General features: G+C 34.1%; 6 protein-coding genes across 8 annotated transcripts in view; 4 read left to right on the top strand and 2 right to left on the bottom strand.

Annotated features, from left to right (window-relative positions):
* The window catches only part of LOC126702868 (uncharacterized), an 18793-nt gene extending 5469 nt beyond the window's left edge, over positions 1-13324 (top strand). The window contains exons 2-9 of one of the 3 annotated variants that reach the window (XM_050401733.1): positions 1-2; positions 4936-5414; positions 8478-8876; positions 9488-9611; positions 10138-10398; positions 11892-12016; positions 12836-12909; positions 12993-13324. The exon at positions 1-2 is cut by the window's left edge and continues 81 nt beyond it. In XM_050401733.1, the coding sequence (XP_050257690.1) occupies positions 1-2; positions 4936-5414; positions 8478-8876; positions 9488-9611; positions 10138-10398; positions 11892-12016; positions 12836-12909; positions 12993-13145 (1617 nt within the window). In that variant the 3' untranslated portion in view covers positions 13146-13324. Of the gene's footprint in view, positions 3-4935; positions 5415-8468; positions 8877-9487; positions 9612-10137; positions 10399-11891; positions 12017-12835; positions 12910-12992 lie in introns of all 3 variants that reach the window. The other 2 variants (XM_050401732.1, XM_050401734.1) reach the window with 2 other exon arrangements.
* A 6300-nt stretch (positions 13325-19624) lies between these two features.
* On the top strand, positions 19625-22235 carry LOC126703283 (uncharacterized). The gene is made up of 2 exons (XM_050402246.1): positions 19625-20220; positions 21923-22235. Exons 1-2 carry the CDS (start codon positions 19747-19749, stop codon positions 22037-22039), a joined length of 591 nt encoding a protein of 196 aa, XP_050258203.1. The 5' UTR covers positions 19625-19746; the 3' UTR covers positions 22040-22235.
* A 13062-nt stretch (positions 22236-35297) lies between these two features.
* LOC126701732 (histone deacetylase 5) lies at positions 35298-42878 on the top strand. Its single transcript, XM_050400072.1, has 14 exons — positions 35298-35625; positions 35745-35946; positions 36323-36469; positions 36588-36700; positions 37015-37226; positions 38370-38434; positions 38712-38882; positions 39090-39173; positions 40826-40958; positions 41043-41164; positions 41451-41644; positions 41780-41909; positions 42138-42202; positions 42283-42878. Exons 1-14 carry the CDS (start codon positions 35420-35422, stop codon positions 42446-42448), a joined length of 2010 nt encoding a protein of 669 aa, XP_050256029.1. The 5' UTR covers positions 35298-35419; the 3' UTR covers positions 42449-42878.
* A 921-nt stretch (positions 42879-43799) lies between these two features.
* On the bottom strand, positions 43800-46493 carry LOC126701969 (DNAJ protein JJJ1 homolog). The gene is made up of 3 exons (XM_050400450.1): positions 44656-46493; positions 44418-44476; positions 43800-44287 (listed from the first exon to the last, which is right to left on the bottom strand). Exons 1-3 carry the CDS (start codon positions 46426-46428, stop codon positions 44230-44232), a joined length of 1890 nt encoding a protein of 629 aa, XP_050256407.1. The 5' UTR covers positions 46429-46493; the 3' UTR covers positions 43800-44229.
* A 3716-nt stretch (positions 46494-50209) lies between these two features.
* LOC126702943 (uncharacterized) lies at positions 50210-57916 on the bottom strand. The gene is made up of 9 exons (XM_050401810.1): positions 57650-57916; positions 56532-56647; positions 56233-56290; positions 55802-55951; positions 54182-54392; positions 53125-53170; positions 51527-51647; positions 51301-51373; positions 50210-50603 (listed from the first exon to the last, which is right to left on the bottom strand). Exons 1-9 carry the CDS (start codon positions 57711-57713, stop codon positions 50387-50389), a joined length of 1056 nt encoding a protein of 351 aa, XP_050257767.1. The 5' UTR covers positions 57714-57916; the 3' UTR covers positions 50210-50386.
* Positions 57917-63430: 5514 nt separating this feature from the next.
* On the top strand, positions 63431-69157 carry LOC126701499 (ATP synthase subunit gamma, mitochondrial-like). The gene is made up of 9 exons (XM_050399629.1): positions 63431-63682; positions 64684-64727; positions 64834-64986; positions 66216-66329; positions 66415-66542; positions 67385-67507; positions 67612-67731; positions 68452-68573; positions 68813-69157. The coding sequence occupies exons 1-9, from the start codon at positions 63585-63587 to the stop codon at positions 68880-68882; spliced, it is 972 nt and encodes a 323-aa protein (XP_050255586.1). The 5' UTR covers positions 63431-63584; the 3' UTR covers positions 68883-69157.
* Positions 69158-71604: the final 2447 nt, after the last annotated feature.

Here is a 71604-nt window from a genome sequence, read left to right as displayed (position 1 = left end):
ATGTATGATAATACTCTTAGCCTCCTAACACCTTTGTACGCCTGTGCAATTCATTTCACTTTTTTTTTTTTTTTTTTCATTTATTTCCTGAATAGTGTCTTCTAATTATGAGTGTTATGAAAAATGAGATTAATAATGTTTATTTCCATAATTTCTGTTAAAATATAAATAAGAAAATAAAAAATGTAGGAGAGAATGCGGGAGCAAGAGAAAGAAATAGGGAACATTTGGTACACTAAATGGAAATTATGATAGGAATGGTAATCTTTATTATTGGGAATGAAAGATGTTGTAATGAAATAACTAAAACTATTCATATGTTTGGTTTTAATATTCTAATAAAACTCTAGATTTGTATTAATGAAATATCTTACTTATTCAATTATATTTTCTAAAAAAATATTTTATAAATTTGAGGGAGAGATATCTTGATGATTTTATTTTTATAATTTTTATGTGCATATGGAAAGTTTGATTTTTGGAAATATATTAATTATAAAAGTTATTGCACTTACTAAGAAATAGTTATTAAAGTCCTAGAGAGGAATAGCTATTCCTCAATTTAAGGAAGAGCTATTGAGCTATTCCTAAGGAAAAACTATTACTTATAATAAAGAAGCAACCAAATAATCTTATAGCTATTGCAAGACCTATTACAACATACCAAGCATGCCCTTAATGTGGTTTGGCTTGATGGCTTATGTCCACAGCAGAAAGTTCTTAGCGGCTACAGCTTGCTATTCTAAATGGTGCACAACCAAAACAAAATGAAACTATAGGAAAATAAAGAGATATGACCTAGGAGTCAGCACTTAGGTTTGGCTTGGATTCAACACCAAGCAAGAAAACCATTAAGTGTTAGCACCTAGGGTGGAATTGGAGTCAGCACTAGACCAAAGACACACCTAAAGGCCATTTTTTGTCATTTATCAATATGTCAACTAACTCAAAGCATTACAATAGTTTGTTTATTAAGGACTGCTAAACCCTAGTTCTATTTGGCGTAGGAAACCTGATGCAAGAATATAACCAGAAACTGTCTCAATATCTTATTTTGGATTTTCATTGGATAATTTTAGATTTTAATGTTATTATTTGTTTAGTTTTACTTATCAAAAAAAAATTATTTGTTTAGTTTGAGTTATGATAAGGATGATATTTCATATCCTTAGATTACTTTGAGGGCGATTCTGACTAGATTTGAGGAAGTTTCAGGTTTAAGAATAAATTTGGGGAAATCAAAGTTGATACCAATTGGAGAGGTAAATAATATGGATGTGTTGGTGGAGTTGTTGGGTTGTAGGCATTCTTCCCTTCCTTTGAAATATTTGGGGCTTCTTTTGGATGCTAAATTCAAGGAGCTGTCAATTTGGAATCCTATATTAGAAAAGATGGAGTGAATACTAGTAGGATGGAAGAGTCTTTATTTATCTAAAGGGTCTTTATTTATCTAAAGGGGTAAGGTAACTCTTATTAAAAGTACCATCTCCTCCCCACCTACTTATTTCCTTTCAATTCTTCCTATACCTAGGAAGGTTGCTAATCACATGGAGAAATTACAAAGAGATTTTCTCTTGTGGTATTAGTGGTGACTCTAAATTACACATGGTAAAATGGGCTAAGGTTTGTTAGTCAATACAGGTTGGGGGGCTAGGCATAAGACATTTGAGAAGTTTTAACTTTGCTCTGTTGGGCAAGTGGTTGTGGAGGTATGGTTTAGAGACAGATGCATTATGGCAAAATATGGGAATGTTTGGGGTGGTTGATGTACGAAAAAGGTGACAAGTGTGTATGGTGTTAACCTCTGGAGGTTTATTAGAAGTGGCTAGTTGAACTTCTCTAAACTCCTACGGTATGATGTGGGTGATGGTACTAGAGTGAAATTTTGGAAGCATGTGTGATGTGGGGATTGTTCTCTTAAAGAGGCTTTTCCAGAACTTTATTGTCTTAGTAGGGCAAGGGACTCTTTAGTGAGGTTATGTGTTGGTCTGGTGGGAGGATTCATTGGACTTTTCATTTTCGTCGTCCACCCTAGGATTGGGAGGAAGAATCTTATGATTGGTTTATGGACATTGTTTACTCTTCGAAAGTGCAGGGGGTTGGCCCTAATGAGTTTTGTTGGAAGCCGACAAGGAGTAGACATTTTGAGGTTAGCAATTTTTATCTTTCTTTCTACCCTCCTACTTTTTATTTCCCTTGGAGGTTGGTATGGCAATTGAAGGTTCCTCCAAGGGTGGCTTTCTTTTCATGGTCAACTTCTTTAGTAGAATTCTTACAATTGATAACATTCGCAAAATGCGCATTATTGTTCTTGATTGGTGTTACATGTGTAAGAGGTGTGAGGAGTCGGTGGATCATCTTCTGCTTTATTACCCCAATAGTTTTTGAGATGTGGTCTTTGGTGTTGTGTTTGTTTGGACTTCATTGGGTTATTCCACAAAAGGTAATTGATTTGTTTGAGTCTTGGCAAGGTAAATTCGGGCAACATCGCAATATAGACTTTTGGAGACTTGTGCTGCATTGCTTTATGCGATGTATTTGGAGTGAAAGAAATGCTAGATGCTTTGAGGGATGCAAACGGTCCTTACTAGAGATTAAGTCATTTTTCTTACACTCTCCTTGTTTGGTGTGTGGCTCTGTCACATTGTTCTTGTTTTTCTTGATCATTGTAATTTGGTTCTTGATTTTTTCCCCCATAGTACATCCCCAATGTACTCAGGTTGGCTATTTTTTTCTTAACAAAATTTTTTGTTACCTATCAAAAAAAAAAAAAAAAAGATTAGTTTAATATCTGATTAGTATTTGAGATTATTTAGGATTATCGGATTAATATTTGAGATTTTTTAGGATTCGTATTAGGAGAGTTTATCTTTATCATTGTGATTCCTAGAGGTTGTATATAAAGTTTCAGATGATTTATTTTGTATTGAGATGATTATTAATATATTATATTGAGATTATGCAAAGTTTGCATTAGGTTTGGTGGTGAAGCCTAAGGTCTACAGTGGGATTAATCTAGGTGGGAAGCCTAGGTTGTCCTACATCAAAACCCTAATTGCCTTATTACAAAAATAACCTTGCATTCAAATTAAAATACTAATAGCCTAATAAACTAGTAGGACCTAAAACATAAAAATACAATTGACTTGCAAACATAAAGGAAGCCTAGGTTGTCCTACATCAAAACTCTAATTGCCTTATTACAAAAATAACCTTACTTCCAAATTAAAATACTAATAACCCAATAAACTACTAGGATCTAAAACAAAAAAAATACAATTTTCTCGCAAACATAAATAATACTAATAAAAATCTTCTTTCATCTCCCGCATTAGCTATACTAACATGGACCTACAATATACTTTGGCCATGGCATCTATAACATACACATAATATCTTTTAACTTTTCTCTTTAAACTCAAGGGAGAAGTTTGATTATGGCTTGAGTTTGGAACATAAGCTTGTGAATATGCCTTGGAGATGACCATGAATGACTGGATCAGATGTAGAATGGCCAAGCACAATGTGGAACACATCGTGCAAAATGTTGGCAATGTCATTGACTACTATGGCTAGAAGATGGCTAAACTGGTGGCCTTAGGAACATCGGTAGAGGATGAAATTGTGGTGAAGCATGTGTGTGCAAGTTTGAGGATTTTACATAGATTGAACCTAAAAGGAATAAACGATGGGCCAATTTGTGTAACTTGGGAGCCTTAATTGGGAAAACAGACCCCAAAGTTGGAATCTATGCAAAAACAGTGGGAAAGTGCCCTGCCCAGAGGAAAACAGTGGCCAATCTATGCCAGTCAACGCTAGTCAATGGCATCCAGAGGCAGAGGTATGACATGACATAGTGTTGACATGGTGATGATGTGGACTAAGGCTGACGTATCTAGCTAAGTAGGTGACAAATGGGATGCTCTTGGGCTGAAGTGGCTGATTTGATATGTTGGGTGTGTGGTGCGTGCAGCGCATGAGTAGCTTCTGGTGTTGCACGTAATGATGGCCAGAAGTTTGGGAGGCATGTGGCAGTGCATTCAAGCGGTCATTTGACATATCTCTCAAAAATATGTTGATTGGTATGTTTGGTGGCCAAAAAGGAAGATCTGAAGGCTGAGTTTTGAGGGAAACTACTTTGAAATGTGCTGGGATGGTGGCTGATGAAGACTAATCCAAAGGATGGTTGGTAGTGCTAAGCTCAGTGATGGTTAGTAGTGACTAAGTTGAGCGATGGTTGGCTGTGGGCTTCTTAAACCCTAGTGAGGCCCCTAAAAAGTGGCTTTATTCCCAGATTAAAACAAATGAGAGAAAATGAAGTGATGTAGAATGTAGAGAGAGAGCGAAAGAAAGTGGATGCAAGAGAGGAATTGATGTGGTTTGGCTTAACAGCCTTTGTCCACAGTAGAAAACCTTAGCTGCTATATCTTGATATTCAGATTTGTGTAATATAATGAACCCTAAGTAGGGTATACATAGGAGCTGACTCTAGGCTAACTGTGTACTAACATGGGTCTATAATAACTTAGGCCACAGCATCTTTAACACACCCACAATATAACAATTTTCAAGTATACACGATTACTATTGTTCTATAAGCAAGGAGACTTAATTGAGGTAGCCTTCTCTTCCCATATAGGCCTGATTCTTTCATGATACAATTGACCTCCAGCTCTTGGACAATGAGAATCTTTTTATCTTTACTCTCAAAATTGTATTAGGCCACCCGGAAAGAATAGATTTGATCATCAGGTTTATTCTCTCTCTTCTTCTTTTTCCCTTGCTAGTTTCTAAAAAAATGGTATCTTTGAGTTCTGTGTTGACTACGCCAGAATTATGATGCCTTGACATCTTTTTTTAATTGATCAAATACAATGCAAAGAATACTATTCCGGTTCTTTTTCTGAACATGCTGCCATTTTTCTCCATTTTCAGTTATTGCATGCAGGTTTATCACTCAAAGGTTCCAAGGGATTGGGTTTGTGAATCGTGTCTGTCAGGAGACACAGTTTTGCCAGAAGCTGGTGTGAAGGAAGACAAAAAGAGAACTATGCATACAGAAAGTCCCAGTTCAGGGTGGCAGGCTAATTCTAAAAGGCAAAAGCCTATTCCAACTGGCAAAGTGAAGTACATGCCAACTGCCGAAGTCATTAAGCTATCTTCAGCCCCCCAAAAAGTCTCTCCTTTGCAAATGAAATTTGGCCCAAGATCTGGTCCTTCATGTTTCACAGCATCATCACAGAGTAATCCAGTTGGATTTAGAACTGCCACTCCAAAGTCATCAACTTTCAGGGTGCAAGCAAATCCTAGACTTGGACCTTCAGGACTTATGATGAAGCCTCCTAGTTTCAGCAGTGTGCAACTCAATTCACCAATCAATAAACAGGCACCTCAAGTATCAAAGACAGTAAAAGGTGATAACTTTTTTTCCTGGGTATTCAAGTTCTACCACAGTTATTGCAAGGCTAATAATAATATATTGTATATTATTTTAGAAAAGGTTTAGACTGCATTAATGAGCTCTGGCATGATTACAAAAATTCCCTTATTGACATGCTAATATAAAAACAATATAAATTGATTCTTAACACCTCCCTCAAGCTGGAACATACAAATCAAACATGTCTAGTTTGAAAGACAATGCTGAAACAAGCCATGAGCTAACGATTTTGTGAGGATATCACCCAATTGATCATCTGAACGAAGAAAGGGGGTGACAGTTTGTTTCTTCATCAAAAAATTCCAAATGAAGTAACCATCAATCTCAATATTTTGGTGTGAGAAAGTTAGAATTCCTGATGCATGAAAGTTGCTCTTGTAAAGAGTACTTTGTCTAGTCTTCACAACCTATCTCATGTCACTGTTCTCAGTTCTTTTGAATTTCAAATTCTTAGAATGGTAGTTTTTTCTATATTCCAATCTTCTAATGATTAATAAATAACTTTTCTGAATTCCCCTAACCAACCACAGTCTATTTAACCACCTCCTCCTTTACTTCTGCCACCTCCAATGCAGCCAACACCACCACCAACTCAACCCCGACAACCATTTTTTTTCTCCCTTACCTCATTCATCTAACCCATTACCCATCCTCTTCCCACAACCACCACCTTTTTGTTGGCCAAACCAGCTTTAGTCCCTACATCCATCCCAAACCCTTTCCTTATCCATTCTATGACCTGATACAACTAAACTTTCCTAGCCCAATATCATTAACCAACCTCAACATGTCCCTTATACCAACCAGAAAAGTCCCAGCCTAATGCTTATTCAAACCAAAACCCTGAACCACCACAGCCCACTAAACCTCAACACATTCCAGAGAATGTGGTTGCTGGTGGGGATCAAGTATGCGGGAGAAGGTGGCTGCCAGTGGTGGAGGGTTGAGAGAGCACATTGGAATACAGAAAAATCAAGTATAGAAACAGTTTAATGGGTGTGGAAAGTCAGGAAAGGATTTGTGGAGAGAAGGGGAGTTTCCAAAACTTAATGGGAATTTTACTCAGAAGGAGAGATGTGTGCGATCTGATTTTATGAGGCAAAAGTCAAATTTACCCATTTATTTTAATGTTAAACAGACCCAAGTCCATTTTAACTTAAAAATATTGATAGGCCCTGAAGGTGGATGCCGGGTTAGTTAGGCTGAAAAATCTTAAGCCCCACACATTATGGGTTGCTAAAAATTAACAATCTTGCTAGTGGGCTCATTAGAGATGAATAAGGAAGGATCTACTGCTGGGCTAAGGACAGGTGACTCGATGTAGGAATGGTGGACTTGAGTTTGGCTAAGTATGGATGACCCAAAGGAAAATGCCACTGAAATTGAGACATGGTAGCACTCAAAGCAGAGGAGGTGAAGGAGAAAGAGCCATCATGATCTAGATAGTACAGTCCATTTTCATGGCCCGAACAAATCATCTTCTTGGTCTTATGGTCCTGAAAGCAAGAAGTGGGATCATAGGTTATAGAACACTGTAACACCTTAGTCAAGCAGAGAACAATTCAAAAGGAAAATCAGAATTATAAAGATTAGATGGTAAAGATAATGACTTAGTAGGATGAAGTCATGAAGTACACTTTTCCCAAGAACAAGCCGAGAAGAACCATCAACTAAAACAATGTAGTGTTTAACAAGAGTCAAATTAGAAAAAGAGGACGATATGACTGATGGGGATGAATTGGCCATACATGCAACATTTTTTGAATCTATTAATGTAGCAATGGAAGAAGAGGGAAGTACAATGCATAATTGTTGAATGAGCTTGCTAAGTTGAGTAGTGACTGCATCACGAGAACTAGAACTAGGAGTTGCATGCCCAAATGGAGTAGAAGCAAGCCGTGGTTGGGTTATACCATCAATGATCTGATGCACATAATTTGACTTGCCATATTTCTCCCAACAATAACGCTTAGTATGATTAGCACCACCACAATGATCACACTTCCTATCACCACATCCAATATAATGACTGCAACCACGAAAGCCTAGGCTCCTCTACCACCACAATACCACAGCCTCCATTGCTTGTAAAGCAGATTAGTCTAAATGGAGTGACAATGGAGCCATTCACAATGGAGTTCTATCCCAAGGAGGAGCTTAAGAATTCAGAATAAGAATTAGCAGTCATAGGTTAGGTCTCACTTGCAAGGATTTGATCTTCGAACCCACATTGATCAAAGTTGAAACCAGATAACAAAGAACCAATCATAAATTCCTAACAATGTTGTGTTTATTTCTCTCAAAATCAGTAGTAGCCAGCACTATAGTAATTGATGCCATAAATTATTAGGATCACTATAACTCTCAAACAACTATGACAATGATTTCATAAGTATCCCATAACAATAGAATCCTCACTCATCCTATCCTCATAGGTAGGATCTTTCTTATCATGAGGGTTATCCATCAACTATTTCAACATTCGATTCCCTCACAGAATGATTTTCACGTGTGCCCAAGCCAGGTAATTTATACCATTCAACTTTTTAGAAGTAATTTAATTAAGTAGGGATGTTTCCCTCAACCATGACAACTGATTTTTCTTCAGGCATTATATCTTGGTATAAAAGGATGTAGCATAAACTGCTTGGTCTTATGTACCGGTCTAATTTGAATCAAGTTGGAAAGTTGATCCTTTTGAATCTGGTCACTTATTTTGAGTATCAATTAATCATAATTTAAACTGTGAGGTATGAATAGTGATGTTCAGAGTGATGTGAATTGGGATTGGGTGAATATATATATATATAGATATAATTTTTTTTTTTTTTTTAAGGCAAATTACCGTGCAAACCTAAGTAGAAGTCTTGTAAGCACCTTTGCCAACAGTCTATGCCAAAAAATTGGTGGTACAAGCTACTCTTATATGATTATATACAAGTTTGATGCTCTTGCCTAATTTTTCTGTGCTATTAAATGTGTTTTTGTCTTTGGGTGCAATTGAATGATGGAATGATCTCCATGTCAGGAAATGAAGCTCTTCTAGCTTGCAAAAAGGAGCTTGTTATTGAGAAAGTGGATGCCCTGATTCGTGACACAAAGATACAGAAGAATGAGAAAGTGGATGCCCTGATTCCTGATAAAAAGATACAGAAGAACACAGTCATGTCTGGAAATGAAGCTCTTCTAGCTTCCAAAATGGGGCGTGTTATTGAGAAAGTGGATGCCCTGATTCCTGACAAAAAGATACAGAAGAAAACAGTCATGTCAGGAAATGAAGCTCTTCTAGCTTCCAAAAAGGAGCTTGTTATTGAGAAAGTGGATGCTCCAATTCCTTACTCAAAGATACCAAAGAATGAGAAAGTGGATGCCCTGATTCCTGACTCAGAGATACAGAAGAACACGAGGCAATCCACATGGAGGCCTATACCAAAAGGTAAGGGATGCCCTGATTCCATTCCATGTAATTACTTTTTAAAAATTGATAACAAAGGTTTTGGGGGGACTAACAATATTATCATACAATGTGTTGATGACAATGACCGAGTATAGCAATTGGTGCATATAGCTATCTTTTTTCAGATACAGAAGAACACAAGGCAGTCCACATGGAAGGATTAAAATGACGTGACACCAAGAGGTTTGGGACTAAAATGACATATTTGAAACATTAGGGACCATCTTAACACATAGGCAAATGTTAGAATCAAAATGGTAATTAGCCCAAAAGAAAAATAGAAGTGAGGTAGGGGACTTTTTTATTGTAGATTTATATAAGCTACTACAACTTTTCAATTGGAACAAAGCTGCTTCAATCTTATTGGGGTGTGCTCATTAAATTCAGGAATTTTAGATGTTAAAATACACATGCCATATGGATATAATATCATTTTGTGAACCAAAATATAAAACTGATATGCTAACATTTTGAAATAAAACAAAGTAAGTCATAATATCAATTTGTGTTACCATTGGGAGTGTATTTGGCAGTATAACTATTTAGTAACCTGGTTGCTTTATCTAATTGCTGTTCCTGTATTTGTGTAGGTGGTAAATTCCAAGCTTTCTTTAGACATGAGAACTCTGATGCTGTAGAAAGTGAATTGCTGAATAGTCTATTTAAATTCAAGCTATATCGTGATTATCTCCCTGCCCTACATGCAACCTGGAGGTGGGTAGCCAGTCTCTTCATGGTTTGCATGGAACCTATTCTTTCATGATGTTTGCAGTCATTCATTCATTAAAAGAATGGACGGAAATAAAACTTTTCTGTCAATTTGTTGAATAGATTGTTTCAAAGGATTCGTAAGGCATATATTTCCTATATTTTGTCTATTAGAATGTTTCTTAATATGTGCAGGGCTTATACCTTATGATATTATAGCATTCTAGAGTTTTCAAAAAGTTTTCATTGTCTTCATTCTTTGGGGGAGGCATTCATGTTACTGCTACCTGGAGTGGATCTTCATGGTTTTGCATAGAACCTCTTATTTCATGATGTTCGGAGTCATTCATGAATGAATGGAAGTAAAAATTTTCCGTCATTTTGTTGAACAGATTGTTTCATTGGATTCATAGAGCAGATATTTCCTGTATTTTGTCTATTAGATTGTTTCTTATTATGTTCAGGGCATATATACATGCGAGATTATAGCGTTCTACAGTTTCACAAAGTTTTCATTGCCTTCTTTCTTCAGGGGAAGCATTCTTGTTGCTGCCAAACCTGGTGACATTTATTGTGGGTTGCTGGCTCAAACTGGTGACATTTATCGTGGGTTACAGGCTCAACCTCCACGGACTGTTAGTGGCAGGGCATATGAGTTATCACTAAGATTGCCTCTAACCCTTCGAGTTATGCTGCTTCCTCGATCCCAAATTTGGGCAGATCTTTTCCAGAATGATTATCCCGATCTGAATGACATTGCACTATATTTTTCTCCTGATGATAAAATTGAGAGGTTCGTTTTGACATCTGATTTCTATGAGGCAATCTCTGCCTCTGCTTTTTATATAGGGGTAATTACACTAAACCCACATGTGGTTTGGCCCGAAATCACTTTGCTTACTCGTGGTTTAAAAAGTGTCACTTTACCCACCTAAGGTATATTCCGTTTGTTTTCCGTAACCCACCTCTGTTAAAATTAAGGGTAAATAGGTATTTTTGCTCAAATTTTGTGTCTCTCTCCTCACAAAACAAAAAATAGCACAAAAATGCAAGAGAAAGAAGATCAAAAAGTGGTATTTGTCTCTCTCTCCATTCACAGAAATCTTGAACATGAAGAACATACCCAAAAAAAAAAAAACCAAGATCAACCTACACAAGAGAATGGACAACCAAACACCCTTTGCTATGCAATTGATGAGAATGAAAACCAACAACAACATGGTTTCATGAATAGTATGGACAATGAGAATGAAAACCAAACACCCTTTGCTGTGCAATTGATGACTGTGATGGATTTGTTGGACACCAATTTAGAAGGGAAAGCCAAGCTGTACAAAGACATTGCATTGAGCAATATCTTCATGATGAACAATGGACGCTATATCTTGCAGAAGATCAAAGGGTCAGCAGAGATTTACTCGGTGATGGGTGACACATGGTGCCGAAAGCGGTCGTCGGATCTGAGGCAGTACCACAAGAATTACCAGAGAGAGACGTGGAATAAGCTACTGGGTTGTCTAAACCACGAGGGTTTGAACCCTGTCCATGGGAAAGTGGTGAAGCCGGTTCTCAAAGAGAGGTTCAAGAGTTTCAACCTGATGTTTGATGAGATACACAGGACGTAGAGCTCGTGGGTGGTGAGTGACGAGCAGCTTCAGTCAAAGCTTCAGGTTTCGATACTAGCGGTGGTGATACCAGCATACATGTCGTTCTTAGGGAGGTTCTTGCAGTTCTTGGACGCAGGGAGACTTAGGAAAGAATTCTCGCTACCATTAAGAAAGAAAAACACTCTAATACCTGAGAAGCATTAAGATTCTCTCCAGCGGCATAAACACTATTACCATAAAGACATAGGAAAGGGTAAATGTTAACTGTAAAAGGTGCATTATTCTTGCTTAGAAACTGGACAATCTTAAGTCATTAAGCCAGTGATCTTGTGTAGGTTGATCTGGTTTTTTTTTTTTTTTGGGTATGTTCTTCATATTCAAGATTTGTGTGAATGGAGAGAGACAAATATCACTTTTTGATCTTCCTTCTCTTGCATTTTTGTGCTATTTTTTGTTTTGGAAGGAGAGGGATATAAAATTTGAGCAAAAATACCTATTTACCTTTAATTTAACAGAGGTGGATTACGGAAAACAAACGGAACATACCTCAGGTGGGCAAAGTGACACTTTTTAAATCACGGATAAGCAAAGTGATTTCGGGCCAAACCACAGGTGAGTTTAGTATAATTACCCCTTTTATATATTTATCTTTAAGGGCATCTGTCGGTTATACTTGTAGATCCAAAGAGAGTATTTCCTGCCTGTCTGAGCTGATGGAGGACGAAAATGTAATTTTGAGAATCTGCATTGAGGGTGTGGATTTGTTGATATTTACATCAAAACAGCTGCATGTGGACTCACAGAGTGAGTTATCTGGCTTTTTATCTGACTCAGATGTTATTTACTTTTTATATGGCATGAGTGTTTTTCCACCCTTGTAATAGAAATTAATGGTCTAGAAAATATGGGAACTCTTGTAAAGTTACACAATTAGATATTTAGGTTTTCTAAGATCATTTTTCTTCCATTAAGTGTAAGTTTGGATCCACGTCTGAGTTTTACTTTTGCGTTTTGCTTTTTTTTTTTTTTTTTTTTTCTTTTCTACACGCGTTTCAGGGGACAAGCGCAACAGTAGAGTACTGTTCAGTACTGTTTGGCCCTGTTTTTTTACTTTTCTGTCAATCAGTGGGTCCGTGCACTGTTCATGGACCCACAAATTTCATTTTTTATCAATTTTTTCATTAAAAATGGGTCCTACAGCACTATTCACACATTTAAAAATTATTTTGCTACAGTGTTTTCAGTTTTCAGTTTCAGCAAAATAAATTCTATCCAAACACACCCTAAGTGGCACTTTCTTTTTATGAATTATAGTTTTTACTATTTGGAAATTTTTGGATTTTAATATATAGTATAGAAAATTGGAGGGGGGAAAAAAACAAAAACAAAAAAACTAGGACTCTAGTTGTTCCTCTAAATGATATTAAATAATGCGGGCTTAGGAATTAGTGAAAATTATATAAGGGTGCCACTGTAAGTTTGAAATTTCAATATTGAAATGATTTCCAAGATTTTATTAAAAATTTAAAAAATATATATTCATCTATAAGCATTGTGTATTTTTTGTGTTTAGTTGCATTGTACATGATTTTTCATCGTGATGACATCAAGTTGTGTTTATAGATGTTATTGCACGGCTCGAAGCAGGATACGTCTTGTGGGGAATCTTTCTTCCTGTAAAAGATAATCAGACTCAGGTATAAAATATGGTACTGATTACATTGAAGCTGGTTTTTCACTACTTAATTTTGTATTATTCATTTATTTGTGCTTCCTATAGGAACCAGCTCGTGTTGAATCATCCATTAGAGTGGCATCTACAAGCGTCATCGATAAATACCGTCATTTCCTTGGGGACATTAAAGCTGGCCCTGAACCTTTTTCATTACGAACTAAAACTAGTCCAACTTTATATACACTAAGTCAAAGTTAAGAGAGTAGTGACTCATTTGCATAATCATAGTATATTTGTACAGTTCTTTTTTTTAGGGAAATATTTGTACAGTTCTTAAATGATCAGATCAGTGTAGCACATATTGTTTTATCATGGAAAACTTCATTAGTCCACAAACTGAAATGGCAATTTTTTAACGTCACATTATTTTTCTTAGCCTTAGTAAAATGTGTTACTTTTGTAACCTCCTTTCTTGCTCGTGGTGCCTTTGATTAGCAATTGGCTATGCCTCCACAATGTCTAGTACACAATTTATAGGTCTTGAGAGTATAATGGTTATTTTGGAGGTTTCAATGTTACTCTGGCCATGTTGAACATTTCATGGGTACTTTTGTCATTTTATAGGCTTCAGGGTTATTTTTGTCATTTCAAAGGTTTGGTGATATTTTAGGTACATTTTGATCATTTTAGAGGTTCTAAGGGTTATTTTAGACATATTTTGTTCATTTTAGAGGTTTCAGAGATATTATAATCATGTTACAGTTTGAGAGGTATTTTGGTCATTTTGAGAGTATTGTAGTCATTTTAGATGTTTCGAGACTATTTTAGTGATTTTGGTCATCTTGAATGTTTTGGGGGTATTTGTGTCATTTTAGGGTATTCAAGAGTATTTTGCTCGTTATGAACATTTTGTATTCTTTTGATCATTTTGGAGTTTTTTTTTTTTTTTTTTTTTTCTTTTTGGAGTTTTTTTTTTCTTTTTTTTTGGGGTGGGGGGGGGGAGCTTTCAAGGGTTGTTGTTTGTGGTGGGCCTTTTGTAATTTTGGGCTAGACTGCCTTCTGCTGCATTGGGCCCAAGTGTTCTGGATAGGAAAGTTGGGACCGGTCCAATTGCAACTCACATTGGTCTAGCTTGCGCACAAATTATGCTCCGTTTGTCGAAATTTTAGTCACATGCCCATAGTAGGCGAAGTTGCCACAAAAGAATTATGGCGGATAAATGTAATAAAAAAATGATAACGGAAGTACATTACTGTTAAGCAAAATAAGTAAGAGATTCTTAATTAAAAACAGGTACAAAGAGCACGTCATAGGTGAAATTGCAAAGACAAAAGAAGAAACAATATCAATAAATGGTAAAATCAAAGAAGTAAAAGATCAGTTTGCCGTATTCAATTGTGTTACGGGGCTAAGGCCAAGGAGAGAACCACTTCCTCAACGTGGATAACCTCACAGGATAATCTTGCCATAGAAATTATCCACTTTGAGGGAACGGACCTGAATGGCTTGTGCCCAAACGAGTTCTTTATCCTCAACAGAAGGTAAGCTTTTAAAAGGAGAGAAGAGATTTGACCTATTGGTGCATGTCTGCCGTTCTACACTCTTTATTTCTTTTCTTTCTCTTTTCTCTCCGTTTTTTGTTACTTTGATTCTTTCCCACTGCTTTCTTTCTTTCTCAATGCTTGCTCGTGTGGTGTTATGGTGATGGTAGTGCAGTGATTCTCCTCTAGAGGTTGCTATGGTTATGGTTGTGGTTGTCCACAGCAAGGACCCTTTATATACTACCTGTCGTGACTATTTTTTACCATTTTAGCCTTTAACCACTTTTGTCTAATTTAGGGTGTTCCTCCCAACCACCCACTGGTTTGTCAGTTATTCAGCCACGACCACTTACCTGTGCTGGTTATGCCACTCCCCATTACCAGACAAAGAAGGCTATTTTGTTTGCTTACTGACCGTGGCATTCTCTCTTACTATCCCTCTTGGCATGCATCTAGTGATTCCAACTCATCCTGCCTTCTTTTGGGTGGTATGTCATCCCAGTAGGATATCACCCCCAAAAGAATATGAGCGGAAACTCCAGAATAGGCTTTCCCTTCTCCCCACTGCCAGACCATACCCTTTCTTATCTATGGCCCATGACCCACCACTCCTGTATTGGCTAGGTACAGGTTAGTAGTGTCTGAGCCTTGCGCGTGCTTCACTTCCTATGTACGTTGAAAGCTTGTCTGCTACTCATGCATTTGCCATAGTTTGAAGGCTCATCTGTGCATTCTGTCGCTTATCCTTGACCTCTTATGACGTGAACTGTTTTCTAATCTTTCATTTTTTATTGGCTTGCTCCTTTCAAGGGCTGAGTTTTACTTAATCGTGGGTTTTTCCCCTTTTAGCCCATTCTTTGCTCTTTCCGTAGTCTTGTTGCCATTCCTACCATACCACTTTGTCATTCCTACCGTGATGTTATTTGACCCGTGCTTGCTGGGCCTCTTTGGGCTTACTACCTATTCTTCTCTCAATGACTCAATGTGGTCATTGGATTTATACTCATGCTACTTTGGGCCTTCTTTGGCCCATTTGCTTTCATTGGGCATCCTTGGCCTATTTTCTAACTTTGCATTCCTATGGGCTTTTATTAACTCTTTTGGGCTTCCCTGACCCAATTATCTTATTCTTCATCTTTGGGGCTCATGGGTTTTCCACTAACCCCTTACTTTTTTGCTTCATTATCTTGGGTTTGTTGTGACCCATTCTCACTTTTCTACATCTCATAATGCTCATGGGTTTACCACTTCTCTTTCTGGGCTCCTTTATGGGCCTATAATCCATTGTTCCTATCATTCAAGCTTAATGGTTTTTTTCTATTAATCCACTAACTCTACTCTGCCCATATTGTTAGGCTTCTTCCTGCTACTGGGCTTCCAAAATGAGCATCAACATTGTTTTAGATGTTCGGGGTATTTTAGTTAGTTTGAAGGGAATTTGGTCATTTTAGAATTCTAGGGATATTTTGGTCTCAAAGAATGTTTTAGGGGTCAATAATTTTGGATATTTTGGGGGGTATTTTAGTCATATGTGAAATTTCAAAAGTAATTTCTATGCGTTTGGAGTTTGAGGGGATTTGGATCATCACTTTAGAAGTTTTAATGATATTTTGGTCAATTTAGAGATTTCTACCGTTTGTAATTATGTATATAATAATAATTGTGTGTGTGTGTGTGAGGTGGGGAGGGGGGTTTGCTCAAAATAAATTTGTTGGGTGAGTAATGGATATGGAATCATTGATTGGTTTTTTTTAACATAATTATTGAGTAGTTATTTAAATGAGTAATAAATGGATAAATGGACAATCATCCTTCCTGCCCATTTGTCACCTCAAGTAATATGTCAAGCACATTACTTGCAGAGTGTTCATGATGAAGTTGATTTTAGCAAGGCATTACAATGTGAATATTACACATTTACACCTGGTTGCTGCAAATGACTAACGTAGTGTTTGGAACATCTACTGGAATGCATTGTCACAAATTTCTTGGCATGAAATGCATTATGGGAAAAATAAGTGTTTGGTTGAACATTTGAGAATTTATAAAAGTCATTTTGTCTAGAATACATTTTTCAAATTCTATTTTCTATAGCAGAATTTGAAATGCTAAATTAAAAAAATAATAATAATAATAAGTCTTTTTTTTTTTTATGTGAACAATTCTTATTCTTTGTTCCTTTCCTTGTTGTTTCTCTTCTCATAGTGGGTGAGAAACAAATCCAAAATCACAAAAAATTCCATACCACTGTCAAAACAAAACCAAAACCAAAACCCCAAAAAAAAAAAAAAGGGGAGAGAGAGAGAGAGAGAGAGAGAGTCAAAAGCAAATCAGTATCATCAAAATTACAAAAAATTTCCAACCCACAATGAGAATCAGTATTTGTAGTGAAAAATAACCAATAAACAAATAAGCATAAGATTTTCTAAAATGCATACACGTCTTCAAAAAAATCCCTCATGGCTAAACCTAATATTCATGATATTAATAGAGTGAGATGTGAGGCAAGTAAGACGCCATTTGTTTGTGGTGATCTTGAGAGGGATGAAAAAGAGGGATAAAAATTATATATATTTATATATATATATATATATATATATTTTTTTTTTATTGTGTTTAGTTAAAGGAGAAAATGGGGAAGAAAACTAGTTGAACCTAGGATTTTTCTCCCTAGGCCACCAAAATGCAATCTCCCTAAAATAGGAAGAAAACTACAGAAAAAATGCAAGGGACAAAAAGTCCTACTGCTTTGGACAACATTTGCTTTTTTTTTTTTTTTTTTTTTTTTTTTGGGTTTTGTCATTTCTTTCACTTTTGTCTTCTTCTATTACTTCTCAATAGTTCTCATTCGTTTTTTTCTTTTTCTTTTTCTTTTTTTCATCTGTTTTGGGTTTTTTTTTTTTTTTTCCCATCTGTTTTACCTCCTCATTTTTTTTGTGTTATTGTGCTTTATAATTTTTTATAATGAAGTTATTATCCATACACAATTTTTTAATAAAAATAATAATATGTTACTCTTTTTATCTAATAAGGGAATAGAGTAAATTTATTCATTCTACATTTTCTATCCTTTCATTTTTATTCTTAAGAAAATAAAAGAGTTTTCTAAAAACCATAAGAGAAAACTAAAATCTCTTATATCCTCTCACTTTTCTATCCCCTCCTAATTTTGTCAAGTGTGAACTTAAAAGTGAAAAAAAAAAAAAAAAATTGAAAACAGTGAGGGAAAGAGTGGGGTGTGTGTGTAGAGGAGGGGGGGGGGGAATGGTAAATACCATAAGCCCCCACTCTTCTCTCCATTTTGGAGAGATTGAATTTTTGTGGGTCCCAAGAGAAAACTGTCAGGTGCCACCAGTTTCTTCCCTCCCAACCAAATACACTAATTATCCATTTTCTCTACCCCATTTTTTATCCACCCGATTTTCACCCCAACCAACACATATGAGAGAGAGAGAGAGAGAGAGAGAGAGAGAGAGAGGCTTTATTAGGAGTTAGAGAAGAAATACAAAAAGAAAGGTTTTATCATCGTGGTCTATGGATATAGAAGGGTCGGTGTTGATGGAGGTGATTGAATAGTAGGAAATAAGTGGGGGGGGGGTGAAATTTAAGAGAGAGAGAGAGAGAAAAGAAAAAAAAAAAGAGGAAAAGTTTAAAGAAAAATTGGGAGAAAAAAATTAAGTAAAAATTGTTAATATAGTATATTGAATTTTTTTTTTTTTTTTTTTGGTAACAAAACTACCTTGTTAAAAATAAATCAATATGTCACTTTTTTTAATTGGAAATTTTCAAAATTATTTATATTAGACATTAATTCAAGGCATAAGGTAAGGAGTTTGAAATTTTCATTGGCAATATTTATTTTGTTACTATTATTCTTGTTATTAATGGTGATTGTATTTTTTATTTTTATTTTGTTATTGTATTTAAATAGATATTAATTATTGAAATCTTTATTTTTTGGAATTTTACGCAGTGAATAAAAATTCTAATATTTCTCAATTTTTATGTGTACTGTTTATTTATTAAAAAAAAAAAAAAAAAAAACCCATTAACTTTCTGATATAATCATCCTAATAAAAATTAGTTAAATGTTCCAAACACAAAGCATTACCCCAGCAGTCGTTCCAAACACAAAACCAAATGCCTCAAATCGTTTGTTTGTGATATCCAACAAATTATATATATAGATGTCATCATGTAAATTCACAAATATGGTACTGATTCAAAACTATGACAGTAGAGTGCATCATTTTGAACTTGGCGTTAAATGATACTAAACTCTCTTGGGTTTAGGAAAAAAATTAATATTATTTTATTTAAAACAAAGTTTGTCTTGTTCAACTATTCATGATTAGTACTTATCAAAAAAAAAACTATTCATGATTAGTGTTATTTTTTTTTTAAGGAGAAAATTTAGTTATAAAACTGGTTGTAGTATAACATTATTCAATAAAATAAACATTATTGCATATTTTAAAATTTTAACCATTGAATTGCATGTTATTTACGATCTTAATATACATGTCAAATTTCGTGTCAGTCGGATATATTTACTATATAATCTATAAGCTTATATATTACACATAATTTTAAACTACAAAAATTTGCAATTTAAACAATTTTTGATAACGTAATTATTAATTTTTAATTTTCTAGAAATTTTGCAAGTATGAAAAATATATAATAAAAAAATGTAATCTAATGGTGAATTTGTCAAAATACACCTCAAGTAAAAATATATTACGTAAGATTGTAACTTTAGATTACAACTAATTTTGTAACTAAATTTTATTTATTTATTTTTATTAGTAGGCAGGCCTTCAGTAGGTGCTTCCTTTCTATTTTTCTTCTTGCAATTTTTTTTTTTTTTTTTTGGGAGAGATTTCTTCTTGCAATTAAATGCTTTATTTTATATTTTATTTGGTTGTAGCGTAAATAGAATGAATGTTCCTACGATTCTCCTATGGTCACTTTTTGTTAGATTATTCACTGTTCTAAACTATTGTAGGTTTGGCACACGTGACGTGACATGACACCTACCAAAATGAGAAACTAAAGCAAATGGAGGGTAAAATCGAGAAATGCGGCTAGAAACAAGGGACAAACCAGGCACATCACATTTAAAACTGAAAATGTAACGGTAACTTTTCCAAAACATCCTGTTGCTCTTTCTTCCCCATCTTTGCTTTAAAAACAAGTCCCAAACGGTCCAAATTCCACAAAGGAAACAGAAAGCAAAATACCCAAAAGAAAAAAGATCACAACAGTTTATGTAGAGAGTATCTTATAGAAGATTCAAAACAAGATCTCTCATAGATATGGCTATGTCCAAAGTAGAAGCAGAAGAAGAAGAAGAAGAGACAGAGAGGCTTGTTATTATGGGCACTACGAAAGTGGTGTACTACTTGCAACCATTGATGTCTAAAGAGCTTCTCTGCAAATTCCCTGACAAGTTATCGGCTTTCGACTTCGACTACACGCAGAGCTCAATATGGTCCCCTTTGGTCCCTCGGGCTTACAGTGCCATGGACTTGGATTCTGATTTTGATGATTTGGATTTCATGACAACACCCACAAATAGAAAGCTCTCATTTGGTGGTGGTGGTGCTATGGTGTTAAGCAACAAAACCAAGTTGAAGAAAGTCACTTCCAACATCAAGAAGAAGCTCAACATCAATCTTAATCTTAATGTTTTGAAGATGAAGCACATGCACAAGCACAAAACCAAGCCATCTGAGTTCTCCCCAACTCCTCTAAAGCCCACTTTTACTTGTTTCCCACACACCACAAAGGTATTTCTATTCCTATTTCTTTCTAGAGAATTTCTTTTATTTTATTTTCTTTATTTCTATATTTTTTTATTCTTGAAAAAATTTTAGGAAAATTTGGCTCTATTGTCACGGTTCAGATCAGTGCTTAAAAAAGCAAAAAAGAACCTTGGTAATTACAGCAGCACCTTATTATCGCCATTGTTAAGAAAACCCCAAACCAAAACGCAAAAGAAGGATCAATTGATACAAAGAACCAAAAAGAAATAGCAGTATAAGAATAACTTGATCTTTAAATAATCTTTCTCAAAAAAAAAAAAAAAATAGAATCATTTTACAAGATCCCTCCAAATAGAAAAAGAAAAAAGTAAAAAATTTCTCTTACACAGCCGTAGTGTCCACGCCGTAATAGCTCAAAAGTTTGCCTCCGCAAGTCTTTGCAGCCTCCAGTCGACGATCAGTGACCAAATCTCTCCAAACCAGAGAGCAATGGTGCTAGGATCTCTCTTTGTCTCAATGTTCTGGTGTTTTTTTTTTTTTTTTTTTTTTTCCGAGAATTCTCAATTTTTTTTTTTCAGTTTTCAGCTGCATCTAAACGGACCCTACGTCTATTTGGTAAAGTAGATTTCCCACTTTTTAGATAAGGAAATGAGGTCTGCCACTTTGTGTACCACACACCATCAAAGACCACACAAAAAAATCAGATTTTTTTTTTTTTTTTTTTTATGGTAATTGTTTATTGCAGGGGATAGAACCTCTATTCCCGCGCTGACGGTTACTTGATTGAACCGAGTATCACTGGGGCTGCAAGTTTTGACTCACCTTTTTAATATTTTAGTATTAATTAATGTTAGATTTAAATTTGATATCGTGAACAAAGTAGTGAGAAAATTGATTGAAGTAATTAGGTTACAACTTTACTTAATATATTTTTATTATTTAATATTTTTTTATTGAAAGTGAATTTTAACAAATTTACTATTAGATTACATATTTTTATTATATTCTCATACTTGCAAAATTTCTAGAAAATTAAAGATTAATAGCTATGTTATTAATAAATTATTTAAATTGCAAGTTTTTGTAGTTTAAAATTATGCATAAAATATAAGTTTATAAATCATACGGTAAATAATATCCAATTGACACAAAATTTAATATATGTATTAAGAGCATAAAAAACATACAATTTAATGGTTAGATTTTTCAAATATGTAATAATATTTATTTTATTGAGTAAGGTTGTAACCTTAGGTTACAATTAATTTTATAACTAAATTTTGTCCTTAATTCAATAGTAGTTTTGATAAATCAACTATGTTTATTTGAGGGAATAACTATTGGTTTATATTATAGCAGTCATGTGATGCATTTTGTATAAAATGTACAATATTGTATATATTTTGTTTATTATGTTTGCTTAGCATTTCAAATTTTTTATTTATCTTATAAAAGTTATGATATAAAAAATACATTTGAAAGATAAAATTCTATATTTATTTGGACTATTTTAGTTATTTTTCAATTTTATTTGGACTACAATTATAAAATTAATTATGAGGTTATCACGGTTTGACTTCAGTTCGATCTCGGTCAGACCTCAAAAACCTTGAACCTCTTTTTTACGGTTCATTAAACAGTTCGAGTTTCAAACCATCCTATCAAGTGCAATTTTCTGATTAAAAAAAAACATTTTTCTTATCATATTTTACACTGTTCATTACAGGCTTGGACTAAGACTTTGAAAGCTGCCTCTAAACATTTCAAGAAAAAGAAGAAGAAAGATCCCACGGCCCATGTGAAGCTCTCCAACCATTTGAGAGATGGGAATATTTCAAGATGATTATTCAATTGGAAATTTCTCTGTGTTATTCTTTTTGGTCAATTCATTCAAATCTGTATTACCCTTGCAGCAAGTACACCGTACATTACTATCATGTTATTCAAAAAATGTAAAACTTTTATTAATTCTTGTAATGCATAATATTTCGAGGCCTTGTCATTCCAATTATGAAATCAATTGCTCAAGTTTATCTTTTTATGGTGGAGGATAGGGTGGCAGTTTGGCACCAATATACGTGACAATGTCATAGATGCCTTTCACCGTGTAAATTGTTGAAGGAATTTAATTTAACTTGAGTTTTACTGGGTATAGAAGAAGTTGAAATAGCAACGGCTAGTTGGGGGGGGGGGGGGGGGGGGGTTGGGGTTAGGAGTGTGCATGGGTCGGGTTGAGAGTATTTTTTGACCCAACCTACTATGGTGGGTCAAAAAAAATTCAACCCAACCCAACCCACATGGGTCGGGTTGGGTCAGATTGAACTCATGGGTTTGACAATTTTATTATTATTATTATTATTATTATTATTAAATTGAGTAGAAAAAAATATAAATATTAATATATTAAAAAAACCCAAAAATTAGTATTAATGTAACTCCTTAAAGGCAAACAACACTAATGACTAAACAACAATAGTACTCCCTCCGTCCCACTTTGTTTGTCCTCTATTCCATTATGGGATGTCCCAAAATATTGTCCTGTTTCTAAAAATAAAAATCATTAATTTACTAATGTTCCTATTATACCCCTATTTTATTAATAATTCAATTTTTTGATAAATTTATTTAAGGGTAGTTTTGGAAACTTATACATTTTTAAAAGGTAGACAAGACAATAACTGATGTCCCCTTAAAAAGTTTGACTTTTCAAACAGGACAAACAAAATGGGACGGAGGGAGTAATTTATTAGGATTTGTGTGAACTAATTGGCTTTTATATAGGATAGGAAGAACTGGTTATTTAAAAAAATTTATTAATTATATAATATATTTTATATATATATATATATATATATATATATATTTATTAAATTAGTATTAGTAGGAGGAACCGAGAAAATGCTGCTCTACAATTGGTTTTTTTTTTTTAAATTATTAAATATAATATATATGGGTGGGTCGGGTCGGGTTTGGCGGGTTTGTAATTTTATGACCCAAACCTAACCCGACCCGCTATAAAAAAAATTTTGTAACCCAACCCAACAAGCCTTAAAAACCAACCCAATCCGACGGGTCGGGTTGTGTTGGGTCGGGTTGGGTCATAAAATTTCTGCACACCCCTAGTTGGGGTTGCGTGGGATGAAAGTCTTCCTCTGAGTCGGTGATAACAAACAGAGACTGAGTCTCTCTCTGTGTGAGTCGGAGAGTGATGTAGTAAATTTATTTATATATCCCACTTTGGCAAGAAAAAACTAAACGCAAAAATGCTTTCTCTTGAAGATTTTAGTACGCAAAAATACTCTCTTGAAGATTTCAGTAGTCATGGCTATGGCTATGGCTATGCCTTTGGGTTTAGATGCAAGAACTCGTGTGGCTATGGGTTTAGATGCTAACCCTCGTATGGGTTTGAAGAAGACTCTCTCTTCTGCTTTTGGTTATCCTTCAAAGCAGCAAGATGATGGTAACAAGAGGGAAGCGATCTCAACGTTGTCTTCTGAATCTGCTGCCAGTAATAGTGCCGAGAATAGTGAAAAGAAAGAGAGGATTGTGGTCAAGATTAATTTGGCTGCACGGAGGCAAAGGAAAGCGCAAGAGGAGGAGAGGGAGAAGAGGAAGTCATTGGATTTGAAACTTGAAGCATCAAAAAGAAAGCTACAGCTTGGATACCAACAAGTTCAAAAGGCCAAAAGAAAGATTCAATTGGTGGATCTGAGAGACATCCCTAAGCCTGACCCAGAGATTAACCTTTCCAAGAAATCCAAGTGCCATTATCGTCATTGATGATCTACATGTTGATGATGATTCTTTTTGTATATTTTAGCCTTTTAGATTTAATATGATTTTTTAATTCTTTGTACTTAGTTCTTGAAGTAATCAAGATGATAATTTTACAAGATGCTTTACCTTATAGTCCATGATTTTTTATTATTATTATTATTATTATTATTATATCGAGATGAATAAGTAGCATATTGGTTAGCATTGAATTTGATTGTAGAGACTAGAGAGATTCTTGATGATTATTGGTAGAAATATTCATCAAAATTGCACTTGACCTTGAAGTTTTTTATTTTTTATTTTGATGGGAATGAAATCATTGCTATAAGCAATTACCATGAAGTATAATTCTAAATTGACTAATCCTTTTAAATATATATAATATAGCTATATTACGGAAAACCATAATTAGCCGTGACACATTTCAAGGAGGTATAACTACGGCATGTCGTAGCAGCAAAAACTACAAACATTTGCAAAACTACAAGCCTTCTGTCATTTTAAAAAACAGGAGTAATCTGGCCAATAGCATTTGCAAAACTACAAGTCTTATGTCATTTTAAAAAACAGGGACAATCTGGCCAATAAATCGTTGCACATTTTTTATCTAGTTATTCAATTAGTTATTTTATAATTTTTGTTTCAACAAATACTGTAGGGATAAGGGCCCAAAATTGTATATTGGGCCTTGGGCTCTGACTGAGAATGTTGATTGGTCCGAGGATGAATAAATAGCAGCGAGGATGTCAAGTTCAGAGTCCTACAAATAACATGCAAGTAGAGAGGTCAAAAAAGGTGGTCTGAGGAGGATTGTCTCCTCGGATGAACGAAGCACAGATCAAATGCCTATTCTACTACTTAAAGTGACCCTACAGGAAACGTACTGGAAGAATGGGAGTTAGGAAATATCTAAGGAAAAGCTGCTGCCACCGCATTAAATGCCTTGCAGCTAACTTTCTGGCTACATTTATGTGGAGAAGACCCCTGAACAGTGCTGCCTTGGATACCGCAACTCATAGAAGGCCTGAAAGGGTGTTTGATGGGACAAGCACTCGAGCAGCAACTTAGATGATTGATCAAGTGTAGGATCATGATCATTCGAAGGGAACTATATAATGTAAGAGATCCTCCATGGATAGGGGATCGAAAAAGAAGAAGAAGAAAAACACTGTAACCATTAAGAACCAACCCTGTAATCGAACTTGAAAGGAATATATAAGAACTGATCTCCTCGAACTGCGCCGAGGATGATTTCCTCTAATTCAATTTACTTGTTTCTCTATTCTGGTTAATTGGGCCCACTTTATTCGCGATCCAACTCATTCTAACCTAGTCTTCCAACCCACTCTCTAGAAATTCATTGTTTTGAGCTTTTTAGGCCTAGGTCCATCCATCATTTGGGCTAGGGACTCAATTCTGGTCCTTACAAATACTATAATACAACAAATTTCACAATTTTTCTCTATAAAAAAAAAGTTCCATATTTTTTTTTCACAATATGTTAAGGTTTCAAACCGTGATTATTACAACATCACTTTTACTTAGTTCATCATTGGATAATTCTAGGGACTCCAAATTTCACAATTTACTGACTTATGCACTTGTAAATAATGGAAAATTTATGCCCACTATTCATTATAATGACCCACTACATTTGTTGACTACTTGCAATTATACAAGTTTACAAGTTGTGAAATTGAGCATGACAATGAGTGTGTATTTAGGGGGACTACCGTCATTGACACTACTTTTATCGTTTAATAATCACAACTTGACACCTCAACCATTGTAAAAAAATGGGAAATTTATTATATCTTTAGACATATCTTTTTGGTTTATTATCTAGCAATCATTCTTTTTTCCTTTTGGTGTAATACTTAGAAGGTGGATATACTGTATGCTATTGCATGTAAAATTGGCCAAGCATTGTGTTGAATTGTTGATATTAGAAAAACAAAATAATGGCTGTGTCATTTTTTTATTATCAAAACAATAATGACAAGGAAACTGAGATTTTAGTCTTTAATTATAAACAAAAAGCAAGGCGCCAATTTTTTTTTATAAGACAAGGCGCCAAGCTTTGCTTGGTAGTTAGGATATGGATTAAGGAATATACATTAAATTTAAATCAAATCTCTTCACCTATCTCCTCAAAGGGGGGAGGGGGGTGTGGGAATAAAATATATATATATTTGGAATAAAATTAATTTGTAATAATAAGATGATGTGAATATGTTATCTGTCGAAGTAAAGTGAAATGGGGTCTTCTTAAATTGGCTACATGGTAATGTCAATTCACCATTGTACTTTGTGCATTCTTATCTACCATCCCGAAATTGCAAATATTTGTTTCCTTAATTGCTTTGCGAGGCATGCCATTACCATAGTTTCAATTTTGTCTACTTCTTGATGTATAAATAATAAATATCCCTCTTCTCAGGAAAAATAAATAAATAATTATCCCTCAAGAGTCTAGACTGAATATAGCAGTCTCACAATATTTAATTCAGGCGGATAAGATATTATTGAAGAAAAGTTTAATAACATATTTGATTTTGAAAATGTTAATTAAAATAAGTAATGAAATAGACAACAGATTAAATACAAATTTAATTGTCACAGATAATTATAAACTCATTTATTTTTTAGTCCCAGTATCCAAATAAACAAAAATAAATCAATATATATATGTATATATATTCATCAACAGAATAATTTAAAGGAGTAATTCAAATATATATATAAGAAATTTAAATAGATAATTTGATTAAGAGTATGGAGAACTTAAATCTATGTACAACAAGATTAAAAGATGAACAATATAGTTGAAGATTTTCAAGAGAATTTCTTTATACGTGCTTCAAGTTCTTTTGCATATAAGAATTTCTATAGACAAAAAATATTTATTTATTTTTGTTAATAACAAAAAACATTTATTTAGTTGGCTTTCCATATTATCCTTACATTTGAACAAGTATGCCTAACTTGCAAACTTCCATATATTTTGAATGCACTTTTAAAGTATGTCTAATTTGCAAACTTCCTATATTATTTTGAATGCACAATGTACAAAGTACAATGATGAATTAACATTACTATGTTTATTTATTGTGCAATTTACATAATATGTTCTCTACACTTGTCTAAAGTAAGATCACTCTAGTTCCACAAGAAATATCTAATTCAAGCCTGGCTAGCTACTCTTCTTCTCACATCAGACATTACATCATTGAATAAACATACATTCACAACTACTGAACTAACAAGCAGATACAAACTAAAGCACCAAACTCTCTTACACAAACTGAACCACAACAGTTTCTCCTAAAAAAAAAAAAGACTGAACCACAACAAACTAAGCAAACATCAAATTGTAACTCAGACCCAACTAATGAAGAGAAGAACATACTTGACTATAATATTAGAATAACACTCTATTTAAAAGGAAATTACAAAAGTACTTGGTAAATACCATACCTCAAATTTTGCAACTTGAGGATAAAAATGCCATATTCAAACGAAAAGTTTGAAGGCAGAACACAAAAAACTGTACCAATTGAGTCTATGTATACATGCTAAGTGGAAAAATGAGATAAAACAAAACTGTACCTAAAAAATCTAAAGCTTAACAAGGGCTACAGCTGTACGATATCGCCTGCCTTGAGTTCATTCTTCTTTGCCACGCTAAGCCACCCAGAGATGAAGATGTAGGAGATGCTGCTACCCAACTTCAACTTCTTCAATATAATGGTTGAATCTGGATGTGGGTGTGGGGTTGATCCTCTGCCTCTTGGGTTTGTATATGGGAGACTCTTCATTAGATAGCACTGATGCAGAGTCATTAGGAATGGCAATGGGTGAAGCAGAAGAGCTTCCCAAATGGGGGGGTTTCTTTGGTGGAATGATTTTGAGTCGTGGGACGGTCTTGGGTGCCGCAGAAGCCGCTGGTTCTGGTTCTTCTTGTAGTAGAGAAGATTTCTCTGGATCTGCAGTGGCAATGGATGAAGCAGAAGAGCTTCCCATATCCCTAGGTTTCTTTGGTGGAATGATCTTGACTCGTGGGATGATCTTGCGTGCAGCAGAAGCCTCTGGTTTTGGTTCTTCTTGTAATAGAGAAACTCTCTCTGAATCTGCAGTGGCAATGGATGAAGCAGAAGAGTTTCCCATATCCCCGGGTTTCTTTGGTGGAATGATCTTGACTCGTGGGATGATCTTACGTGCAGCAGAAGCCTCTGGCTCTGGTTCTTCTTGTAATAGAGAAACTCTCTCTGGATCTGCAGTGGCAGTGGCTTCAAAAAACCTCTTCCTTTTGATGTTCAAATTTGGAAATTGGGAATCGGAATGACGTTTAGAAGAACCAAGATTCGATCTTTTTTGGTGGACGCTCCAAGTGGGTCTGAAACGATATTGGAGCTTCTTCTCTTCCAAAGGGGTGTCATGGTTTTCTGTGACCAGTGGCAGTGGCAAAGGAGTTTGATCTGATGTGTTGGGGAGGCAGTGAAATAGAATGAGTTTCATCAAAACCCTTTGACTGAGCAAGTCCATTGCATCTTTTCCATTCTCAGGCATGAAATCTTTGAGCAGTGCATCCAATGACCCAACATCACAAAGTAATCTCTTAGGAGACGAATGAGAATAGGAACAAGTCTCCATTATTCTTACATCAAATAATTCTCTTCTCTGTGAGTTTCAGAGATTAAAAAAAAACACAATAAAGAATGTAGAACAAAAAACAGAGACTAGAGAAAGAGAGTGAGAGAGGAACTCCAAATGAAATTAAATTCAATTCTTGTAGTGGGGTTAAGCACAGAGAGAGAGAGAGAGAGAAGGGTTTGTTGTTGTAGAGGAGAGTGGAAAGTAAATAAAGAAATAGAAATAGTAACGGCTAGTTAGGGGGTTGGGGTTGCTTGGGGTGAAAGTCTATTCTCATAGCCGGTGATAACAAAACAGAGAGTCTCCGTGTGTGAGTCGGAGAGTGAAGGATTTATTATAATTCAAAAACCCAAACTTAGGGTTTTGCTGGGTTTCTCCGACTCTGAGTCGGAGTGAACAAAACAGAGCATCTGGGTTTATTATCATTCTAATCCCAAACCCTTACCAACGGCTAGTTTGGTATTTGGGTTTGGGTTTGGGTTTTATTTTACTTATTACCCATTTTACCCTCTCACCTTTACGTTTATTACTCATACGTGACACCCTTTTTTTTCTTTTTTCCAATACAAATATTAATTTTATTTATTTTCAATTCAATTACAATTTACAAGTACAACTACTAAACTCTGTCACTGGTTGGGAACGGAAGTATTATTATACATCAGAGAGAGAGAGAGATTTGCTAAAAGTCTAAAACAGACTGTAGGATCTAGAGAGAGAGAGAGAGAGAGAGAGAGAGAGAGTGAGAGTGAGAGAGTTTGCAATGAAAATGGGATTTATTTGAGTTTGAGTTTTGAGTTAGAGAGAGGAACAGTGGATCACCAACCCTAACAGTTAGTGTTGGCAGGAATGGAGGAGATGGGGTTTCAAATTTTTGTTTGTTTTTGTTTTAAATATATTGGGTTTCAATGGTTAATTGGATTGGGTTTTTCCTTTACTAGGTGTACAGTCAGAGAGAGGTAAATACTGAATAAATTTTGGTCAATAAAAGATGGGTTTTATTTTATTGATTGAATGAATTTTAAGGTTGGGTACAAGAAGCCCATGAGAGAGATGAAATTGTGTTGTGGGATTTGTTTGTGAAAGAATCAGTGTCTGAATGGGTTTTGTCTTTTTTGTTGCTAATTGGTAATAGCAATGGCAATGGTGGTTTCATATGCCTATTTGGTACTGTATGTGGAGGACCCATTCAATCCAAGTCCAAGAGGACCACTGTGTGATTGTGACTCTGAGGTTTCCCAGTATTTGATTTTTTTTTTTTTAATATATAATATTACTGATTGTGTTTTCTTTTATGATGTTGCATTTTTAGCTCTTCATGTTAAGTTTAGATATCTGGTTTCTTCTTTGGCTTTGAGGGATTGTTTATACCCAATCAGTTTGTTTGGCTTGCTTACAGATCTCACAGATGTCAAAATTCGATCCTAATTGGGGGGTTTATGTGGGTTCTATTTGCTAGAGGTTTTGATTTATGCGAATGAGGAATTTGTGGGGGAAATCACTATAGAAGGATTCCAGAGGTATGCTGCTGTAGGAAAGCAAGTGGAGCATTTGCTGAGGCTGCACAGAGGGTCTAAGGTACAAAAGTTTTGTGACTCGTGACAATTTGTAATTGTTCCCTTAATAGTGAATTTTCTATGGCTTTGTTTGTGTCCTCGAAGTGGCTTTGTTTTCTTCTTCATTATTCTTTAATGATTTAACTGATTTGGTTTATGCATAACTGTGGTAAAATATAATTTTTTTGTTGTGGGTTGGTTTAACCGATGTGTTTGACCTTTATATCTGATAATTCTGCAATGTTAATCACGTAAGGGTCTAAATTTAGTTTTTCAAGTGGAAACGGCTATATTGTAATTCTGAATTAGCATAATCAAATGGCATAGCTTTCTCTAATTTTTATAAGGCATTTATAATATTAAATAAAAATATTCTTCCATGCTTCCCTCTCTTCAAAGCTCTTAATATTGTATCAATATTTTTGTTTAATGAATACATGAATTAATCACATTTTACATTTTTACAAGTTCTTCATATAGGTCTGAAATGTGAAAGAAGAATGGACTATGAATAAAATTTGCAGGTGTCTATTCTTTGTGAATTGCAAAATAAAATTAGGGATATTTAGATTTTTCAAGGATCATAAACTTCAAGCCAAACAATTTAATATTCCAAACAGTTTGATCATATATCAATGTTCATTGATACGAACAGCTGTTGAAAGATCATTAGTCTGTCAATCCTGATCTCTCTTTTGTAATCTCCAATAAAATCTTCATTTTGTACTCTATTTTGTTCCCCTTTAAAGGAAGAGGAGGAGGAGGAGGGATGTACTTGTCAATCCAACTCATATCCCTAAACTTGAATCTACATATTTTCACAAAATCATGCCAACAGTGAGTTTTTTTTTTTTTTTTGTTCATTAATGACACTTTATTTTTTTGCATGTTGCTCATACAAAAAAAAAAAAGATCTTTGTGATTGAATTTTATTTCTGTTTGTTGATTTTATTTGTAATCATCAGCATGATATCTAACACGATTTAATTTACAATAGTACAGTAGCTATGTCTGTGCTTATTATTGTGTTGAAAATCTTATAATTCTGTGATTGTATTCTAATTATTTGACTTAGTCAATATTGAATGGATATTAGAATGCATTGATGCAAAATGTAAAACCATAGCTCATCTACATGTGCATGCATACTTCCTACAACAAAGCTGAGCTAGTCAAAAATACTTCAGGTTTTAATCGAGTGTGGTAGAAGTAGACAGGTGCGTAGTTGTTTTCAGTTTGTCATTTCATTTCTCTATTGACAATTTTTAGTGCCAATCATTTGCAGATACTTGGATTCTTCTTTGGGGGGATTGCATTCAATCAGTATGTCTTGTCTGCTTAAGGTGCTACTGTTGTTGCTCTTATATTGTTGGAACCAATTGTCGTCATCACTACAGCATTTGAATTTCAATTCTGTTGTTGTTCATCATCATCATCATCATCATCATCACACGCATGTATGTGCACACAGACACAAACTCACCCCAAAATATGTAACGTCTTATTTTCTTATAGTAAGATTTAAACCTGAGACCCACCATAAACACAACTAACGCTGCCATCTCAGCCACCTAGTCATTAAACCCTGCATTTTTGTTCTTTCTCAAGTGAACCATGAAGATTTTAGCTTTTAACATTTCCTATTTATCATGTGCTTCCAATTTGACCAAAATTTCAAAGTTCAGTAGTTAACTTTGCTGCTACATCTCTTGAATTGTGAAGTCGGCCTTTTCCTTTATTATACTGCTATCATTTGGGCTTCTTATGTCTTATTAGTTATAGGGAAAAGTTAACGGATGTCCTAAGGGCATTGATTTAGAGAATATTTTTAGAAATGTTTTATGAAAAAAAAAAAATTTTGAAAATTTTTTATATTTCTCATAAAAATTGTATTAAAACTTTTCTACAATGATTCATTAATAAATGCCCAAAGCACTTGTTAACCGGACACTTAGTTAAATGTATTTAATTACAATATCATAAAAGATACACACAGTTATCTAGTGAACAATTAATATATAAACAAATGTGTCATTTTTTTTAATGTGCATTCCAATTGATAATTAAATATTAGCTAAATTACAAATTATACCATTTAACACTGTCCAAAATTTAATTCGGTCATTTAACATTTTTTTTAAGTCATTTTAGCCCTATAAGTTTTATTCATGTTCAATGAAGTCCTTTTGTCACCATCTGCCCAAATTGCATCGTTGGATGCCCCAAATATGATGTAGTTTTGAATCTTTTGATATTGTAACTTTTTTAATTAAACAAAATCTAGAAAATTAATATTAAAAAAAAAACCTTTTTTGTAAAAGAAAAAAGGAAGGATTTTTCATATTGAGGAGTTTGATTTCCTCACACCCCCCCCCCCCCCAAAAAATAATTGAGCTTTGTCAATATTAAAACAGGAATCAAATTCCAGAGGAAAAAATCTTTTAAAATATAAGTAAAGAGTCTTACTAAAAAGAATGATGTATTTCAGACAGAAATCTTTGTTAATTGAATTTTTTTTATTGACCATAAATCTAAGCTTTGTCGACTCAAAACAAGAAAATCAAATTCTATAGAAAAAGATCTTTGGCAAAGTTATAGCTTTGCAGCTTCTCAAATCTCAACAACAATGAGGATTGAAGTCCATGCTTAAAGTTTCCAGAGTGAGCCTATGTTTCATCTTATCCACATTATTTATTGCAACTTCCATCAATTATAACAGCAGTTTCGCTCTCGCTAGAAGTATAAAGTAATCAAGGACTCTCTTAGGTTTCATCCAGTCGAACACAGGTTAACTTGAGGATTCTTACTAGGTCGTTGATTGGTCGAGTCAACCTGGTATGACATGAATTTAAAATTTAAAATTAAAAAAAAAAAAACCTTCAACATACTTTATAACTCCTTTTTTTTTTTTTTTCAATACTAATAAAAGAAAAAGGAAAACACTAAAAAACAAAAAAGTTGAATAATATATAAATTCTTGAATTTACCTTTTGAATCCTTAAATTTGTAACAATGTATTAATTTTAATACTCTATAGTCTCTACTAGTCCAATAATTCCACAAAAGAAGGAAAAAAAAAAATTGTATACATGAAAAATGATATAGAGTTAAATACCTGAACTTTGTACATTTGAACTAGCATTTTTCTAAAAACATATTTATTTAATTATTGATACTTTAAAAAGTTGCACCTTAACAAATAAACTAACAAAATAAAGTTTATTGTAAAAAAATAAAAAAGAAGAATAAGGTTAATGGAATCAGATAAATATATAGATTTTAAGAATAAAACTAGACTAAAATAACCTTTAAAATTTAGGGATATTTTCATTTTGGCCCTATCTTCCATTTCCACTAGTAACCTGGTTGTTAAGAACCTTTTATATTTAACTATTTCATTAAAAACCAACTCTGTAATGATGTGGAATGCAAGAATTTCATTATTGTAGGGAGAAAAACATATTATGGACAGTTAGATAACTAATGAAAATGGAGAACATTAGGGCCAATATGAAAATAGAATCAAATGTGAAAAGACAAAATGAAAATAAACTCAAACTTTAAGGGCAAAAAATGAACTTTAGTCAATAAAAATAGGCAAAAACACATTTTTAGTCACTCTATTTTGGTCATATATTCAATTTGGTGCTCAAGTTTTTACAACTTTCATTATAGTCCTTATATTTTTAATCTGCTCTAATTTTGGTCATTGACATCGTATCACTTATGAAAAACACTATTTGTAAACTAGTAGTTCGGTCCATTAACTCTGTAGGTGTTTTTTGTTAGTGGGATGATGACAATGACCAAAATGATAACAAGTTTAAAAATATATTGACCAAAATGAAAGTTGTGAAAACTTGAAAAACAAATTGAAAATATAACAAAAAAGTAAGGACCAAAAAAATGTTTTTGCCTAAAACATAACATGTTAAGTAAGGAAAAATAACAATTCAAATAAAATCTAGAATGAACTTACAAAAAGCTACTTAATATTTTTTATACAAATAAAATCTAGAATTTTACTACAAAAAAAACTACTTAATAAGAGTAGTAAATCTGACTTGAAAATATTTATATTTAAGAATTGGATATTAACTTGACAAGTAATGTTTAGTATTTTTATCTACAATATAGTAAACCTAATTTAACTTTATTATATAAACATACATTATGAAATTGAAAGTCAATAAAAGGTTTAAATTTTAAATTTTATAATGTACTCCATGAACGGCTGGTTTGATTTTTTTTTTTTTTTTTTTTTTTTTTAATTTTAGAATAAAGACCTGGATTTCAATGTTGTAAAGTGACCAAATTGGCCAGAACAGTATGAGATATATTTGATGACACATCTTCCATCCAAATAGTTAAAGAAGAGGAGAGGATAGAACATCTAGCTAGGGAATGAGCTATTGCATTTCCTTGAACATGGGAAAAATTAATATATTGAACTATGAAACTAATTGTTTAGCATAAAAAATCAATTGACCATATGAGGCCAACGATGGATCATCGCTGCTGAGAGCTTTGATGATAACAAAAAAAATCACCCTCCAAAATAATTCGATTGAACCCTAACTCAATAGGAAGCTCAATAGCTCGTCGTGCAACTAGAGCTTCAACTTGAGCTAACACTAGTCCTTTGGAATTACAAACAACAGCCCCTAGGTAAAGGTCAAAAGATGGTCGAACCAAAAATAGGTAGATACTCCTATCTATTAAGCAAACTTAAAAAAAAAAAAAAGGATGGGTATGAATTTGTGTCTAATTTTAATATGTCCAGCAAACACAACAAATTTTTAAATGTTTTAGTTCTTAACTTTTATTATACGTGTCAATTTGATCCATAACACTTCAAATATATTAATTTTTCATTAATCTTTTAGTGTAATATCAAAATAGTTAATAGATGAAAAATACTAACATGACCACAGCTAAAATAAAATATTATTTTTATGTCACATAAAATAAAGGTAAAGGTTAAGAATATATAATTTACCCTTATTATTATTGAAATTCTTCTGTTTTATTTCCAAAGTTGTGGGAAAAAGTAAAGAAAGCCATAGGCCCAATAAGGCCGAAACCCATAACATTACCTTTACCTTCCCTCCAAAAAGAGTCCAAAAAAAAAAAGAGACAGAGAAATCGAAACCATTTCCCCTAAAAAATCTTTTTCTCTTCGTTTAATTCTCTCTCTCTCTCTCAGAGAGTGAGAAATTGAATTTTTAGGGCACAACATGGAGATCATGAACTCCGAAACCGAAAAACCGAGCAGTGATGATAGTAGTAGTACTAGCAACGGTCAAAGTCAAAGAAGGGTAGGAATTCTCTACGACGAGCGTATGTGTAAGCACTCTACACCCGACGGCGATCACCACCCCGAAAACCCTAATCGGATTCGCGCTATCTGGAACAAGCTTCAAATTGCTCGCATTCCCCAAAGGTTTTTTTTATTTTTATTTATTTCTTTTTTTCAATTTTTTTCAATTTTGAAATTGAGCTTGAGCTTTGAGCTTTGAGATTGTGGTTGAGATTTGCTCTGTTTTTCTTATCTATTTTCAGGTGTGTGGTTTTGAACGCGAAAGAAGCAGAGGACAGGTTCATTTTGAATGTTCACTCCAAAAAACACGTTGATCTGATCAAGAATATAAGCTCAAAACAGTTTGATTCACGAAGAAACAAGATCGCTGCGAAATTCAATTCAATTTATTTCAATGAAGGTTCATCTGAATCCGCTTACCTCGCTGCTGGCTCTGTTGTTGATGTAATATCTCAGTCCAATTCTATTTCTACTGCAAATATTAGCAACTCAATTTTAGTGTCAGAAGTTCGGTGGAAAATGTTTTCCATTTTCTGGTGTTTGGTACGCTGGAAAATGTAAGTCAGCTGAAAATAAGCTCAGTATAGCAGAAAATGTTTTTTTTTTTTGGAAAGTCAAATACTTCACAAACAAATTCCACACCAGAAATGTTTCGAGCTCATTTTTCAAGGTCCCAATCACACACAGGAAAATGTTTTCTGGAAAATGAGTAATTTTCTAGAAATTAACATTTTCGGTTGAAATCAACAGAGCTTGGGAATAATATTTTTGTTTCAATTATTATTTATAAATGAAGGCTGTTAATGATTTTGTTAAATAGGTCGCGGAGAGAGTTGCGAAAGGAGAGTTGAATTCTGCTTTTGCTATCGTTAGGCCTCCGGGACATCATGCTGAACACAATGAAGCAATGGGATTTTGTCTGCACAACAATGTGGCTATCGCGACGAGTTTTCTTTTGAATGAAAGAGTGAGGACCAAGTTTGAAGCATATCAGCAATTGATTGATTCTGCTGTGTTTTGATGTATGTGTATAGAGAAATGTGGTTTTTTTTTCCCTGTTTAAGTATCTTTTTTATACGTGACAGCCGGAGTTGGGAATCAAGAAGATTTTGATCGTTGATTGGGATGTACATCATGGTAATGGTACTCAAAAGATGTTCTGGAAGGATTCCCGTGTTCTATTCTTCTCCGTTCACAGGTTCATAGGAAATTTTCGAGTTAATAAGTCTTAGTTGATCATTTGAAATTTTCAACATGGTAGTATATTTAAAAGTTTGAACATTGGATTCCTTGAATATATATATATATATATATATATATATATCGGTCAAATTTGTATGGTATTCATTAAATTGTTTTCTTGGAAAAATTAATTTTGATATGAAGTGGATTATTGTTCTTGTGAGTGACTTGTCAAGTACTATAACAAGTTCTAGCCCATAGCAGTTAGTTGATATTCTGTTACTACTGTTTGTTCCTAGTCATGGTGACTATTTAGAGTTGTCCTTACAGGCACGAGTTTGGCACTTTCTATCCTGCTAACGATGATGGTTTCTATACTATGATTGGAGAAGGACCTGGTGCAGGATATAATATAAATGTCCCTTGGGAGAACGGTCGTTGTGGAGATGCAGACTATCTTGCAGTTTGGGACCATATATTAATTCCTGTTGCCAAGGAATTTGATCCCGACATAATTATAATATCTGCAGGATTTGATGCAGGTTTGGTAGTTTTAACTGTGATTCCTATCATTACTCCTACTCATCATTGATTACCTAATAAACAGGCATTTAGAAGCAATTTATCTTCTATAAAGAAAATATTAGATATAACTATATAAAGAAATCAGTTCTGTTCCATGAAGCCTTTCAATGGCCATCTAATCAGAGTTAGTTTCAAACTAAATGAAAAACTTTCATACCTTTTTTTTTTTTTTGGGGGGGTGGGGTGGGGTGGGGGGTTCAAAGTCAAATCAAAGTGATGGAGATTTAACAAAAAAATTGTACATCATGATGGTTAATGTTAGTCCATGTAAAAAACAATGCAATTTTGAGATAACTCTATGTAATCAGAAAGTATATTGACCGCTTCATGTCAGTAGGAAAAATTATCAAGGTAGTAATTACCTCACTAGGATCTCATCAATTTTTGTACTGTGAGAAAGGGATGTAGAACTGACAATTGTGTCCATAATTATTATTCTCATAACTGAGAACGCAAGTTGCCATTGCTTAAGTTATAATATGTACCTCAAGTCAGTAAGAAGATGCCTCGCTTAGAGCTTCTTATTGTTCACAATTCTAGCCTTAAAATATAGATTAGGGACCCAAGCAAGCATTGGCAGTTGGCATGAATGTGATTTTAGTACCTTAAATATTAGTAAAACATTTTGACTTTTCAATTTCTGATACCACTGGATTTCATTCATCCTGATTCTCCTATTGAAAGTGTTTTGTTCAATTCATAACTTTATAGTCTGTGCAATTAAAACCAGATGTGGTTGAAAGAATGTAAGGGTGAGACCAAACAGCTAGGAGCCAGTGTTGGCCCACGTTTGGGCTCCAATTGCGCTTTCTTGCTTATGAACATGGAGAAAAAAAAGGGTCCTGATGAGTTCTATTCAGACAAATTAGGACAATAGGATTCTTTCTTTCTGGCAGATAGATATCATTTTTGTAATTTTCACACAATTGATAAGATGCGTATTGTTCCCTATGCATCTACTATGGTGAGATATCTGTTTTTTTTTTTTTTTTTTTTGCATTAGAAATTTTCTTTGTATGGAAACTCTCTGAGCGTTTGTAGTATTTGTTTTTAATAATAATATTCTGAAAAAAATTCTTTCAAATTATTACTTGGAACAGCTGTTGGTGATCCTTTAGGGGGTTGTCGTGTCACGCCATATGGGTACTCAGTTATGTTGAAAAAGGTTAGCATTCAATTTGTTCATATTCTACATTAATGTTATTTTCATCATAATCTCCTTCAGTGAATGAAGATTGATTGTGCCATTTTGTTATATACAGATGTTATCTTAAATTGTATGATTTACCGTACACCCCAATTATGTCAGTAATGTTGGTCACTTTAGTTTTAGCACATACCATAAGTAATTCTTTTGCAGGTGAAGCTTAGAAGAATACCTTTGTGCTTCTATGTATTTTTTGTGTTTCCTATATAATATATTTTTTATTTTCTTTTTTCAGCTGATGAATTTTGCACAAGGTAAGATTGTGTTGGCATTAGAAGGAGGATACAATCTTGACTCTATAGCGAATTCAGCACTTGCATGCATGCAAGTTTTATTAGAAAACATGCCTATCAATGGATCTTCAGAGGCCTACCCTTTTGAGTCCACATGGCGCGTAATACAAGCGGTAAAATAACATTGGTTACTCCATTTGTTTCCTTAGTTTTTAGGGGAGGGAAGTGGGTGAGAATTGAGGACTAATTTGTTTCTAACTTCTCTGCTAGGTTATCCAAACCTCTCCTTATATCAATCTTTGCTGCATTCTGTTCTTTACTAGTCAACTGTATCTGAGATTTTTTTTATTTAACTAAGGCATATATAATCTTTTATACAGGTTCGGCAGGAACTAAAAGTCTTTTGGCCAACACTTGCAGATGAATTACCAACCACGTTAATTAGTCAAACAGCTCCAGTTCCAGTAATGTTTCTTCTCTTTTTAGTTGTTGACGTAATTTCATCTTTATCTCATCAAACTTGTGATAGTGAATATAACTTGTATGCAGAGGATTTTGTTTTTAAAACAATATTTACTTGGTAATTGTTGAATTCTTGAGGTGGAATATGACTGGAAAGTACGATGATCATTAAATATTCACTATTGCACAGCTGAAGCATTAAATGATTTGATTAATTAATGTAGAGAAGATATGCATCTATCTCCTATTGTGCTTAATTCATTTATTGCCCAATTCATGTTCAAATAGAAGGGAAACATAAGGAAAGCATCATTTTTATAAGCTCTTTGAAATTAGATTTCTGGGAAAATTTTATTTTAAACCCTATTCTATGGCTTATGGGGTGTAACAAATTAAACCCTATAGTTTTAAAATTAACAAGTTAAACCCTAGAGTTCTAAAATGTAACAAATTAAACATTAGAGTTTAAAAAAACAAAAAATTAAACCTTGAATCTGTATTAAACCCCCAAAAAATTCATTTAAATGGGTTGAGGTTTAATTATTTACTGTTTGAAAACCCCAAGGTTTAATTTGTTACTTTTGAAAGTGTACAGTTTAATTTATTACTTTTTAAAATTTCTAGGTTTAATTTGTTAATTTGGAACTACATGGTTTAATTTGTTACACCCATAAACCATAGGGATTAAAATGTAAGTGTCCCTTAGATTATTGTTTGGTTTGAACAAAAAGAACTGTGTACAAGCATGTTTGATGTATTTTTAGTCATTCAAAATGCTTTTTTTTTGGAGAAAGAATTACCATTAGAATATCATACAAAACTACAGTCATTACCTGAATAAGTCTAACCATAAACACAAGAGATCATATATGATATATGTACAATTACAAATATGTGTTTATGTATGCAGGCATGTACCTTGTATTTTAAATAACATAATTCCTTTAAATCTTATAAAAATCATAGATATATTGTTTTTTCCAAAATAATGGTCAGTTAGCACACTTGTTGGTCCAAAGTGGGGCCTCACAGTTGTTTGAAGGATTGATGAGTTAATGAAAATTGATTTTAAATTTTTTACGGTGTTAGAGTTATGGTTAAATGATTAATAAATTCACCATTTCCTAAGCACTTAAGCTTTTAGGATATTGGCAATTTAACATAATATCAAAGCAAGTGGTCCTATGTTCAAACCTTGTCTCCGCCATTTCAAAAATTAAATATCCCACATATTGGGACCCATTTATTAAGGGAGGTCTGAGTTTGCATGTGAGGGAGAGTGTTGAAATTATAATTAAATGATCAAATTCACAATTTCTTAACAACTTAAACTTTTGGGACTATTGGCCTATATGGATGCCTAGTTGGAGGAAACAAAGAGTACTTTTCATTCATTCACTATTCTTCTTCATCTCTGCTTATAAAAAATATTTTATAAAAAAAATCATTCTTCTTCTTTTTCATCTCTCTCTTTTTTGGTCCTTTTTCATGAGTTTCCCTAAAGGAAGGGGAAGGTGAGAGATCCAGTGTTTTGCCTTTTTTTTTTTTTTTTGAGGAGTAGGGGGTAGGAATTTTGTGATATCTCTTTTATCTTTACTTCTCTTTTGCATATAATTACAAACCTTACTAAGATAGGTGTTTTTTTTATTTTTAGAATATTGTATTCTTGAGCTCTGATTCTGAAGTGGAGGATGACAATGGAGCTCAAGCATCAGAAGATCTTGAGGAGGTTCTTCAGGGCATTATACAACCCCTGTCAAATCTGAAAGTTGATGAAGATCATCAGGGTAAAGAGGAAACTGAATTTCTTGTCAGTTACTGGTTTTCTACATCTATTTAATGTCATATGATGGCCTCGAAACTGAATGCAGATAAAAACAATAATGCTTATAGCCCTTGGAGATCGGAGCTGTCAAAGATTGACATTTGGTATGCTTCTTTTGGATCAAATATGTGGAAACCAAGATTCCTGTGCTATGTTGAAGGTGGCCAGGTAGGATACAATGATTCAAAAAAAAAAAAAAGCTTGCAATATCAATTTTAAAGATATTTAGAAGCAGATTCTAAGCATTCTGCGGGCATAGAATATTTCAATCAGCATTTGAAATTTGGACTGCACAAGTTCATTCTGTGCTTAGTATCTCTATTGCCTGGTCATGAATTATGAAGTTTTGTAATTCTACTTTTTTTTTTTCTTTTTCTTTTTCTGTAGTGTTTTATTTTATCGCACCTTATTCTTTCCTTTTTGCTTATTTTTATAAAACCTTTGTAACATTCAGGTCGAAGGTATGCAAAGGCCATGTACTGGTTCGTTCGATAAAACTCCACCAAAGGAGGTTTTGTGGAGGACTTACCCTCATCGTTTATTCTTTGGCCGTGAATCTACAAGTTCATGGGGTCCTGGAGGGGTTGCTTTCCTTAATCCAGAAAGAAAAATCCAGGATAAAGCTTACCTGTGCCTATATAGAATCACGTGCGATATTTGTGATGTGGTTCTTCTTATTTCTTTTGTATCTCCTTTCTATCTTTTGTTGAACATATTTCCCATTAGAACACGGAACTTCTAAATTGGATTTCAATTTGTCTTATTCTCCAACTTCTGTCACAGGCTAGAGCAGTTCAATGATATTTTGCACCAGGAGAACATTTCAAGTTACAGCATGACTTCTCCTTTGTTTGATTTGGATTATTTAATCTCTGTAGCAAGCAATGAGTCCAACTCTCTAGAGCTTCAAATGGTATGTGATGTCTTTTATGCCTGTTCTGTTTTTAGACTGGAATAAGCATATTTGTCTACTAATAGCCACATCAAATGACATTACTACTACCTCACATAAACAAATGGTAGAGAGTGAGGTAAAGATTCGATCCCATATACGTTTAATTTGTTGCATTTGGGTGGGTGTTATAAATTCTATTTGATTCACCTTACTGTGAAAGTTGAAAACTGCTTTAATTTTGTGCAGGGAGGTTGGTATAGTAATGTTGTTTACTTGGGAAAGGAGGAGGACATTCCTATACTAACTATGACGTGAGTATCAAATCATTCTAAAAGCAAAATTTGTAAAAAGTGTATAGAATTTTAATTAGTTTATTTGATCCTTAATGTAGGTGCATGAACTCGGATATGGAGAGCTTCAAATCCGGAAAGCTTCCCATTGTGGCTCCAGGCAAAGCATATATGAACACCTTAGTAAGGGGCCTGGTAGAAGGAGGCCAGCTTTCAGTGGAGGAAGCCATGGCATACATACAAGAAGCTACTAAAAAACCATTGTGATTGCAACTTTGTCCCCTTTTGTTGTCAATCCTCATTATTGCTTTGCTGTTGGAGGAAAAAAGCAAACCTTGGTCACCTGACAAAGAGAAGCTCGTGGGAGGAGAAAGGGCATGCCTCTCTCTCTCTGTGTTTAAAAAGTAATTTGTGCAGCTGTGTCATTTGTGCAACTTTGGCTCTCATGGGAAGACCTGCCCCTGGTCTCATATAACTTAAAAGGGAGTTCCAAATATTTCCTCTAGCTCTATTTATGTATAAAAAATTGGTTACCTATTGGTTGTCACAGGCTAAGCTTGAGTGATGCATACTATTTTGTGGTATCATGCACAGCTTAAATTAGCTGCCATCAGATTGAGTATATTTCCTCTAGGTCTATTTATGTACAAAAAATTGGTTACCTATTGTTTATCACAGGCTGCGCTTGAGTGATGCATATCATTTTGTGGTATCATGCACAGCTTAAATTAGCTGCCATCAGATTGGGTATATTTCCTCTAGTTCTATTTGTGCATAAAAAATTGGTTAACTGTTGTTTATCACAGGCTGAGCTTGAGTGATGCATATTATTGTGTAGTATCGTGCACAGCTTAAATTAACTGCCATCATATTGGATATAGATTTGAGTGTAGTGTCGGAAGCCTGAGTGTATTGTATTTAACGATAGCCTAATATCTTGGAGGCTTCTCTACTTGTTTAAAGCAAGAATACGCCAGACTTTACAAGCCATGTAATATCTTGGAGGCTTCTCTACTTGTTTAAAGCAAGAATACGCCAGACTTTACAAGCCATGTTGAGATTGTGTTCGGTAACCCTAGTAAAAATGCATTTGGTAATTTACGGTAAGTTACCTAATGAGCCCAATATGACTTTCAAACAAACGAATCCACCCCTTTTTTGATCCAACCCTTTTTTTTTTATCTTGACATGCCAGTTGAATGATAAGACTAATAACATCATAAAGGAATTCCTTTATACTCAACTCTGGGATTCTGGCTATAAAACATCGTTGGTTTGTTTGGATTGAGGAGGAAAGCGGGAGAGTAAAGTAAGATCAGCCGAAAATAATTTTCAGCCAATTCTACTTTACTCTTCCCTTCAAAAAAAAAAAAAAAAAAAAATCAAACAGGCCCTACCTGAGGAAAAACTTTGTCCTGCTTCCATCGTATGTTACTTCTCCCTCACAAGAGGGAGATGAGGGAGAGGTAACATACAACGGAGACAGGATATAACTTCTCCTACATGAGGAGATTGGCTAACTTTATATGAGTAAAGTTCAAACATAAATTAACTTTATGCAAATAACCACTTATTTGTCTTTAACTTTTAAGAGAATAAGCTAGTAGCATATATAGGCTTAGCCAAAAACAATATCGCTCAAACATTCCAATCGATGCATTTTTACAATAAATATCAATCACATTTCAGGAAAACGAATTTCATCTATGAAAATCTATTTATATTTTCCTGTTACTGATTTTCTCCACATACAGCAAAAGCCAAAGCCAACTTGGCATTGGAATTCTCAGGTTGCATTTTCCTTACTTTGGTGCAAGACAACCTCGAATTAAAAAACACTATCAATCAAAACAGAAGCCTGCTCTACTGTAGGAGGACAAAAAATGGGTATGCTACATGCAGCATTGCAGATACCCATGACTATTTAGTGTAGTTTAGCATTGTTACAACAGAATAAATGAATGAATACAATAAACAATTCATGCGAACCAACATGCGGAATGCTGCTCTCACTCGCATGATAATTTATGCTATCATCAATTGTTTCGTCATCTGTGTTTTAATGTAGCATGGCCGGATTCACCCAAATGCTTGTGTAGTTTAGTCCTGTCATTATAAACAATCATACAAATCCAAATAATGAATATCTATAGAAGCAAAATGACAAGAGACACAGGTTGCAAATCTAACTAGTGAAAAATAAAGGTAAAGCATAGAAATAAAAGACATGAATTACCTTGATTCAAATTCCTCTCCACATGTATCACATGTGTTGCTAGAATTCTTCGATGTTGCCTGATTTGGAAGACATCACAAATTAGAACAAAGAGCATTAATCATAATAACAACATTCCATTATACATGAAAAGGGTAATAACAACACAACACAGTTCAACAATGCCCGTTGAAGATGGTGCAAACATACTAAATACTCAATAATGGAGTAAAGAAGAGAATTGGTGAAGCATTGTTACCTTGGCTTTCTTTCCTTTGGAAGAGTTCTTTGATTTGGCATTTGTATCTTTCTTCCCAGCCCCTTTTTTATCAACGTGTTGATTTGAAGACTTTTTATCTCTAGCTAACTGATCACCCCCTTTAACATTACCATTACCATTACTCTCATTTTCCACAACAGAATGAGAAGAGGACTCTTCCTCCTCCAAGTTTGAATGATCATGTCCATTACTCTCACCCTCCTCACTCTGTCTATTAATCTCATCGGTCAAATCCCTAGTAGCCTCTCCACCATTCTTTTTACTCCTACGATTCTTTCTCTTGCTCTTCGTATTATTGTATTCCATAAAATCAACCCCATCACTCTCATCCTCAACACGAACCTCACTCCACGCAGCTGCCTTCTCTTCACGCCTCGAACCCACATTGTTCCTACTCTTAGGTAACTCGACCCCATCACTCTCATCCTCAACACGAACCTCACTCCACACTGCCGCCTTTTCTTCACTCCTTGAACCCACATTTTTCCTACTCTTACGCCCCGCCACCATTGCTTCAAGCACACCCATTTCATCATCATCATCATCATCATCATCTACACCATCACCATCACTCTCCTCACCTCCTCCAACCTCATTCTTATCCTCAACATCATGAAATCCACCAACATTCTCCTCATCCTCCTCGTCCTTATCCCCAATCTCTAATTCCTCTCTAATTCGCTCGCCAACCTCATCCACGACTCTCTCCTCTTCCCCAATATCTTGTGCAACATCTTCTTCATCACCAAGCGAATCACGAAACTCAGCAACTTTCTCCTTATGCTTTTTCGACTGCTCGTGATTCTTCCATTGTTTATCACTCTTAAACTTCTTCCCACACACCACACAATAAAACTCCTTCCTCTTCCTCTCCTCTTCTTCTTCCTCCTCCTCTTCTTCCACTTCCTTTCCATCTCCCTCCAATTCCTCCTCATCAACCCTAGTCCACTCCGGCTCCACGTAAGCCCTAGCCTTCTCAATCCTCTCCTTCTCCAATCTCTTCTTCCTCTCTCTCTCCTCCTCCTTCTTCCTCTCCATCTCCAAATTCCTCTTCACCGCCATATCAATCACTCTCTTATCTCTCTTCTTCACAAACTCCGCCAATCCACGCACCGTTTCGTTATACTCCCTCCTCGCCTTCTTCCTCACCTTCTTGTTCTCCTCCTCCATAACTCTCCTCGATTTCCGATTCACTCCGGCCATCGCATCGTACTGATCCGCCCAGCAAAAATCCATCACCGTACAAAACCCTAGCCAATAGTTATAAAACGCAGTCACCTGCACATACGGACTCTCCAAATTCCCCATCAACGGCGCCTCCTTGTTCAACGCTAACCCTAATTTCCTCGCGAAATTGATCTCGTTCGCGTAAATCTTGTCGAAGAGATCCGAATACACCTTGTAGAACCCGCGACCCGAGTCGGAGTACCCGGAAAAGACGGTGTTGGAGAAGAAGGAGAAGAGGTTTGGAATCGCCGAGTTTACCGAGTTGGAGTTGAGATCGGAGAAGAGGATCTGAGACCGGTGCGAGTCGTACCAGGCTCGCTCTTTCGGGTCTGAGAGGACCTCGTAAGCTTGGGCTAGCTCTTGGAACTGAGCGGTGGCTTCGGCATGGGATAAGCCGGACTGGACGAGCTTGTCAGGGTGGCGTTGCAAGGCGAGCTTCTTGTACGCCGAGCGGATTTCGTCGGCGGCGCAGTCGCGGCTCAGCCCTAGGACTTCGTAGTGGCACCGCTTCGCCGCCGATTCCATGGTCTTGGTTTTTTTGGGGTCTCCAGGTTAGTTCAAATACACGTTGGAACATTTTTGAGGCGGTTTTTATATATTATAGGGTTGAAGAGAGTGGCGTGCAATGCACCTGAATTAGTCAAACTACAATTAGTTAAAAATAAATGAAAATTAATATTTACTGTATAATACGAAACAAAGATAAAATAACTGCGAAAAATAAAGAAAAAAAAAAGAAAAACATAGTAAAAAAGTTCAGGTAAAAGATGCCTCAAAGTTTGAGCTCGAAGAGAACGAAGGATTTGTAGAAATAAAAGAGCAGACACGGTTTTTGTTTGCAAAATATCAAGTTAGGTGTAAAATTTGACCTGTTAGTACACTAGATTTTTCTAATGTTAACTTCTAACTTATCTTCTCCAAAAAAACGTGTAAAATTTGATATTCTCACGATCAAGTTATATGTATATTTTTAAATAAAACTCGATGTTATATTTAAATTTTTTTTTTTAAATTAAGCGGTAAAATATATATAGAACTTGATATTACTAATGTCAAGTTTCAGCTATAACTCAATTTTGTTCATCAAGTTTAAGAAACATAGACATTTTACTAAATAGTTTCAAAACATAAGCATTTTACTGCGTAATTTATAAATTAAGGACAAATGCCAATTTCCCCCATTTTGGTGTGATGTCCTATAGAGAGAGAGAGAGAGAGAGAGAGTAGGATGTGGGTTTGGTTAGACTCTTTATGTTGCTGACTAAGTACTAGTTGGCTTAAAATTTTTTAATTTGCTTAATAATAGTCGATCCAAAACTCTCTTTATAACATAATAAATACTAAATTAACACTAAAAAAAAATGTGTAAAATTGTGAGTAGGATGTGGGTTTGGTTAGACTCTTTATGTTGCTGACTAAGTACTAGTTGGCTTAAAATTTTTTAATTTGCTTAATAATAGTCGATTCAAAACTCTCTTTATAACATAATAAATACTAAATTAACACTAAAAAAAATGTGTAAAATTGTGAGACTATCAAAGTTTATGTGGCAAAATATTAGAGGGTCAACTAATAGTCAAACGTCTTCAATTTTGTTTAAAACTCTTCATATTATAGAGTAATAATTGGTTTAAAACTCTTCATGTTACTGAGTGATAGTTGATTTAAAACTCTTTAGTTTACTCAGTTGTAGTCGCTCTTATTTTGACATAATAAATATATTAATAATAATAAAATGATGTATAAAATTGTGAGACTACCAAAACTTTATGTGACAAAATATTAGAAGATCAACAAATGGTCAATCGTCTTCGGGTATTATATAAGGTAATTACACTCCCTTCTATTAAGGTTTGGACGAATGACATTTTACCCTAAACCTAAAGAAAAAAACTCATCAAACAAAAAAAAAAAAAAAAAAAAAAAACATTCTCCTCTCTTAAGGATTGAAAAAACTAATACTCCCCTTTGTTTATATTAGTAATGATATATTATAAACTTTTATAAGAATCTCTTTATAAAAGTTTAGCCATAGTTAGTAAAAAAATAACTGATAAATTTAGAATAAAAATGCAAAATTTATCAAGCACCAAAACACTTGCAACGACAAAACTCTCCATAACCTGTTGAAAAAAAGAGAAAAAAGAAGAATCAAAATTCACCCTTAACATTTAAAATACATTTGAATTAAAATTTTAAAATAATGAATTTTAATTATCAAATAAATTTTTTTTTGAAAACTATTTGTGGGGAGGGTAGGATCCCAACGCAGAACAGAGCACATGGACCCAGTTTGAGGATGGAAAAAGGCTCATTTGCACACCAATCCGGGTTGGACACTTGGATGAGAATCCGAGGAGGGAAGATGTAGAGGCCCATCATCTGAGGAGCCCGAAGAACAAGCACTCCTCGAGAATTCTTCAGCTAGCCACTTGCACCAAATGACAGGATACCAAGGAAGACAGTAAAGACGTGCAAGTAAAGAAGAGAGGAAATATCTAAGTAAAGTAGCCATCATCTCCGTATTCAATGCACTGTACCAACTCAGTTGGCCGCATTAATGAAGGAATGACCCCTGAACAGTAATCTCATAGATCACAGCACACTCTACCACTTCTAGTAGAGCCCTGATGGGACAAGCATCCAAACTAATGCCTTAAGTTGTACAAGTGGAGCGTCAGATGCAATGGGAGGGACTATATAAAGGAAAGAAATCCCTCTAAGGAAGGGGACTAGAAATTAAGAAAAAGTACATAAAAACTATGAAGCACCACCTTGTATTAAGGATAGAAACCTTTTATGAACATTGCCTTCTCAACTAGACCTGAGGTCGTGTTATTTTTCAGATTTAGTACTTCTTATTCGCAATACACCTAGCCCTATTTCCTCTAATCTATTAGTTGGACCATAACCATAAGGGAGCATTAAAATTGACCTTGTAGGCACATACTCTAACAAATTAATTGCTTTGGGCCTGTAAATCCTAACTGCACTATTCTAAATGGGCTTAGTCTTTTTGGGTTTGTACACTACTCTTATGCAAAGGGACAAGTTAGTACATAACATTTTTAATATTAATTTAATAAAACTTGGTCAATCAGATGTTAGGGGGAATGTGTTTTATCCCTTTAAGTTTGGGGTGAAGTGTTATTTTCTCAAATCTCAAGGAAGAGGAATGTAATTACTCCTATATTATAACAAACTGGAAAAGGTTTCTCACCAAATTAATTTGAAAATAAACCCTTTAAACTCCTTTTATATCTTTTGATTAGATGTGAAATTTGAAAATCTAACTGTTGGATTGTATGTTCTTATTATATTCTCCATAATTGTAAAATTTCAAAAAGATCAAAGATCAAAAACTATGTCATCAATGAAATGTTTAAATTTCAAGTTTTTGTGATAAAAAATTATGCATAAAAAAATAAGTTTATTGATCTGATGGTAAATAACACCCAATGTGAATAAAATTTGACATGTGTGTTAAGAACATAAAATCATGCAATCCAACGGTTAGATTTTCAAAATTCACATTCAAATAATGAGTTTGAAGGTTTTTATTCAAACTAATTTAGAGAGAAATCTTGTCCGGATAGATTATAAAAATCTATAATACTACTACTCTAATTACAATTCTATTAACAGAAGTTTCAAGAAATTTATAGCTTTAGATTTTTATTAATTAATTGTTAATATAGTTTTGCTTGAGGGAAAAATCTATAATATTAGCCCAACTAAAATATTTTTACCAAGAAATTTTAAATAAATTTATATTATTATTATTATTATTATTATTGTGATTGTTTATCATAATTTTATATTTCAATATACAGTATAATAAAGCTAAGTGATTAAATGTGTTAATATCCAAAAAGGTGCTAATTGAATTATAAGATCCGTTAGAAGGACAAAAGATTCTTGGATATATTCTAGAGACAGTTAAGAGAAGAAAAACGATTAATTTGAGCTAAAAAAAAAAAAAAAAAGGAACACAAATTTTGGAAGTCTGGCCAAAACAAGAAGATAGAGAATTCTGATGGAGGACTTCAAAGTACCCATCAGGTGTTAGAGACGGCAATCATGAATAATCCCGGACTGTACAAGCAGAATAGCCATAATAACATTGAACTCAGGAAGACTGCAAGAGGCAACCAATGTGATTTGTAACCTGAACACACTCTAAAATACCCTTTGGTTCAATAAACAGCAACCAATGTCCAGTCCATCATTGGCAATGATCCTGTAAAATACACCAGCTGCAACTTGCAACTCATATATGTTAAGCATGCTCAATGAGACAAGAAGATTGCAAATTTCAGTTACTTCATTTTACATTGGCTGGTGAGGAAAATTTGGCAATAAATTGCTGCCATGGTTACCACCAGCTCAACCAAAGAAATTCAATTGACATGTCTACTAAACATTTAAACTTGATATGATGCAACACTGCATTTCTGAAACAAATGTGATTCAGTACAAGTTTCTAAGCTACTTTCTGTAAAGAAGATTCTTTTTTGTCAACCGACAAGCTTGCAACTTGCGTGTGATCATTAAAGTGGTCTCTAAGGAATTCCACAGCCATGAACGTTAGAGCAGAAGCTGGAATATACCATGTAATCCTTGGGATACTACCCCTGAACAAGCCCTTTGTGCCTTCAGTCTTCCATATATTATGAATTGCATCGAACCAGCCATTGTACCTAATAGTTAACAACAACATCAGAAAACCGAGTCACTGACATTTCTAACTTTCACTCACTCAGAAAGAAAAACCATTGACTACTGTCAGGCACGAACGCAAGATCCCAAATAAATAAAAAATAAAACCAGTATGGATGTCCTTCCAAAACAAGCTAAAAGGGGAAAACTCTCCCCTTTGTGTGCATGTGTGTTTGGTCTGCAACACATGAAAATTTATAACATACAAGTTCCCTCTCCCTCTTCCAATTAAACATGTTGAAGTACTTGGTCTATATTCTAAAGCACAGTTAAAGTCTGTGCCAGTAGAGTCATACAGTTAAAGTCCCTTCTCTTTTTATTCTTTTCCCAAGAGACTGATTCCCAAACTGGAACCCACGATCTATGAAGGCACTTGCCCTCCCTCTAGGCCAATGCTAATTCTACTTTGTGAAAAGGTAAGAAAGGGTACAAACAGCTGCTGCACTAAAAAGATATTCTTTGTATAGAGGAGAATATGTGCATTTGCATGGGTGAGAATGTGCATGCACCACAATTAACTTCAAAAAATAATAAACCTTGCTCACGTATGTGTAAAGTGGAGTAACAAGACAAGAAAGAATGGTTATTGTCTGATACTTGTGTCATGAATTAGCCCCAAACAGACAACTGTACCTCATGAAAAATATGAACAAAACAATAATTTTAAAACTCTGATACCTAGTAGTCGATCCCTGTACTTGCAATCTTGTTTTGATGACATCCAAGGGAGTGGTTAGATATGCACTAAAACCTGTACAATTTGAAAGAACCATAAATTTCTGTTCAGGCACGACAGGTGGCAGATTTTTTTTTTGGGTTGATAAGTAAGACAGGTTGCTGAGTTCAATCAAAGAAGATCTAATAACCTGCACTATTTAGATTGAAGCACAAGGAAGGAACATACCACCAGCTAAACCTCCTAATAAAAGTCCTTCCAGAGAACTATTAACATGCCAATTTGAATTGGGTATCCATTTTTGCCTCCCATACTCTGTGACATCTTTCAAGGCTTCATAAGACATAACCTGCCAAGGGCAGACATCAATCATAACATTAAAGCCTAACACACACACAAGGGCAAGAAAATACGGGCAAAAAAAGACAACTTTGGTAACTATGAATGTCCATGTATTAGTGGAAACAAAGTTGCCAAGGAGATAAGAACAAACTAGAGAAGATTATATGATTTAGAGACAACAAATTAGTTACCCAGTGAAACGCCAATGCTAAAAACATGAGTCTTTTAACCATAAAAATAACTAGAAGGAAGATAAATTGGTACACAGTGAAACACCAATGCTAAGAAGACTAGAATAATCAGAGCTATCGGTTAAGATGGGACCACAAATTTGCACTGTTAATTCCTGTTTCAGTGTTTTCGCTATAAGCCTATAGCCATCACCAACTAAACTTTTCAAGCAGGATTTTTTTTGTTGGATGAATCAGAAAGAATATTATTAACACACAAAGCAAAGGCCAATATGCCCTAACAACTGATTTATTATTTTGTACACATCCCTCTCACATGGGGGTGGACCCCACAAGCGTGGGACCCACCCCCACGTGAGAGGGCCTAATAACCAGCAGAACCAGAGCAAAACTCAGGTCGGTAGAAAACCAAGTAACCAACATGAAATGTCCAATAGAAATCTATCAAACTCTGTCAAAACTACTGCACAACAAAAAGGAGCAAGCCCCTTCACAGTAGGACATCAACTACAATACATCAAATCTATCCCTCATTTTTACCCAAATCAAATGAAAGCCCTCCCAATAATTGAGATACACAGGACAGTCCTCAAGCCTTTCAAGCGGGGTTAACCAGGGTAGCATACAATATACAGAGATTCTTGTTGTTATTTGTAATTTATTTTAATCTCTTTTAAGCTTCCATTCAAATAATTCAATTACTTATTGCATTGGACTATTTAGACTTATCTCTTAAGCAATCATAACATCTCCATATTACTTCTCTTCCATTATCACAAAACTAATTCTGTTCAACCTGTGAACCAACAAATTGCCCACATAGTTTGGTTCTCCAGAAAAATTCTACCTCAAGAATCTTAAAAGAACTCCCTAGAGGTAATAATTAGCAAGAACATGAATATTTTAAGGACATGAATTGCTAGAAGACCTGAAATTTTATTTTAACCACTAAGTTCCCAAACAGAAAGGTTTAAGTCAAAGAGTCGTCCAGAGCAGCTAATACTGCCTTCATTCTTATCCCTTGAAGATGAGTAGGTATGGACCATCATTATTCAGAAAGAAATAGAAATTCCATCATAGAAATCATAAATTCTACTTTTCCTCTCTGAATCCTTAAGTCCAATATTTAAAAAATCTCCCAAAGCTAAAATTACTGTTCGATGAGTAAGTTTAATTAATATAGCAACGAGATTAAATAGACTAAAATATTTTACAACCACTTATTGCATATGCAATGTAAGAAGAAATGAACAAAAATGCAAGAAACTGCAAAACCATAAACGATCTGCATACCATTAGACCAGCAAAAGGCACATCCCTTGCAAGTGTAGACCAGTAACTGTCAAAGCAACCAAAAAAGAAAATGACATTATAGACAGAAAATTTGAGTGGGAAAGAAACACCTTAGTTTCTTATAATGTATTTTGATGTTTTTTAAAGAAAAAAATAGAGATTTAGATTGCACCATAGGGTAATTTCTTGTACGTAGTTTCCATTGTAATTCTTTCTTTGACTTTGTTACTCTTCCAAATTTTCAGTTGTACTTCGTTAGGGGGATTTTGTGTTCTCCCCTTTGTACATATTTTTTTAATTTCTAATGAAATGTTTTAAAAAAAGGTTTATACCAGAAATATTGTTAGCATGATAAGCTTAACCAATAATAGGATCGATCTTTCTTTATGGAGAGCAGGAGGGTTAGAATGACTGGATATGTATCTAATTATCAAACCTCATTAATTCAACCAAAAAAAAAAAAAGTTTCAAACTTCTTGAAATCTTTTAACAAGATAATTGATGGATGAGAAAGCATTATACCAGGAAATAAATAAGAATTTCATAAATGTAAATGGATAATCAATGAGTGTAATTTCGCTTGATGCCACATTTTTTAACAAACTAAAAGCTCATGATTCCATCTTCTTACTTATGGAGTACATGGATATATCATATACTGTAGGTGTTTGCACTGGTTGATAACTTTAGGTTCCAGATCTGATAGTAAATGCATGGTTTATGATGAAACTGGATTGCATTCATTCCAGCATCAACTAGCTCATTCAGATGATGTCAACCAGTTGGCATATAGAGATCTTGGCTTGATCATGGTTCACAAAAACCTAATTATTTGTGGGGTTAGACTCATCCAATCCAACACGGTTGCAACTTATAGCCATCAGTCCTAGAGACCTAAAATTAAAAATAAATAATAAAAATCTAAAGATACATAAAATATTAGCTCAATTAACTTATAATAAAATATATATATATATATATACACACATACATACATACATATATATATATAACAAATAAAATCACAAAATCCAAAGAAATAGAGTCTGACATATACCCTGCATATAATCCTTTTAGCCCCTGTTCCTTCCATATTGAACAGGCAGCCTGGAAAATCCCTGTATAGTAACCATACATTGGCATGCTAGGCTTCAAAGAGATGTTATCTTTCATGATTACAGAACTCCAAGATCTCGGTGTGCCTTGAACCTGCATGCGTTGCTTCATTACTTCACAAGGAACATAAACAAAAGAGCCAAGTGTATCTCCTGAAATGCAGAGAAGAACAAGACAGAAATCTGAGTCCTCTGAGGTACACGATGGCTGCTGACTGCACAAATGTTCAAATTGCTTATCTTTTACACAAAATGGGATTTTTTTTTTTTTTGATGGCGTGGAACCTCACCAAGGGAAATATAATGCATGCATACAAAGAATGTTTTGGCAATTGAAAGATTGAAGTTTATGCAAAAAAGATAAAATGCATTTTTTTTAAACCTCTAACAAAATGCTAGTGCAAAAAGAATCATAGCCCTAGTAAACAGGGAAAAAGACAAGAAAGAATTTGAAGACAAGAAACAGGATAAAAAGGACTTTTCTTAGATTCAGCAAAGAGAGAATTTGAATACAAGAAACAGGTTAAAAAGGATTTTATATATATAATTATATAAAGCACAAAATGGACACGACCCTAGTAAACGGGAAGTATTCAAAGGCTGAGCCAAAAAAGAGGAAAATTTTATCATCTAAAATTCAACATCTCACTGAATTCTAAAAAAATCTGATAAAGAGAAGATGTTGGCAGCATGCTCCCACTCATGCAAATCCATAATAGGTGAAAATTTTATCTTCACTACAGAGGTGCATTCCTTTCACTTTAAACACTCCACATTAAACAGAACAAAATGGTCTTCCAAATTTGGATCTATTATTCTTTCCAAAGTGCCTTTCTAACAAGCTAATAAGGCAATCACCAAACTTGGCATAACCCACATTGCTCCAAACAAACTTAGGCCATAAGATAATAACTCTCTAGCAACCTCACAATGTAGGAACAGGTGATTTACCAACTCCCTGAAAACTCTACACATGCAACACCAATCTGCAATTACGTCTCAAATTATAGGTTGTTAGAATCTTGTCTTTTGCAGCTGTCCAAATGAATAAAAAAAAAATGCCACTCATGGAGTATGAAAAAAGCAATTTAATTTTACTCAAAACAAGCATCAAGTCAAACAATTTCTATGCTATAAAGACTCAAAGAGTGAGAAAGCTACTCCAATGTTAACTAATATATGCTTTACATTATTATATCATTGAAACTAAAAGGGCTAAATCTAAGCTCAAGATTGCAGAGAAAATTAACATGAGATCTAAGAACTTTAGGGCAAGCAGATTTCTGAATGGCATTCCTAAGCCTATTGATTTAAAAGGTTTTGTGATGCATTCTCAAGATATGATGAAATTGGCAGCTCAAAAAAGCATCCTCACATTGATTCAAAAGGTCCTGTGCTGCAAAGACACTTCTATAACTCAGAGCATAGAATAAATACCATCTAACAATAATATGTTGATCATTCTTTTCAGCAAATGAATGCTCATTGAATGTTGCAAGAAACTCAAATTGCAGCATCATGAATCAAAGTGAGATACAGATTTGGAATTCTAGACAGCTTACCAAGAGCTCCAGCAATGAAATGTGCCCAGTGGCCGCCAAGGCCAGGATGAGATTCTTCAATCCACTTTTTGGTTGACTCTATGACGCCAAAATATGTTGCTCCAGTCGCAAGAGACCCAGTAACCCCAGGAGTTATACCTCTATAAAAGCCTACAAGAATGGTTAGTATCGACAAAACTACATTACAGTAAATGCATTAGTGTCAAACAAGGAAAAAAAAGGGTCCCCACAGTTTAAAGCTCAAGCATTGGATTGTATGCATAATAATGCCTTACATTTACATGATAATTTATCCATAAGTAGTCGTTAAAATTTTATCTCATGCATGCAGATATCACAGGAAGGTCATGACTCATGAATAATGCAACAAACATACAACCTGATGTCATACACAAAAACTGCAAGTTACTTAAAGATTAAATAAAATTTACCTCTTAATCCATCAGCAACCCAAACAGTTTTTACCATTTGTATTATGCTCTTTTGATTCTGAAATTTTAAAAACAAAGTGTCAAGAAGCAAAACATTCCCATGCAAACAAAAAAACTCTAGCAAGACAAAAATAACATGAGAAGTTGTATTATTAAGTGACTCTCTTAGAATTTTCAAATAAAATATATTAGCTATTATTTCACGCTCTTATAACATAACCAAAACGATAACATTATCGAGTTTCCAATGTGATGTCATGAAAAGGGCATGACAACAATGTAATGGATTGCTATTATACTTGGCTTGCACTTAGTATAGCCTGACTTTGAATCCGCGTCTTTATGGTGTCTATTGGATGCATCATTCCTTCACCAAAAGCACCAGCAATAGCTCCCCATACAAACTCCCTCCATACTGCATCACAAGATAAAATCAATCAGACAACTTCATAATTTGGTTCTATTGTTTAAAACATCTAAAACACAATATTAAACAAATTTCTGTATGCCCATTGCCTTAACTTTAAGAAGCAACACTACAGCCTTTTTTTTAGTTCAAACAAGAAAAGATTCAATCTAGAAGCAGCATCTTGAACAAAATTTATAGTCAAGTGACTCAAGTCAAACATACCAAAGTTCCTCTTCATGCAACAAAATGGCTAACAAGGTGCACGCTATTTTGCTTCGTAATTTAACTCTCACATCCCATGTGATTAGAATCCTCGATATCGCACCCTCTCCATGATCTCACACCCACCATCATGTTTCTAAGGTGATTGGAAGTACAATTTGAGCTAGAGCCAGTGGCAAGGCGGCATAAATATCTAGCTACTTGACTATCAATTTGTCAGACATCTGCACACTACTTCTTCACATCACATTTACCATCGCAAGTGTAATTTTTCAGATAGGCTAAAAGCCAACATATACCTATACAAAATATACTCAGATATCATTCAATCTCCTTCCAGGTGCTGTTCATGATAGTTACTATTATTTTTTCTTTAATTATTAAAAAAAAAAAAAAAAAAAAAAAACCCTTAGCCATCAAATTTACCCTCCATTTGACTTGAATACTTAAAAATGTAAATATTAAACTTTGATTTATGTTCTCTATCACCATTTTCTTACTAAGGAGATAGTACAAAGATTAAACAAACACTCACACACACACACATATTTATAAGAAAAATAAAGTGTATACCATTGCTTCACATAATATTCAAAATCCTAAATATTAAAAACCAAAATAAAAGCAAGAATCATAATCTTCTTAATCCTTCACTTTCCGGCATTTTCTTATCAACCAAACAGTACCTTCGTAACAAATACATATTTTCTCTCCAACAATCGAACCGATCATTTCAATCGATTTAAACCAAATAAATAAATAAATAAATAAAAATGAAAAGCTTACCAAAGAATTGAGTGTGAGGTTTGTTGGTCGAAGGAACATGTGTAGTTGAGCTCTGAACCGCCATAGTAGTTTCAACTTGCAGAGAAAGAAACAAAGCCTTATTGCTATCTCTATTTCTCTCAAAACTTTTAGAAATAGAAAAATCAAAACAGAATGATACTTTTTTTTTGGTATTTATTAAAGTGGGCGCGCGCTTTTTTCAATAGGATTCTTCAGTATATAAAAATGAAAGCCGCTTGCAAGCTCTGAGGGTGAGTGAGTCTGTTTCATAATATAATTTGCGAGAAGCCACGCCCACTACCGAACAATGAAAACGTCGTCGTTTTTTTTTTATCTCTGAATGTTGCCCTTAAGTTTCATCGTGATTCATAGGGTAATAAATATGGTTAAATTTAGACTAATCAAACTATTCAATTTGGTTCCTAAACAGTTAAATCATTTACTTATTTTTCTCCTCTTTGTCACAATAATTAGGGACTGAGTTAGTTTATTCTGAAAAGTTTTAGATATGAAATTTTCTTAGGGGCGGTGAATACATTTTTATGTAATTTTTAGATTTATTACTAAATGTAAAAGAAAATCAATGGGAAATTTCATAAGCTAGGGGGTCATGGCTCCCTTGGCACCCCTAGCTCCGCCTATGGTATTAACTATATTTTATCTTAATATATATATATATATATATATAATGAAGTCTAATATATATATATATATATATAATGAAGTCTAAATTTAGAGGCAAAGCTCATAGAAATCTAATTAGAATTTCAAATTAAAATCTAATTTTGTATAATGTTTCTAAATTTATGTGGAGATCACCCCATAAATTCCTTAGAGAAAATATAGTTAGATTCTATAATGAAGTCTAATTTTATACCATGTGTCTAAATTTTTTTCTTAATTTTAGTGCTAAATGTTAATTAAAGTCTAATTTTGTATCATGTGTCTTATCTAAAATTTTAAATTTTTGTTCCAATTGACTTATTCAATCCAAAAGGCGAAGAGGTTATTCATCCCCAAAAACAACGAATTTAATACTATTAACCATAAAAAAAAAATATATATATATATATATATATATATATATATTGTATATCTAATACTATTACTTAAACTAATAAAAGTAGAAGCTATTCTCAAAAAATAAAATACAAGTAGAAGCTCTACTAGTGGCGATAAAGAGAGAGAAAAATATATAATTTTGAGAGTGGCCAATACTATCCATTACTCTCTCTTCCCACACTTTCTCATATGGTAGAATTCAAACCATGGGATTGTGTAGGTGAATTTTTCCAAGAAAGCAACCAAGAAGTAGAACACTGATGAGGTCTTTTAAATCAATCTTATTGTTTCTTTCTTTATTGAAGGATTTCTTCTCTCTTATCTCCCCTTAAAATATATTACAATATTGATTATTCACTAAGTCAGGTGGTGATTTCTTTGATCATGTACTGTCATTTTTCGTACTTAATTCTACTTTTCTTTATGAATAAATCATTTTGATCTTTAATCTTGATTCAGGCACATTTAATACCTACCAATTCAATAACTCTTGGGGTGGGGAGGAAACAAGTGAGTGGGTTGATATGTTGCATAAGGATCTGTACACAGAGAATGAATCTAAGATCCATGTGAATCAACAATATTTGATGTTGTAAAAGATTGTAATCAGTCAATTGATATACATTTAATTGTTCCTATTGTAGATACAAATATACTCATTTTCCTACTTTCAAAATAAGTTAACAACAATTGTTATTAGAAAACAATTGGAACACGTAATGGCATTGAACCATCAAATAATTTTGCATAAAAATATTTACCGAGTCTATAATATAGTGTAACATTATGCAATTCAGTTGGGTGTAATTCTCTACATGTATTTTGATGGTCTAAATAATTTTAGCTTATTGGTATGTTTTAAGAAAATTATCTAATTAAATAAATGCATGCACCTTAAATTGGGATGGATGGAAATTTTTTTTAACAAAAATGAAGAGTTTCTAAGCACGGGTGTGAATATGCATAAAATCCAAATTGGGATGAAAGAATTTTTTTTTAACAAAAATAAAGAGTCTCAAGGTACGCACATACTTTGCCAATGAGACTTATCATATCATATATATCTATTTATATATTAAAAGATAAAACTTATAGAAAATTCAATTAGACTTCAATTGAATTCTCAATTTTGTGCCACGTGTCCTATCTAATTTTTAATTTTGGCTCCAAGTGAATTGTTAAGTGTAAAAACCAAAGAGTCTAAATCCAATTAGATGCTAAATTTGATTTTGAATGAAGTCCATTTTTGCGCCAAGTGTCTATCTAAAGTATTATTGGGTGTAAAAACCAATGAGTCTAAATCCAATTAAATTCTAAATATATATATATATATATATGAGAAACCATTACATATTTTAGAAATGTATGATTTAAAAAATATGTAATCTAATACCATGAATAATTTGAACATCTTCTCAAAAAAATGTATAATTTAAACTATGTAATTATGATTGTTTTTAATTGTACCCGTGCATATGTACGATGTTACACAATAGTTCATATTAATAGAATTGTACATGGGTTGGATTGGGCAAGTCGAGGGTAAAATTTTCAACCATTTAGGATTTAGTGGATTGGAAAATTTTCAAATCACAGGAGACCCACCAACCTCGAAAAAGGCCGGATTGATTGAGAATTTGAGTTGTTTTGACTTAGCTAATTAAGCGGGTTAGCTTTTTGTTATGTGTTATATACTAAACTTTATAGATTATTGATGGGATAGCAAAAATTGTTCATCTTTGGTTCGTCCATAAGGGTCGTCTGTGAGCCAAAGGCCAAACATTCAGGAAGGTCGTCTATGGACAAAGGAGTCGTCCAGAGGCAAAGCGCATGGACGACCACATGACACTTGGGAAATTCTCATGGAATTCTAAAGTGGGAACCAAACCCGTATTCATCGCCACAAATTCCTCATAAAGGCTTAACTTCCCTCAGCAGTTGTAACTTCCATAGCCGTTGAGGAAGTTATGTCAGAATTCATTGATTTCCACAAATCCTGGGGAACTTACTAAATCAATAACCGCTCCAAGGTTCTCTATATAAAGACCAGCCGATATCAAATCAAGGCAAGTTTTTTTCTAACATTACTCCCCAGAAGTTGGAACTTGGTTTTTTGAGAGAGAAACTGACTTATTCATCGGAGAGGACTTGGCCGGTTCACCCCGGTCACCTTTTTGATAAGTGCATTCATTCTTGCAGGCCTTTGCTACAACCGTAAGCCCATTGAAGTCGAAGCATTCAGCCTACTGATTCTGTGCAACATCAATTATTTTTATCAATTTCTAATAAAAATTAGAAGTTGTAATTCCTATGAATATTATAAAACATTGAAAAAAAAAATCATCTCATTTATCAAGGTACACATGTTTTAAGCAATGAGTACTTTTTAACTTTTTCCTCAAAAAAAAAAAAAAAAAAAAAAAAAAAGTTATGAGTATCATATCCATGTCATTATGTATGCTTACAAATATGTCTATAAAGTTTCTTTCAATTTTCAAAATAACATACGTAAATCATGAGGTTAACCCAAAAAAAAAACTTATATTTGATATGAGATAAATACTAAAAAGATACACACATAATGTGTGCGTGTGTGTAGGCAGATTAGGTCGAAGGCTTGATAGTTTTGAAAAAACTCAACTCACCACCCAACTCAATTAGCCATTTTAATGATTGAACTCATCCAACCTGCTTGGAAATTAATGTGTTACACTTATTGATCGTAAGAAAGTAATTCATTATATATTTATTGATTAATTGTTAAAGTGACACTAATCATATTTATTGTTATGTTAGCTTGTAAAAGCATTGGTAAAAGGTTCAACAAATGCTACCTTTAGCTAAGTTTTTCCATAACCAACCAAAAATCACCTTACATCAAGCTCAACAAAACTAGTACTAATTTTTTTTAGCAATTATCGAGGTATTGTTCATCAAATATGTATATATGTGTGTGTGTGTGTGTATATGTATGCTCTCTCTCTCTCTCTCTCTCTCTCTCTCTCTCTCTCTCTCTCTCTCTCTCTCTCTCTCCATAGATTGGATACTCATAGTCATAGACTCCATTTAAGCTTTCAGAGCATATTGGGCTACATTTTGAAACAAATCATATCATATTGGCACAAATCGAAACTCCAAGTGACTTGAGTTGGCTGGTGAGCGACAAAGTGGTGGTGAATGAAGCTTCGGTTTGGTGTAATAATAGTTGGAGTTGCTTGAGTTGGTAGGTGATTGATGAAGTCGCGGTGAACGAAGCTAGATTTGATTCAATTGAAGCTTGAATGGTTAGGCCCGTTTGGTTAGAGATTTCTAGTATTGTTGTTTAAAATGATATGAAAATTGTGGTTTAAAAGTGTTGTGAAAACATGTGTTTACAATATTTAAAAAACAAAAAATGTGTTTGGTACCATATTTCAAATAATATGTTTCGGTGTATGAAAAAACATAATTGTGTGTTTGGTATGTGTGTTTTTTTTTAAAAGTTGACAAGCACAGTACAAATTAATATATATTTTTTATTTGAGGAGAGAGAGAAGTCAGTTTATGTGTTGTTTAATCAAGTGGGGCCCATGATTTTCAACATATTTACAAAAGTATTATTGAGTAACGTTGTTTGAAAATTGAAAACTAGTAAGAGGAATTTTCTAAATTCAGTGTTTAAACACCATAAAATGAGTAATGTAACTCAAACACTCTAGTAAAAAACACCCTGACCAAACATGTGTTTTTTTTTAGCCCACAGTTTTCAGTGTCTAAATACTGAAAACTGTTATTCAAATACCTTAACCAAACAGGCCAATTTCTAGTAGTTGTGACCTTGATCTCTTGATGCATTGTGGTGGTTGGAGAGAGAGAAAACAAGGGGAACAACTAAAAATTGAGACAATGGCTAGAGAGAGAACAAATAAAATAAATAAAGAAAAAACAATAAAATAAATATTTAAACGAGAGGCACAGTAAGGCATAGTAATGAGCTTGACGTAGATGTATTGAAAAATGGGTTTGTTAAATTGGAAATAGTGGAGTTATTTTAGAAAAATTAGCCAAAAGTATTTAGAGCTTGATGTGAATGTTATCAACCTCTTGTTGTAGTTTTTTTTTTTTTTTTTTTTTTAGCATTTCCTTGTCTAAATAATATTTCTCACTGTTTACATAGAAAAAAAATTATCACTTTTGAACTTAGAAAAAATAATTATCATTTTTGCTAGCAAAGGCAATATAGGCAAATAGTAAAAGAGTAATGTTACAATAATTTTTACAATAGTTGAATTGGTAGGTTTTTTATTGATTTTCATTTAAGCATAATACTGATAGCACTTTATGGGATAAAATATCCAATTAGATAAAGTTTAAATACAAACTTGGATTATAATCAGTAATAGAAAAATGACATATGTTCACTTACTAAAGCATACTTAAGAGATTGTATACAATAATTTTAAGCCAGTTATTCGTTTAAATAAAAAAAACTTTTTTTTTTCTAAACAATAGAAAAATAGCATGTGTCTAGACAAGTAACTAAGTTTATAACCAAACTATATCATTTCCCATTTTTTCTGAAAAATAGAGGGAATTGAAAGATTTAAAAAAAAAAATTCCCTCGCTTTATTATTTACCATTAACAACCTATAACTTTTCTTAGTTGTGAAATATTATGTGACTCTGATATTAAATGGTAACATTGTAATGGCTAACGAGTGACGAGCCCTAAAGTAATTTGATTCCCAAGCTATCGCCCAATCCATAAACTAATAGTAAATACCCACCTGACCTTGACCTGTGGCTTTGCAGCTCAGTACCAGAGAAAACAGAGTTCCGATCTACAACATTCTCTCCTACTTCTTCTACTTCTAGGGTTTATTCACAGAGCAAAATGGCCATGGCTGCGCTCAGACGAGAGGGGAGGCGTTTCGCCCCTCTGATCTCTCCTCAACCCATCACCGCCGCCGTCCGATCCTCTCTCATCCAACAGTACTACGATCTCTACCACTCCCTTTTGTCTTAATCTTCTGTTTGGTTGCTAAGAAATGATATAGAAAAATGAAACTATCCAGAACTTTTCCGATTTGAAATTGTGGGTTTATTTTTTATTTTATTTTATTTTTGTTGTCTAAAATTTGATTTGAAACCAAACTTATTAATCTCTAGCTGATAAGTGATAATGCTTGTATATGCTTAATGATATCTGTAGTTCTCACTAGCTTGTATATGCTTTCTGATTAATTTTAGTTATTTTTGTTTTGATGTAATGGTGCTGAGAAATCAAGGATTTGGTTTAGTTAAATCATGTAGTTGTGAAATACACACTTGAAATTATAATTTGCAATGAAAAACACATATACTTCAGGGTATGTTTGGTACAGAGGGTTAATAAAAGAAATCCCGATGGCCGACGAGTTCTTGCTCAACTGCCTCCTCCTCCCCTTATAAGTGCTAGGTGGAGATTGAGGTCTTGTGTTCAAGACCCATCATGGGTTTTTTTTTTTTTGCCCATAGGTTTTTCTGGCTAGAGGCGAGTCCAAAGGGTTCTTCTTTATAAAGGAAATGTTATAAAAAAGAAATCGATAAAAAGAAACGAAAAAATAAATCACGAAGATCTAAAATAAATAATCTGTATTGTTTTGTTTTTGTGTCATAAGAACTAAAGCCACTTATCATAAAAAAGAAAAGAAAAAGAACTAAAGCCTCTACTCAAATACATTAGATTGTATGTGGTAGTATTTTAGCTTTTTTCTTGGAGCCCTCCCAAGCAATGGATTATGCATTTGAAATATAGCTAGCAAAAGTAAAGATTGTTATTTGGAGAAGTTTGAAAATTTCCTAAACTTTAGGAAACTATAGAATTTTCGATGAATAATTTTAGTTTCACATTTTTTCTATTTATTAGCCAATGGCTTGAAATATGGATTTATGAAATTCTTGCATTTCTTTTTGCCTTTGAAAGTACTAAATTAATTGGCCTGGGTGGGCAGGGAGCAGGCCCCTCTGGGAGTGCGATCAATTTCAACTCAAATTGGTAAGAATTACTTTCACCATATAATTTACATTTCCATTCTGGTGCCTTATGGTCACCATTGTCCAGATATGAGATTTTTGATAATGTTGGTGCTCTTTATATACAGTCAGGAACCGGATGAAGAGTGTGAAGAGTATCCAGAAAATTACAAAAGCAATGAAGATGGTTGCAGCCTCAAAACTTAGAGCTATTCAAACAAGAGCTGAAAAGTCTCGTGGCCTGTGGCAGCCATTTACTGTTCTTCTTGGTGACACTCCCAGTATGTTTCTTAAAATACTTTTTTTTTTTTTTCATGTTTTCTTCTCAAGTACTAGATATTTTATTTTTCATCAAATGTTACTTTAAGTTCATAATAGATAGCAAACTTTTGTTCGTTTATGCTACTACAAACAACAACTTGATACTGTTTGACACAGTATCTAATTCACAACCTGGGCTGTTCCTTTTACAGGTCAACTACTAAAATACTGTTGTTTGGTACAAATTGGTCAACATTCCCCTTTTTAGAAATGGAAATCAACCTACTGAAAGTAGGTCACTGATGCCTATAATGGCACACCAGCTTCCCATGTTCTGATCCTTTGAAATGGTGTTGCTATTTATCAGTTTTTCTCAATGAGTATTCTTGAGGATTCTTAAATCAAATAATCTCCATCCAAATTCCAAGCCATTTGCACAATTATCTTCTGAAATGCTTTACTTTTTTATGTCACAGTTTATTGAAAAGAAAAGATGTGAAATGAATTTATCTTTTGAGAAAAATGGAATGATGCTATTTATTTATTTATTCAAATTTATCAAGCGAAGTTGGTCACTGCGCACACACACACACAATCTCCTAAATCTACATTAGCTGGAATATTTTTGCCTGATTTTCTCCCAAATCTTTTTGAAAATACACCTCTTTGTTTGTTAGCCTGTTGGCAACAGTGGTTAATGGTTTTGGTTTGGGTACTGGTGTCTCCATTTCTTCTAGGAAAAGATAGTGATGATAGTGCCTATGCATTTTGGCTGTAGTAACACTTCCTTTCCTTGTAAGCACAAGGTAAAGGGTAAAGTTGTGTGTTCAAAACCTAGGTGCGAAACTTACACACACAGATTGCATAATGCATCTCATACTTAGTAAATTGCAGCCAATTTTAATCTATCTATCTTTTTTAACGTTCTAATATGCTGTCAAAATATTGTTTTTGCTGAAAAGGCTTAGAGAAAAAGACCTTTTGCTAGAATTTTGCCAATTCAGGTTAACAAGAAACAGCTAAAAGTAATCTGCCAAAGATTTTCAATTAAAGCTGTATCTGGTAGATTTACAGCCAGTCACCCTTACCAGGTGTCTTAGCTCCACCCCTGAAATTGAAGACATTGCAATTCTTCGTGATCTTGTGGCTTCTCTTCCTAATATTTATTTTTATCCCTTTTGATCATTACATATCTTCCAGTCTTAGCTTTTTGTTGCCCTAATTTTCTTTCCTTGTGTTGCAATCCTAGGTGTTGACGTCAAGAAGAGTGTTATTGTTACAGTTTCTTCAGACAAAGGTCTTTGTGGAGGAATAAACTCTACATCAGTTAAGACTAGCAAGGCACTTTTCAAGTTGACTTCTGGTATTTCTTGCAAGCCCTTCAGTATCTTTATTATCATCAAAGATTGGTTGTTATCCACAAATAAAATATTTCTCTACTGTCACAGGTCCTGACAAAGAAGCGAAATATGTTGTTGTGGGTGAAAAGGCAAAGGCTCAATTCGTACGTGACTCCAGGAAGCACATTGATATGTCCATAACTGAGTTGCAGAAGAATCCTCTAAATTATACACAGGTTAGTCTTTTTCATTTCTTGCCTCCAAATATTGTAGGAGAAGCAACTTTTTTCTTGTTTGTTTGAATATATGTGCATGTGAAATTCAGAAAGATTTTCTATTTTTAACAAATATATTGAAAGCTTGAAGTTATCTATTAATGAAATGAAGTGGTGAATGCTAGAAGTGTGGTTAAAGATCCGTTCATCTGGTCAACAAGGTTTTTCTGGCTTTAAGTCTTGTAACGTGAGGCCTTCTGAATGCTAGTTTAATTTAAATTATAGCATTATCAGATTTTGAGGTCTTCATTAAGCCGTTGACTTGAGCTTATGCTTATCCTCTTTGGTTCATGCCAATTTTGTTAGCTGATCCGTTAAATGGCCAGCCATGACATGTGAATTCAGAAAGGCTTATGTTGTTGTAAATAATATATTGAGCTCCAAGTTATGTATCAAAGAAAATGAAATAATGAATGTTCGAAGTGCGATTAAGATCTGTTCATCTGGCTCTTATAATGTGAGGCCTTCTGAATGCCGGTTTAATTTAAATTAAAGCATTATTGGATTTCAATATCTTTGTTGAGCCTTTGGCTTAAGCTTATCTTCTTTCTTTAATACTGATTTTGTTTGCAAATCCTTTACATGGCCAAATCAATAATTTGTAATTGCAATAAGACCTTCCTCAATTTTGATGATTTTTTTTTTGCTTATTTGAAATAAATCCTATGGTATTTACAAATATGGAAGTCCTTATGTATATATATATATATATATATATATATATTTTAAAAAGTGGAAGGCTTTATATCATCAAATATGCAGTCACTTTTGCCCATGTTCCATTCAAATTGTTCTCCTTTCAGGTCTCTGTTCTGGCAGATGACATTTTAAAGAATGTGGAGTATGATGCTTTGAGGGTTGTCTTCAACAAGTTCCAGTCAGTTGTCTCATTTATTCCAACAACAGCAACTGTATTATCTCCTGAGGTGATGAAAATGCTTCATTCTAATAAATTTGCATTAATTTTTTTTTTAGCTTTCCTTGTTTTGCTTTTGGATTTAAAATGTTATGTGATGCTATGCTTTTGTAGATTGTGGAAAGAGAGGCTGAATCTGGGGGAAGGCTTGGTGACCTAGACTCTTATGAGATTGAAGGTGGGGAGACAAAATCGGAAGTACTCCAAAATCTGACAGAGTTCCAATTTTCTTGTGTAAGTTTTCTTTGAGGCTAAAAATATTTTAATTTTTGAGCAGTGCTTTTAGTTGGGACTGGGCTTACTGTTTTCTGTAACAATCAAATTTTCTTGTTACTCTTGTATGAACTACAAATCTAAACAGTTGATGTGTAAAGGCTTAGTGTATAGCAAATTTGAGCATGCCTAGGAGTTGATACTGTTGACCAAGTTTCTAGAATTATCTAATATGTTAATAATTTGCTGAGTAGTACTGTAGTAGTTCCAATCCAATATTTCTTGCTGGACCTGGCAGCAACTGGAATTGAGACCCATCACCTTTTTTATTTTTATGGTTGGAGTTGTTAGTAAGTTACACATGTGCCTAGTGGGTCTTGAATTTGCAACCTCATCCTCCACCCATTCTTAGACAGGAGACTTACCATTTGAGCCAAAGTTTGTTGGCTTGAGATCCATCACCTTTTGAAATAACCATAGTGTGACTTTGGTTTTAAACTCTTGACGGACAAGAAGTTTAACATCCACATTTTGTGTTCCAATAATTGTCTAAATGCTGCAGATGTTGCTGTAATATTTAGTTTCACTTTTTTGTTTTATTGGATGTTTTAACATTTGCTAGGCAGCAGTGCTATGGAATGATGAGGTCTGAGTCTCAATAACTAAGATGCTTATTGCTTCTCATTCCTGTAATGATTTTAAGTGATTTGTTGAAAATTTTTTTTTCCATATTCCCATCAGGTCCTGTTCAATGCGGTGTTGGAGAATGCTTGCAGTGAGCAAGGAGCAAGAATGTCTGCCATGGATAGCTCAAGCAGAAATGCTGGCGAGATGCTTGATCGTCTCACACTTTCTTACAACAGGTCTCTCTCTCTCTCTCTCTCTCTCACACACACACACATGCAATAAAATTTCCTTCACTTGGGATAAAGTGATTAAACATTAGTTTGAGAATAGTGACTTGGTCATTCATGATAGAACTCACCAATTGAATTATTATCTTTCAGTTTTAGCAACTTGCACAATATGATACTCATCTACTTTTATTCATTGTGTTTCCATCAATACTGATCTTGATTGTTTGTCTGATTTTTTGTGATAGAACTCGTCAAGCATCTATTACCACTGAATTGATTGAGATCATTTCTGGAGCATCAGCACTTGAGGGCTAATTACAGAAACCTACTTCTAGTTTTTCGATGGTGACGAAATAATGTCTAAGTGGGGGCTTTCCTTGAACTAATGAACTTCGTGTTGCCACCTGGGGGGAGATTTTTTTTGTTTCTTTTTTGGCTAAGCTACTCTAATAATTACCCAGTGTCAATCTTTATACTGGGAATTAAAAAAAGAAAGAAATCATATTTGTGATGGTTTTATTGATTTTGTATGAGTTTGTTGTGCCTTCAAATATCTCTTTAATAACTTTGGCCTGGCGACTTGTCTTTCATCTTGTTTGTTTTCTCCTCTTACAGTGTTTTTTCTTGTGCCTTGGGGTTAGGTTCAAGGACCTGTAAAGTATATACCTGTCCTAGAGTAAGGTCTATGGTATGGAATGGGTTTGATTCTTTTTTTGGTTACTGTGTGTTAGATTTTTGGCTGAATATGTATGATGTATCACTGAACAGAAATAATGGTACAACAAAAGCTAATCTAGGGGGTCCAATCCAAACCATCTTCATCCTATAAGATGATCCCAAAATGGATGGATGAGATGCTGTAGCCCCCAGACAGCAGCACAAGAGGCCCAGGCAGCAATTAAATGGGCAATAACATTACAGTCTGTGTATAAAATGAAGGTCCCAAAAAGAGAATTTAAGGGCTTGTTTGATGGTCTTTCTTTTCTTTTTGGCCTGTTTGATAGCCGTTGGTAAAATCAATTTCATTTAAAAAAAAGAAAGAAAAAATCTAATGTAAAACTTCATAACAAATTTCTTTAAGGATGAAAAGACAATCCATGTATAAATTTAGTCGCATTACTAACATCACCACATTTGCCTACTACATTTGCCTGTGGATGGTTTTATAAAATTATAAATTACTACTACGTAGCGTTAAGGGTGTTTGGTCCAGTGATTTGAGTTTTCACCTTTTAAGCATTATTTTCAAAATCACTTTGAAGATTATTATTATTATTTTTTTATACTTTTAAAAATTCCAAAATGGCGATTTGTGGTTTTGTTCTCTATTTTTACAACTTATGGCGGCAAACATGTAATTACAACCGATCCTTAATTTGAATTTTATGAAGTTCCTTGCTTTAGTGGACTTGAGGCCCAGCCTACCTTTACTTCTTTTTTCTTTTAAGAATTACAACATTTCTGTCAAGGTCTAATTGTTGATGTTCAGATCGATAAATTATACTGTATCATAAAGTTACGTACTGTTAATTGCATTTTAACAAGTTATGTAACTTAGTAATGAAAGTTTTGATTAAATATGTAATTCATAAATATAAAAAATATATATAAATGTATTACGTATGAATATTGTAAGGACACAATTTGTAGCGACCCCAAAATGATATTGGGTTCGTACGTTTAAGGGCCCAAACAATATCATTTGTAGAGCGTGGGCTTGAAAGGCTAGGCCTGAGTCACCGAATAGCGGTTAGCCATGGTTTTTATGGAAATTTACATGAAGGTGAACCTAACGTGTCTAACAAGACCTTCTTCTGATGCGGCATGAGTGGTTCCGGTCTTTAGACCTCGTCCGAGGAGCTTAGTGTTCTTATTATTCTCCTTTTTTAAGACTTCATGGTCTGGGAGACCCCCTCTTCCATTGGTTCTTTTTCCCTTTTATACTAACATTTACTCTCCTTCCAGTGTCCACGTGTAAGCTCTACTTTCTGGGGTTGAGACTTGTCCTATCCGCCCATACCTAGAGTGGTTGGGGGTGGTTGTAAAAGTTGAATAGCGTGGTGAAGAGCATGGACCTGTCAGACGCAGAGTTTTTTATTGCAGTATTGGCAGCTTTTTCACTTGGCTTGTTCCTGCATTGAGCTCGTCCTTTCCTTTTGGGGCTTTATGGGGTGCCGAGCATAAGATCGTCCTTGGCCATATCCTTAGGCCTTTTTTGGACTTTCATTATGCATCCTCGACAATAGTTCTCCTCGGCTCAGGCCTTGGGCCCTAATGTAAAGTGGGTCGGGGCCACAAATTCTCTGGCCCCACAAATATAATTCATAATTATAAATATATAAAAACTTATTTGCCAAGAGCTTTGGTGTTTTTAATGGAGATGTCAAGGATTTAAGATAGTCTCTTAATATTGAACCAAATACCGTGAATTACATTTTAGTATATGGGAAGGAAATACCATAAAAATTATATTATTATTATTAAAAAGGTCAAACCACATCAATGGGTGTTAGAGCTGCTATAATTGCTTTTGCGGGAGTTGCTATCAGTGTTGGAAATGTATTCAAGTATGAAATAATTCTCCAGGAATATTTCTAGCATTTTGCCCTTATTTTTAAAAAAATTTAGCAATATGTCTCTGTTTTAAAACTATTTAGGTCCGTGCCCCTGTTTTGAAACGATTTTCTCAAAATCGAGTTTCAATGAAAAACTCGATTGCTTTAAAATTAAGTTATGCCCGATCAAACTTAAAAAAAAATAAAAATAAAAATAAAAATTGCATGGAACTCGAGCTCCATGAACTCGAGTTCCATGCAATTTATATATATATATATTTTAAGTTTGATCTGTAGCTACGTTCAGGGAGACCTATAGTGACATTTTAAATGGAACTCGAGCTCCATGAACTCGAGTTCCATGCAATTTTTATTTATTTTTTATTTTTTATTTTTAAGTTTGATCGGGCATAACTTGATTTTAAAGCAATCAAGTTTTTCATTGAAACTCAATTTTCTCAAAATCGAGTTTCAAAACAGGA

The sequence above is a fragment of the Quercus robur genome, chromosome 10 (assembly GCF_932294415.1).
Source record: "Quercus robur chromosome 10, dhQueRobu3.1, whole genome shotgun sequence".
NCBI classification, from domain to species: domain Eukaryota; kingdom Viridiplantae; phylum Streptophyta; class Magnoliopsida; order Fagales; family Fagaceae; genus Quercus; species Quercus robur.
The sequence above is the reverse complement of the archived record's forward strand: the minus strand, read 5'-3'. Positions and strand labels throughout refer to the sequence as shown.

Excerpts from the sequence above, each read along its gene's own strand:
- LOC126702943 (XM_050401810.1), bottom strand. The coding sequence starts at position 57,713 with ATGGCGGTTCAGAGCTCAACTACACATGTTCCTTCGACCAACAAACCT. Across the intron at positions 55,952-56,232 it reads GGTTGCTGATGGATTAAGAG|GCTTTTATAGAGGTATAACT; the intron begins GTAAATTTTATT and ends CCATTCTTGTAG. Across the intron at positions 50,604-51,300 it reads GTACAGGGATCGACTACTAG|GTACAATGGCTGGTTCGATG; the intron begins GTATCAGAGTTT and ends GTTAACTATTAG.
- LOC126701499 (XM_050399629.1), top strand. The coding sequence starts at position 63,585 with ATGGCCATGGCTGCGCTCAGACGAGAGGGGAGGCGTTTCGCCCCTCTG. Across the intron at positions 66,330-66,414 it reads ACTTTTCAAGTTGACTTCTG|GTCCTGACAAAGAAGCGAAA; the intron begins GTATTTCTTGCA and ends CTACTGTCACAG. Across the intron at positions 66,543-67,384 it reads ATCCTCTAAATTATACACAG|GTCTCTGTTCTGGCAGATGA; the intron begins GTTAGTCTTTTT and ends TTCTCCTTTCAG.
- LOC126701732 (XM_050400072.1), top strand. The coding sequence starts at position 35,420 with ATGGAGATCATGAACTCCGAAACCGAAAAACCGAGCAGTGATGATAGT. Across the intron at positions 41,645-41,779 it reads CTGTGCCTATATAGAATCAC|GCTAGAGCAGTTCAATGATA; the intron begins GTGCGATATTTG and ends CTTCTGTCACAG. Across the intron at positions 42,203-42,282 it reads ATTCCTATACTAACTATGAC|GTGCATGAACTCGGATATGG; the intron begins GTGAGTATCAAA and ends TCCTTAATGTAG.
- LOC126701969 (XM_050400450.1), bottom strand. The coding sequence starts at position 46,428 with ATGGAATCGGCGGCGAAGCGGTGCCACTACGAAGTCCTAGGGCTGAGC. Across the intron at positions 44,477-44,655 it reads CCAAAGGAAAGAAAGCCAAG|GCAACATCGAAGAATTCTAG; the intron begins GTAACAATGCTT and ends CTTCCAAATCAG. Across the intron at positions 44,288-44,417 it reads GGAGAGGAATTTGAATCAAG|GACTAAACTACACAAGCATT; the intron begins GTAATTCATGTC and ends TTATAATGACAG.
- LOC126703283 (XM_050402246.1), top strand. The coding sequence starts at position 19,747 with ATGGCTATGTCCAAAGTAGAAGCAGAAGAAGAAGAAGAAGAGACAGAG. Across the intron at positions 20,221-21,922 it reads GTTTCCCACACACCACAAAG|GCTTGGACTAAGACTTTGAA; the intron begins GTATTTCTATTC and ends TGTTCATTACAG.